Source organism: Carassius auratus, chromosome 4, assembly GCF_003368295.1.
Source record: "Carassius auratus strain Wakin chromosome 4, ASM336829v1, whole genome shotgun sequence".
In the NCBI taxonomy this organism is placed as follows: Eukaryota; Metazoa; Chordata; class Actinopteri; order Cypriniformes; family Cyprinidae; genus Carassius; species Carassius auratus.
Genome location: NC_039246.1, coordinates 10,859,718 through 10,928,017, shown reverse-complemented (window position 1 = coordinate 10,928,017; position 68,300 = coordinate 10,859,718). Strand labels below are relative to the sequence as shown.

Here is a 68,300-nt window from a genome sequence, read left to right as displayed (position 1 = left end):
TTATTATTATTATGCAATAGAAGAACAACAAATATAATTACAAAGTAAGAACAAAAGACAATGAGGGTTACAAACAATACTCCAAAAGCAAACTATGTTAGCTTATAAGACTTAAGAGTCTTACATGCAATAGAATTTTTTAAAGAGTTTACATACATATAATTTTTTTTCTAAAAATAAAAAAGTTGGGAGTTTTCTTTTAAAATGTACACTTATAAATGTAATATTTTGCACGATAAAGAAATAAATGAATAATACATTTACAATGAGAAGGGTCTAAATTGAAAGAATAACAAACAAAACATTTTTGTGGTTATACAAAAGTTTGGATGTAAATATTTTTTAACAAAGTTGGAAAAAGGCTTCAACTTTATTAGATAAGAAGAGTTTTTGTCGAAGAACCCAAAACTCTTCCCATTCTAACATAAAACAAAATATATTCATTTATAAATGTATAGTGTGACGTATTCCCGCGTCCACACTTAGCATACAGAACCAAATCCGCAGATTCGAGATTTCTACAAAACACACAACAAGCTTGTACCAGATAAAGAAAGTTTCGTCGAACTTTAACATATTTTTATTATATTATACATATTTTTATTTTACTATACACTTTATTACTTAGTGTAAAACTGGAGTCACAGCGAAAGAAAAGATTGTATTGAATTACAAATTAGTGTATTCAGATAGATTTCCGTCGTTTGTTTTCAGGCGGGTTACGGTAGTGTGAATCACCTCAACACCAAAACAACGTGCAAATAAATCTTATGACACAACGACAGACTTTCTAATTGACCATTATGTTTTTAAACTTATAATTATTTTGATAGCTGGTTGTTTTGCAGCATAAGGTTCAGTAGCGTTGTTAAAACAGCGGTGGTGTCAGTGTTTGAATATATTCACGGGGCATAAGTTAACGTGATATTTTAGTTTCACTTTTTGATTTAAAGAATGGACCGACCATCCAGGTTCGTATAAAGTTACCTTAGTTTATGGCTGTCATGTCACTTTATATATGTGCTTGTTGTAGTATCTGACAGTTGATTGTCTTTGGCGTTTAATGTCCTGATATTTTCATAAACAATTCACCGTGAGTTTAGAAATTTAGATTATTAGTGTCTTGTTTGCTGTAATCTGTTTTCTGTCATCAGAAATAAGAAAGCTGTAAACTACACAGACTTCCAAAACGATGATGGTGAGACATTATTACTTCAAAACGCAGAACTAAAGCTAGTTAGACCTATAAACATGTTTACACGATTTATCTGACAGATGAGGATTTTGCCTGTGTAAAACCTCCTCCCAAAAAAGCTCGAATGGACATAAAAGACCCTGATTCTGAGAGAAACCTCAAAACATTGAGTGCCTCTCCAAATGAAGTGGCTGATTTCACCAGCTCAGGAAGCAGGAAGAGGTTACAGAAAACTTTATTTTTTTAATCAAAACACATTTGATTTCTAATTATAGTATCTCCACATTGACCACTGTGTCTACAAATGTTTAATGGCACCATTGTGTTATTTCAGGATGCCTCTGGAGGAAAAATTTTATGAAAGAGATTTGGAGACAGCCCTATCATTATCATTGCTGGACTCTTCAAGAACACAAGATGGAGAGCCTACAACCAAAACAGGTGAATGTACTACTACTGTAATAAAGCATCATGGAGTTCATTAAAGTGAAAAGCTATATTTTACTGTTATTTACAGCAGATGAACAGGACAGATCTCAGTGTTCACCACCTGTTCTAATACACTGCAGCGCTGAGGGCAGCCTTTTAGGTAATAATGAATAATTATTTAGTTTTTTATCTGATTATTTTTACAGATTCTAATACATATGTATCGAGCTTTATTTGACATATTTGCATGCAAAAACCTCTAAACAAAACTCCCTTGATTTTTTACAGTCAGTGAATGTCAGCCTCGTCCAGATTCTCCTCCAGTGCTGTCCAATTGTAGCATTGATGGCAAAAGTTTAGGTAACTACAGAATTCTCACTCTGACATTTGAAAATGTAAAAATCAGTGTGTTTAAAAAATATCTTTCTGAGAACTCTATGAAGCTGAAATGAAAATAAAAAAGAGTTTTGTGACTGTTATGTTATGTTACAATATGTGATTTCAGTGTTTATTACTGTTCTGTTTTCAGGACTGAATCTGATCAGCGTAGATGCCTCCCCTACCAGTGTTTCTAAACAGAAGGAAACCTCGGAGGAGCAGAGAAAACCAAATGGCAAGGATAAGAAGAAGGACAACAGAGACGATGAGGACTACCAGCTTCAGGACACACCAGGTAATCTGAGGACCTTCACGCTCATAATTATTATCGGCTGGACTGTTTTCAGTGTTTACATGATGAAGCTTAATACTTCAGTACTTCAGATACAAAATGTACCCGTTTGTTTAAGCTTGTTCTTGTTGCAGATTCAGAAAGTGATGCAGATTTCACTGAAGAAGATGAGAGCGAAGACGAGACATTCACTGTGAAAACAAAAAATAAGGTTGTGAAACAAAAGACAGAAAAGAAGGCATCAGCAGATTCAAAGAATAAGACCAAAAAGAAAGACCAAAAGCCAACAAAAGCCTCAAAAGCCAAAGGCTCAGGTACATTTTTTTTCTGTTTTTAAGTTTTACAGTCTGGCAAAAGACCATATCAACTACACTATCATTTCTCTTTGTCTGACAGCTCCCAGCCCAGCGACCTGTCGGAGTCCTGCTGCTCCTGTGTCTGGACTGAAGAAGGCGCCTACTGCTCCGCTTCTCTCTAAACCTGCAGTCTGCTCCAGTCCTGCAGGGGCCAGACTGACTAAGTGGAATCCCCCTGGTGAGACTAAAGGCTCAGACCATCACTGCAGCTGTGAATATTCACCAGAACAGCCCACAACAGAAAAGTGTCCTTTGTAAACTCTTTTTAACTCTATCTCCAGGTCTGCTTGGCCGGAGTCCCGGCGCGTCTCAGAATGCACATGTGAAGTCTCCAGGACAGGGGCTGCGTTTAGGACTTTCCCGTATGGCTCGAGTCAAATCCCTTCACCCTAATGCTGCTTCCAACTAAACAAACTTGTTTTAAATTCGAAAACTTTACAATGGCTTTTGGGAACTCATAGTGCATGGGGCAGGGAAAAATGGTAAGAAGGAATGGATATTTTTTACTGAAATTTGTCCAGAAAATGTAAGACCTTTCATCCATCGCTTACAATAATATGTAGCAATATTTAACACGTTTTTTTGTTGTGCTTTAAATATTTTAATGTCTGTTTGTGCCATGTTTTAGCTTAGCTTTGCTTTAAATATGCACTTTTTGATAAATAAAGATATGCTAAATATAAAAAAAAAATTATAGGAAAACAATTGTGAAGTAGTTACATCCCGGGTGAGGAAAATCATTAAGTTTGTCCAATACAATAAACATAACTAGCATTTCAAGGATAGGATGTGCTCCCTCAGCTGATGCTCAAGAGATGCCTCCCTCTAGTGATTAAAAAGAAGTATGTGTGGAGGAGAGGAGAAGTGAAGTGAAGTGAAAGTGACATTCAGCCAAGTATGGTGACCCATACTCAGAATTTGTGCTCTGCATTTAACCCATCCGAAGTGCACACACACAGAGCAGTGAACACACACACACACACTGTGAACACACACCCGGAGCAGTGGGCAGCCATTTATGCTGCGGCGCCCGGGGAGCAGTTGGGGGTTCAATGCCTTGCTCAAGGGCACCTAAGTCATGGTATTGAAGGTGGAGAGAGAACTGTACATGCACTCCCATTAGGCCACGACTTCCCCTAAGAGAACAAGCTTATAGTTTTTGTAAAACTTCTTTTTAACAATATGTGTTTTGAAAAGACTATGCAAATAAAACTGAAAACCAGTTCACCAGAACTTCGTTTTCAGAGTAACTGCAAACAAGAATCTTATGTTAAATGGCCTGTGTAACTTATCAAATAAATTTGTTTTTTTTTATGACATACAGTAATTATTGCTGTTACATGTGTCACCTGTAATTCATAAATTAACATGACTTAAACTTCAATGCTAACATTTTAAAACCAATTTCAATGTTTTAATATTTAAATTTTAACATGTTTATATCAGTTGTATAATTTAGCAAGTTTATTTCTAGTTGATCATTTTTATAGTTCTATTTAGCCTGAGCCTGCAGTCAAATATCTGCAGACCTGTTTATGGTTTTTATCAATTGTTATGTTATGCTGATGGACTGATAAGTCGTACCCAGTGTTTAACTCTACCACCGCTACCAGGATTCAGTGTCCTGGTTTTCTCCCTCCCAATATTATGATTAATGTGACCATATCAGTATCACAAATACTCAGCAAGCGTTAGTTTCACAAATGCTTGAAGCGTACAGTTTGAACCAGTACCAAACCTAAAGACAGAAAACATCTAGAAAACCTCATTCGGTGACCTTTCCTGGTCTGATCATCATGAGAATAAGCTGGGTAAAGACTTTGTTTCCAGTCTTGTCCATTGCTGTGGTTTTTCTCTATACGAGTTCTGTCAAGTGGGAAATCCAAACTCAAGAGAAGCAGCTCCACCAAGTCCAACAGAAATTATCACTACACAGTGCACTTCTTCTTACCAGGCTAGAAAAACTGGAGGCTCATCTAATATCAGTGGGTGAGTTAATGTCAAATCTTTTTATCAAGTGAATTGGATTTAAAAAAAACACCAACAACAGTTGTTTTACTCTTTAAGCAAACTTTAAAGTTGGCATGAAATCATAACTTACCCTGTTTATTTTCTTACAGTTCATCATTTGCTCAGCCTAATTTTTTTCTGTGAACCACAATTTTGAAAAAATCTTGACAGTTTTTGGGTACAATAAAGTAAATGGTAACCAAAACTGTTAGGTTGGCAACAATCTTAAAACGATAGCTTCTTGGTATTCGTATCAGGGCTGCAAGAACATCATTTTGGTAACACTTTAGAATAAGGTTCCATTAGTTAATGTTAGTTAACTACTTTCGTTAACATGAACTAAGCAAGAACAATCCTTCTACAGCATTTATAAGTCTTAGTTCATGTTAATTTCAACATTTACTAATGCATTATTTAAATCAAAAGTTGTGCTTGTTAACATTAGTTAATGCACTGTGAATTACCATGAACTAACAATGAATAACTGTATTTTCATTAACTAACATTAACGAAGATGAATAAATACAGTAATAAATGTATTATTCATTGTTTGTTCATGTTAATTAATACATTAACTAACATTAACTAATGGAACCTTATTCTAAAGTGTCACCCATCATTTATCCATGGAACCTTTTCACTGCACAAACGATTCTTTATAGTGGTAAAACATTCTTTAGATTATTAAAATGCATTAAAATTATATATTTTATATATATATATATATTATTATTATTATTATTATTATTATTATTTTTATTTTTTTTGCATTATGAAAATTTAATAACCTTTAAATTACTGTAACTTTAAATTAACCTAAAATAGATCTTCTATGGCATAGGGTGAACAGTCTTCAAAATATTCTCTGTTTTGTATGCAAAAGTCTTCAGTGACCAATCCAAATGTTTAACGTTTCATTCACAGTCAGCTGTCATTAATGCATGGAAACAGCCAAAAGCAGAACGACTATAAGATAAAGCCTGTCTGCCAACTCACAGCTGTTGCTAGACTATTGATATCACTTTTTTCAAGTTTTATTTTTTAAATATCTTTTTTAAAACATGAAAAACATTTTTCAAGAGTACTGATCAAAATTTTGGAAAAATGAGTGCAACCTATAGTTTTATATGTACATTTAAATTACTATTTTGGTGGGTTTGTATTCATTTGAAGCAATTCTTGTCCACAGTGCTGTTTAAAATGAAATTTTTTTTGCAGAAGAGAAAAGCCTTAAAATAAAAAATGAGACGAAGCCAGCAAAGAAGCTGTTCCCAAACTCAAATCTCTTCAAGGTATGGACTGTTGAACTCTCTGAGGATGACCAGAGGAAGGCTGAGGATCTCTTTCAGAAATACGGCTATAATGCCTTTCTTAGTGACCAGTTGCCTCTGGACCGGGAGCTGCCGGACACTCGAGACCACAGGTGAGTTTCAGCGGTTGATGGACACGCTCTGAAATTCAACATCTGTCTTGATGCATTCATCCATTTCTGTAGATGCATTGACCGTGAATACCCTCAAAATCTGCCCACCCTCAGCGTGGTGCTGATTTATCTGGATGAGGCTCTGTCTGTCATTCAAAGAGCCATTTGCAGCATTATCAACAGAACCCCAGCCCACCTGCTCAAAGAGATCATACTGGTGGACGACCACAGCACAAATGGTTTATTTCTCTCAAAACCTCATCCAACCCTCGTTTTAGATGCATATTGTGCTCAAAATGAGCTATTAATTCTGAATGTATCTCTTCTGCAGAAGATCTGAAAACAGAGCTAAATGTTTATATCAGCTCCATCAATGAGAAGCACCCAGGCCTGGTGAAAATGGTGACCCATTCAGAGCAGAAAGGACTTTCCCAGGCCAGAATCTCAGGGTGGGAGTTTGCCACTGGGGATGTGGTTGCCATTTTAGATGTCCACATTGAGGTCCATGTCAAATGGTGTGAACCTGCTCAGTTAATTAATATTACATTTATGCACTTAGCAAATGCTATTATCCAAAAAGACTTGCAGTGCATACAGGCTATACACTTTTTTTTTTTTACCATATGTGTGTTCCCTTAATTTAACCCACAACCTTTTGCTCTGCCAATGCAATGCTTCACCATTGAGCCACTAGTATTTGTCAATATTATTTGCTCAACTAGATGGAATTCTCTGTCTTAAAACAATATTGCATAGCTTGTGTGAAGTAGTGTTGTTTTAGTTTTAATTAGATTAATTATTAATTAGAGAACACCATTCATTATTAACTAGTTTGTTATTACTACTAGCATATTTCCTTATGAAGCCCATATTAAAAGTGCAATAGGAGATCTTGGAAAATGCAAACATTAACCTGATAGCACTGAAAGCGAACATCCCACCCTCTTTGCAATCGCTGTCCAAAGCCACGCCCCCTTAATGCATTTATGCTTACAGACCAGAATATCAGAGGCAACATTACTACAATAGGTTACATGTTTGTCTGCCATTCTCGCTCTGTCTGCACAGCGTGCGTGAACGATCTAATGACGTATTCTGTCTGCGCGAGCAGGGTGCGTAGAGGTATGAAGATACATTGACAGGCTGGTAGGAATACCATTTAGAATGCTCGGATCAAGCATTTTGATTGAACGTACATTTCTTGGTCCTACTTCTGCCACAGAATATATAAATAAATATGAATATATTTAGACATCTTAACTTAATGATTACAATAGTGATGTAAAGAGACTTTAAACCAGCATAACAACAAAAAAATTCTGAAGACTGTCACCTATTGTACCTTTAATGACTTATTCTGAATGACCATTTTCTAGATCCCTTAACCCTACCCCATACCTAAACATAGCTACTACAACAACTACATTACTTACTATCAATACACAGCAAATTAGAAGTTTATTTAGAGGGGCGGTGGGACATTCTCCATATTTTTTTACTTAGGGTGTAGTGATTTTTTTATTTTTTAAGTTGGTGTGTAATGTATAAGTGCAATGTGTGGGAAAAATAGTGTATGAATGTGTATGAAATGTTTCTCAAGAACTCTCTCTCTTTCAGGGCGGAGCCTCTGCTTGCACGTATCCAGGCTGACCGTACACTGGTCCTGAGCCCTGTGTTTGATAAAGTCAATTACTATGACTTGCAGGTGACAGAATATTTCGCCTCTGCTCATGGTTTTGACTGGTCTCTCTGGTGCACATACGTGGGATTCCCTCAGAAGTGGTATGAAAAAAACGATCCTTCACAGCCAGGAAAGTGAGTGTGTGTTGCTGGTTTAATATTTTATAATGTTATCCATCTCAGATGTGAGTGTAACAGATTCGTCCTCTTCCTGTTCTCCAGGAGTCCCTCTGTAATGGGAATACTTGTGGTGGATCGCCTGTTCTTTGGTGAGATTGGGACTCTGGATGGAGGGATGAAGGTGTATGGAGGAGAGAATGTTGAATTAGGAATACGGGTAATTCCCAAACATGTTGATCATTCTCCTTAAATGACATTTTATTAATAAGATTCAGGAGGAGCGCATCAGATACTTAGCCTAATCAACACAGGTGGACCATAATCAAGTAATCAATCCCATAGTATAAATATCGCTGACTTACCTCTATCCATTGACGGTTTATCAGCATCCCTCCTCCACCCCATCTCCTCACTCTGAGTTCACTTTATGAATAGACAGGGAAGGGGGGGTACTCTAGGTTCGGGCCATTCCCGAGCTCGGAGCCCTTCCCTGGACAGCACGCCAAATACGCATACCATACCTCAGCTAATTATATGTAAGCGTGAACTAGTGAAATGCTATTTGCTCTAAAATGTAATTAGCAATGGAGACTTGGGACAAGATTTGTAAGAAATTAGTTACACAAGAGCATTTTATGGACAAAAACCTGACAAATCTCTAATAATTAAACATCTGAACAATGCATTGAGGTGTTTGTAAATATGATTTCAGTGGTATTATTGCATTATTGAACAATAATTCAATAATACCACTGAAATCATATTTACAAATACCTTTTTTTTGTGAAATCATATTTACAAACACCAATTTTTTTGTGTTATGGCTGCATTACCAGCTCAGTTGTTCATTTTTTTTTCAATAATTAATCAGCCTGTTGTCAATTATTCCTTACATCCTATAGTTACATGGTACTAGTCCACAGTGTTGAATTTTTCTTCCATGTGTTTTGGCTCAGGTGTGGCTGTGTGGAGGAAGTATAGAGGTTGTACCCTGCTCTAAAATTGCTCACATTGAGAGGGCACACAAACCCTACGTGCCTGATATTATCAGTGTGATGAAGAGAAATGCACTCAGAGTGGCAGAAGTTTGGATGGATGAATACAAAATAAATGTGAACATCGCCTGGGGTCTTCCTTTACAGGTAGATCTAATTTAGTTTTAGCCAATTGAAGTCTGGATTTTCAAGGCCAGTTCTAGGAGTATTAAAGTGTTGCTTCTGTCTGGTTTAGTTTGAGATACATAACGTTTTGACTAGAGAGATGTGTGACTAGAGGTTTTGAGATTTTAAATGTTAATTTGTTTTGGCACGTTATTAGATTTATGATCTGCAAAGTATCCTGTGTTTCTGTTCTTTCATGTTTTCACAGAAACATGGAATAGACATTGGTGATGTATCAGAAAGAAAAAAGCTGAGAGAGAGGCTAAAATGCAAACCATTTAAATGGTATCTGGAAAATGTCTTTCCTGAGTTAAATCCCATGAAAGATTTACTTGGTTATGGAGTGGTGAGTGACATATGGTTCACTATGAAACAAGATGGTTAGTTTGACCATTTAATATAATGTCTTTACTGTCTCTATCAAAACAGCTGATTAATGATCTGCAAACAAGTTTATGTTTGGATAAGGGGCCACTTGAAGAGAACACGCCCATTTTATATCCATGTCATTTTATGGGATCACAGGTAATCTCTTGTCTTTTCTCGTTATGTCTCGTCTTCTCTTCTCTTCTCTTCTCTTCTCTTCTCTTCTCTTCTCTTCTCTTCTCTTCTCTTCCCTTCCCTTCCCTTCCCTTCCCTTCTCATTTTCTGACTGTATTTTGGGGATTATTTGACAAAACTCCAGTTTCTCATCACACAGATATTTTACTATACAGCAAGTGGTGAGATATTTGCACATCCCCTTCAGTCCCTTAAAAACAGTAGGAACCGCTGTCTAATTGATCCCGGCTCAGGCAGGTTTCCAGAGCTGTCCTGGTGTTCAAACACTGAAAAACCAAACCATATGTACTGGGACTTCACACAGGTGAACAAATAATTACACCCCAAACATTGATAGGACAATGTAAACATTGCTTGGAAAAATTCATATTCTTATTTGTTTTCAGGGACAGGCCATACAGAACAGAGAAACCAAACGCTGTCTGGAGATCAGCGCTGACCAGACAGGAAAGTATGAAAAGAAAGTTTTTCTTCAGGACTGCAGAAACCAACACTGGAAGATACAGAATGTAATCCAGGATTTATGAAATGCAAGATATAATCAATCTACATAAATGCAGCTGAGATGGTTTTGGTTGATGGGATCACAAGAAGATGAGAGCGATACATTCCTGTTTATCTGTTTTTTTAATTTGTCACTTTTGTCCTCTTTTGACCACTTTCCTGGTTTCTTTGAAGGCAGATCTATGGGTAGGGCTTTTTCTGACCTTTCAATCAAATATTGCCAAATAAGCTCCTGCAATTTATATATGAATGCATAAAGAAATTATGGAAGATGATACGAAAAGCAGCAGCTTTCGTTTCTGCTCAGATAGCTGCATAACTATGATGAACGCTCTGAGATTGTGTTAGAATCAGGACTGGTAAGAAATCATTGTGCTTTTTAAATTTTTTTTTCCTTCAAAGTAAACTTTCGATTTCAGACACCAAGGTTAAATCCTGTCTGGCTTGCACGCTTCAACAACACACCCCATAATTTTAAAGAATTTGGTCAGTAGGCGGAAAGGAGATGATATTTAGTGAATGCATTCGAACACATGAGAGTCTACACTGTGAAAGCAAGCCGCTGAAATGCATTTTCAACTGGAAGTGGTCGAAAGAGGATGTTTAAAATGTTTCAGACCCTGTTTACACCTGTATTTAGTGTCGTCCACTTATGATCAGGTTTTTTAAAATGCAACCTAATACCAGGTGTAAATAAGGCCACTGTGATGGATCTTGATATCACTGTCTGCCACTACTGCATCAGGAATTTGAGGACCCAGTTACAGGTGCTTGTGTCGACCTCCAACAGCCTCAGCCTTTCCACCGCTGTTGTGGAATGATTATATTAAAAGCCAAGCTGAAGTCAATGAAGAGGATCCAGGCATAGGTGTTCTTCCACTCAAGGTGTGACAGCATAAGGTGGAGTTTGGCGGAGATAGCATCCTTTGTGAATCAGTTGGTATTTTAAGGAAACCGTAATGGGTCCAGGTTAGCATGCATGACCAGCTGCTCAAAGCACTCAAAGCATTCTATTACAATCGGTGTGAGGGCCACAGGGGCAGAAGTCAATAAGGCAGACTGGGTTCGGCTGACAGAAATGTTTGAGAACGGGGGTGGTGTTGGGGCAGTGGATAAGACACATGCCTTTGGTGTGAGAGACCCGGGTTCAAATCCACTGTGAGACACCAATGTGTCCCTGAGCAAGACACTTAACTCCTAGTTAATCCAGAGGCGTGCGACCTCTGACGTATATAGCAATTGTAAGTCGCTTTGGATAAAAGCCTCAGCTATATGAATAAATGTAAATGTAAAACCCCTGATAAAGAGCAGGGAAAGACTCAAGCATCCCCCAAGTTCCCATAGAACACAGAGTTTGGAAAATATATCAATGATTGGAAGTTTATGTTTTGTTATGAAATCAATGTCAATCAATCTTTCTTGAATAAACAATCAAACAAACAACAAAACAAAAATAGTTTGCCCTGTCACTAATTGCCCACTTTAGCGGCATGTTGTCACAGAATGTCAATGTATATTAAAGCAGTAGTTTAACCAAAAATGATTCTTTCATTATTTACTTAGCCTCACACAAAATTAGATATTTAGCTGTTGTTTTCCATACAACAAATGTAAATGGAAAGCTCCAAAAAGGACAGAATTAGTTCATATGACTTAATTCTACCATCTTGTATTTCTGGGACTTCCAAAGGTATATGATGGCTAAGTGTGATGAAGAGGTCAAAGTTTAAGTTTTTATTCTGTGAAAATCTTGATATCCATTATAGCACTCCTTTGAAATCTATGTGAAATCTTGAATCTGTGGTGTTTTTCCATGTAAACATAGATTCATATATGAGCTTGATGATGAATGATATTCACACTCAAGAGAAGCAGCTCCACCAAGTCCAGCAGAACGTTTCGTTACACAGTGCACTTATCCTCAACAAGCTGGACAAATTGGAGGCTCATTTAAATGCAGTGGGTTAGATACCAATATATGTTTTGCTTCAGTGTTGTTTTAGACTTTGAATACTTGGTGAACACAAATTATTGCAGAAGAGAGAACCCTCAAAGAGAAAAATGAGAAGAAGCCAGCAAAGAAGCTGTTCCCAAACTCATACCTCTTCAAGGAATGGACTGTGGAAGTCTCTGAGGAAGGCTGAGGATCTCTTTCAGAAATACGCCTATAATGCTTTTCTTAGTGACCAGTTGCCTCTGGACCGGGAGTTGCCGGACACTCGAGACCACAGGTGAGTTTCAGCGGTTGATGGACACGCTCTGAAATTCAACATCTGTCTTGATGCATTCATCCATTTCTGTAGATGCATTGACCGTGAATACCCTCAAAATCTGCCCACCCTCAGCGTGGTGCTGATTTATCTGGATGAGGCTCTATCTGTCATTCAAAGAGCCATTTGCAGCATTATCAACAGAACTCCAGCCCACCTGCTCAAAGAGATCATACTGGTGGATGACCACAGCACAAATGGTTTATTTCTCTCAAAACCCCATCCAAACATAGTTTTAGATGCATATTGTGCACAAAATGAGCTATTAAAGGGATAGTTCACCCAAAAAATTAAAATTATGTCATTAATGTCATTCCAAACCTGTAAGACCTCCGTTCATCTTCGGAACACAGTTTAAGATATTTTAGATTTAGATTTAGCTTTCTGTCCCTCCATTAAAAATGTGTGTACGGTCTACTGTCCATGTCCAGAAAGGTAATAAAAACATCATCAAAGTAGTCCATGTGACATCAGAGGGACCGTTAGAATTTGTTGAAGCATCAAAAATACATTTGGTCCAAAAATATCAAAAACTACGACTTTATTCAGCATTGTCTTCTCTTCCGTGTCTGTTGTTAATGAGTTCAAAACACTGCAGTTTGTGATATCCGGTTCGCGAACGAATCACTCGATGTAAACGGATCTTCTTGAACCAGTTTGTAACCCAGACTTGCCTATTATTCCGGGTTTACAATTATTTTTGTATATAATTATTATGAATAGCTTGTGATATTATTAAAAGTTCATGTCTGTATAATTGTTCATTTAAACTATGTAAATTGTAAATAAATAGTGAAAATTGGAAAATAAAAAGAAAGTTGAATATGACATAGTTGAACAATGAGATGCCGTTTAGGCGATCTCTCTGATCAGTCAGCAGAACCTAGATTTGAGTTAGGGCTCCTAATTAAGGAAATAATACTTTTAAAAAAGTTAAAAAAATATTAATTATTTTATATTGTATATCATATATTGTAATTCAAGAGGGGAGACTTAGTGCTGACATCCAGTCATTATTTTTGTTCGGAAGGATTTTATTTTGAGTTTTATACAGAAATACTGGAAATGGCGAGTTATTTTGTTTCAGTGTTGTTCATTATAAAAATAAACGCTTGACAACAGTTTAATTGTTTAATCTTTATTGAAATTGATGTATGTATGTATGTATTTTGCACTGTATTTGTTAAATTGTCGAGATTGCTAATTACACGTGAGCTGCACTTCACGTGGCTGCCATATCCGATACACGTGAGAGCGTGTATTGGAGAGAAAGAGAAGTCAATTTATGCAAATGTTACTGTTAAATTCTGGTAAACAGAAAGTTATCGTAATGTAATAAATACTTATCTGAAAGTATTTGGTGTTTGAGGTTGAAAACCATGTCCATAGATCCTTTGATGGCGAGCCACCCAGCTTGAATCCGAAGGATGCAGAGGACAAAAGTTGAGAAGATTTACAAGAACTGAAACTTTTGCTTTTCTGTCCAAGAGGAAAGGATTTCTGAATACACTGTGGACAGTGAATTACTGCTACATCGTTGGAGTTGAGATAAGTGATTGAGAATCTGAACTTTATCTGATATCACAACAGATATTTTGAACAGACTTGAACTGAACAGTGATCTACTTCCAAAAGAGGATTCTTTAAGGAATATGTATTTCTTTCTTTTGTACAGTAAATGTGGGTTGCATACCTGAAAGTAAGAGTTAATTCACTGTGTGGGTAACTGAGTGTATACAACCAAAGATTTGAGTACTCAAAACCCAGTTTAATTTTAATTTCAATTTTATATTGAAATTTGGCATTTATTTTGTTAATTTACATTTTTTATTTTCTATACTATTTTCTTTAAAATGGCCTGCTTCATACTTTTGAATTATGATTAAAAGTACTATACTTACCATAATACTTGGTTGTGAGTTTCCAGTATTTTATATTTTATTTCAATATTTTATAATGTAATCCATCTCAGATGTGAGTGTAATAGATTCGTCCTCTTCCTGTTCTCCAGGAGTCCAGGATACTGTGATATATTACAATCTAAACATTGCTTGGAAAAAAATTATATTCTTAAATTCAGAACTTTTGAAAAGCTAGATATAATAAATCTATATAAATACAGCTAACATGCTGGAGTGTTAGTGGTAAAAATGTGAATGCAGCTATGAACTCAAAGAGGCTGTGTAAAAATAGTCATGTTTCATACACTAAAAAATATTCAGAAATGAGGTCGTTGTCGTAAGGTGAAATGTCATCATGTGGGTCATTTTATTTATGGCTAAATTATTATTAATACATTTTACTAATATTTAGATTTGGGCACGGGCAGGCATTCACAAAAGGGCATGTTATTACAAAAAAACAAAGGGCACTTTGGGCACAAAGGGGCAGGTGCTCAAGCAGGTGCTTAAGCCGCAATTTCACTGTTTAAACTATGTGTTAATCACATAAACTCACCCCTGGTGAGCATAAGACACTTATTATTTTTATTTTATTTTATGTTATTATTAAGTCAAGAAATTATTATCAAATAATACAATTTTCAATCCCCTTAGTTTCAAAAGACAAGTAATAATAAAAATACAATCCTCTCCTTTTCTGTTTGTCATGGTTTATGAATTTTCTGCCACAAATTTGTTCCACTTTTCCTTCCATATCGTAAAAGTTTTATCCTGTAGTTGTGGCGACAAAGAACTGTACCTGTAAAAAAAGGGGAAAAGTGCAACCTTAAATAATTCTTCTACATGACAAAAAAAAAACATTTCAAATAAAAGTATGTGAATAAATAAATCTTAAGCACCTGATTGAATTCATCGCAAGTTCCTTTAGAGTCCCCAGGTTTGCGCTCAACCCACCAATACCCACAAAGACCTGGTAGAAATCATAAGACAGTCCTGTGGTCCCGAATAAGGTGGGATCATCAGAGCTCACCACTATGGGATGACCATCTGACATTAGTACAGCAGCGGGATGGTTTCGCAAATCTGAGACCAGTTTTAGCACCTGGAAAAGATGAAACACTGTTGATTCAACCAATCACGATTTTTCTGACACAGTTTTTTCAAGATACTTCTGTCAAATTATTGTTTTATTCACACTGGTGGAGCAAACCAAAAAGAACATTTAGGACTTTATTTGGGAGACAAACTGTCCCCTGTGTGCTTTGAGGGGTGAACATACATTCTCTTTTTCCTTGACATGTCTGCGGCATGATTTCTAAATAAATGTCTGGGTTTGGGCTTTGTTTTCTTATTGACATTCTCTTTACAGTCTTCATACATTATATGTACACTTATTCTGAATTGCTTTGACTGTTCTCTGTACATCCCTCCTTCTTGCATGACACAACTGGACCATTATGTAAACTGGCTGCATGCTTTTTTTTTTTTTTTTTTTTTTTTCTAAATAAAAATTAATATGCACGGCCAACCCAGGTGAAAAAAATATGAAATTCAAAATAACGTAATGCTTCACTTTCCATAAAAAGTAACACAATATTGTAATGTATTACTTTTTTAAGTAACTTTCCCCAACACTGCTTTTAGCAAGTATGAAAAAAACTAAAAGATGAGCAAAGCCAAAAGCCAGACATTTTAGGCAATTTAGAAATCCTGACTAGGAAATATCAAGGAAAAAGAGGACGTATGGTCACCCTAGGTTTACACCACAGCTTACCTGATTGGAAATGGGACACAGCTCCACCGCCACTCCTCTCGTCCTGGACAGCTGCTTGGCCAGGGGATGATGAACCAGGGCAAAACCATGTCCAATGCGGCTGGTGTTAAACAGCAGAGCATCTAACACATTCCTGTCCACATCTGTACCATCCAAATCTAAAAATAAACACCCAAAGCAAGCCAATTTCAATCTATCCAATTCAGCTGTTACTGTAAGAGTGTAGTGATAGGGCTTTCATGAAGATTTTGTTTCATTTCTCCAAAAAAGAGTGAGCTAAATATACTGACCTGTCTCTCCAGCATGGAAAAAGAAAGGAAGTTGCGTCTTTATCTCTGAAGGTAGTGATAAGGCATCTCGTAAGTACCAGATAGATCTTCCAGTGTCTTCACGACCTACCTACAGCAATAAATTGATCGAATTAGAGAAAAATTATATTAAATGTGGTTTTACATATATATATATATATATATATATATATATATATATATATATATATATATATATATATATATATATATATATATACAATGCAGGTGTTTAGTATTTAGTATTGCATTCTGGCAACGTGGCTGTGAACTGTTACTTAAGTCAAGGATGAGATTACCAGGTCAAAACCAGCAACGATATCTGGATATTTTCTCTGCATTTCAATGGCCTCTTGTACTGCCTGCTTCACTTGAGACACACTAAGAGATCTGTGTAAAAATGCATTCAGATCAGACCAATGTGAATATAATGCTGCATCTGAAATGAATAATCTTAGTATATTAAATCCTGTTAAAAAAATCCTAGACAATATAATTTATCTTTTCTAATTCAAATGACAAATGTGTTTTTATTCTGGAGTAATTAATGGCATGTTTCTTTGCTTTTGTCATCTCGAGTTCATGTTTCACGGAAGCATTACTATCCATTATTATCCAATGTTTCACCTGTTAGTCTAGGATTCATTGAAAAAAATAAAAATCTTATTTGGATAATGGAAATGTAATTAACTATTTTAGAAAAAGTAACCATTAAAGTGACTTTATGAAATAAGACAACATGGCTTATACTCTTTAAAAAAAAAAACATTGTTTGAAATGTAATTTATCACGTCAGCTGTAAAAAAAAGAAAATTTTAATCATAAAGCTGACTATTATTTACCCAATATTGTTTTATTATTATTATTATTATTATTATTATTATTACTGTATTGCAGTTTTAAATTTAATGTGTATTCAGCTTATTCACAGGACAAGAGAGACAATTTATTCATTGATATGGATAATTTAACGTCGTTTTACCTGTGGACAGAGAAGATTACACGAGATCCTATGAAATCTGGATGATTTGCTCTGAACTGCTCAGTAATGTTTCTGTAGACCTCCAGAGACCACGCTCTGTCATGGGTGGTGCCATCAAGTTCATATGCCTAAAAATAATTATATAGTACACATTTTCTAAGAACATGTATATGCTTAATTATGGTGATATGGTCTATCAGTCACAAACCTTGGACTGTCCAACCCTCAGCTCCAGGTACATGATGTTGTCTTCGTAAAGCTCCTTCAGAGCCTGGTAGATATAGTCCTTAAAGACAGGTGCATATGTGATCAGCCCAGATAGAGCCAAAAAAGTCTTCTCAAACCTGTCCCATACTGCATCTTGTGTTGGATAAGACATCTCTGGGTCTTCCGTGAAGAGTGTAAGATTCCGCATTAAACTGTGAAATGTAATTTGTTACATTAGTTAGAGTTAGTTCTGTTTGTTAGTTCTGGAACTAACAACAAACAACAATTGCACTCATTATGTCTGATTATTTTTTTTATTTCATTGTTCTAGTACAGTTATCAAATGTAAAAAAGAAAAAAAAAAGAAAGATAAACATGATATGTTTAAACTTCAATTAGCAAAGTAATGGAAAATGTGTTCACAATTTAATGCAAATAACTTTTTAAAAAATAAGCTTTTTACCCACAAAATCTAATTTAATGTTTCTGCTTAGATGTACATCCACAGACTTTTACGGTTTTCAAATTCATTCATCTGATATCTGGGTCTGGCGGTAGCACTTTTAGCTTAGCTTAGCATAGATAATTGAATCTTATTAGACCGTTAGCATCTCACTCAAAAATGACCAAAGAGTTTCTGTAGTTTTCCTATTTAAAACTTGACTCTTCTGTAGTTACAACATGCACTAAGACCGACGTAAAATGAAAAGTTGCGATTTTCTACACCGATGTGTCTAGTTACTATTCTCTCATTGTGGTGTAATAATCAAGGTACTTTGCTGCTGTACCACAGGTGAAGGAGGCGCAATGATATTATGCATCGCCTGTAAATATTTGGCTGAATAGTTTCGAAAACAGTAAAACTCAACTGTTTAACTCTAGGGGAGTTGGAAAATATGCCTATTTTCAAAAACAAGTGGAGTGTTCCTTTAACATCACATGCCACTAAAGCCACACTTAAAAATGTATGAATTTCATCCCTCAATCAAGTGGTAACTGCAAGCAATTAATACTTTTCATTGCACTATAATGGCCACTTTCATTGTTTGTACCAGTGAACACCTGTGGCTATTTTATACATGATGTTGAAATACATTTAATCACCTCTTATCAAAGGCAGTGACATCACTCAGACTTGCTCTAAGCACATCTAGGCGTTTCCAAAAAGAGCATCCCCATCGCAGAAAGGGCGTATTGGTGGAGAAAAGGAACTGCACTGAGCCGTCCCACATGAAGCAGATGTAACAATGAGGCCTGTACGTTGCATTCATCACCAGCCAATCCACACTCACCATAGCAGTGCTGTGGATGTGAAGAGCAGCACCTGTAAGGGACAACCATTTTATCATCTGAAGGACAGGTGTTTTTCCCAATTTTACAAGTTACCAGTTTTTACCCTTTGGCATTTTCTGTAGCAGTTTGAAGACAGGGCTTTTTTGCACGATGTGCCGGACTTTGAAGAAGTGCTTGGATGGTGGGAAAGGTGAAGCAGCCATTTCTTTCAGCTTCAGATTGTGCAGGAGTGAATCCAGTTGCTGTTCAGCAGCAGTGAGCTCCACTCTGCCCCCTACCTGCTGGGACATGTCCTGCTTCAGCATCAGATCCCTCTGATGGGGATCTGGCATTGGATTACCCTCTCTGATACACAGTGACATCAGGACAGTCAGCGCTGCCATGCTGGACATACAGAGATCCTGAGATGGTGAGAGAGTGATATTCCCATTCTTGTTATTATTATTTTTTTAATGGGATTTTTGTAAACTTTTACACAGCTTTTTTAGTGTAGTTTGCACCTACACTGAGCCTGGACATTAAAGAGTTAAACTCTAAATTTATAGCTTTAAGTCTAAACCTTATTATGGAATATGTACTTGTATTTTATAGCCAGAAGCAATGATTAAAATGCCTTGATGAATTTGTTTCTTAAAAACATACTTTTTTTTTTTTTTTGCTTTAAAATAGATTAATTGATTGCCAGGTTTGGTGTGGATTACTTGTGGATTATTGTGATTTTTTTATTCAGCTGTTTGGACTCTCATTCTGACGGCACCCATTCACTAAAGAGGATCCATTGATGAGCAAGTGATGTAATGCTACATTTCTCCAAATCTGATGAAGAAACAAACTCATTTACATCTTGGATGGCCTCAGGGTGAATACATTTTCTGCAAATATTCATTTTTGGTAATCTATTCCTTTAAACCAAAATAAGTTTCACTTCTGCTTCTAGCCTACCACTAATAATAGTTGAGCTGTTTTCTCGCACAGTAATATTATTATTAAAAGCATTTGAAAGGATCTATTGTAAGTTAATTTGGCATAGTTTTAATTTCATAGTCTATTTAAGCTCTTATTGGAACATTACTTGTATTCATATTTTATTTACGTGATGATTATATCAATTATTATTATATTCAGCACACGTTATGTTAGACCTATTTCCTTAATATTTTAATATGGTGGTAGTTTGAACTCCAGCTTTTGCAGTCATCAAATAATTAACTTTCCTAGCAATCTACCAGGAAAACCTCAACATTAAGAAAAGAGCAAACCTTAAACAATTTTCATTGATTGCAAATAATAAACAATTCCAACCTCAGGCTGCAAGTTACTTTACCTTCGAATGCATTCTGCTCATCACTCCTTTTCTTTCTTCTATTCGTTTTAAATCCAGAGAGCATGTATTTCAGCAGCTGTCTGTCTGCATTTCTAGTCTATTAAGTTCCTCATTTTGCAAGACCAGCACATGCTGAGAATGTGATGACAATAGAGCATGTGACATACTGAGAAATCTCAAGTGACTCAGGAACAGGGGCCTTTTGCAAACACTTCTCATTATGACATTCCTCTAATGACTACATTTACCCATCACAACACAAGACTCTGTAAGAACACAATGGAAAAAGATTGGTTTACACTAGTTTTTTTCATTATATATCATTTCCACATCAATATAATCTTTGCAGCATTAACAGATGCGATTGCTTGTGATATACAGCTCATGCTTTGCACCACAAGAAGGAAACCAAATAAAAATTCAACACACTGTACTTTTCAAGTCTGTGCCACCATTTTGTCTTTCTGAGTGATGTTCAAGTTGGGTCCGTCTTCTGCTCCACAGCCACAAAATGAGTAAATTCGCAAACAATCGTGGAATTTCTACATCAGTTTAAGACTGTGCTCAGTCATAACAGTGTTATATTACAGCTGCACTCAGAATTACACACATGAGATGTTATGGACCGGAGTTCTAGCAGCCAATCGAAACACTATTTTGATCCTTTTTACAGCATTAATTAATCACGACATACAGAACACACACATTCACATGATATTTTTTTTTAAATACAGACAGACACAGGAATGGAGTCTTTAACATCAGAATAAAAATAAAAGTACAACATCAAACAATGGCGTTCTGCCGTGGTTTTGTGTGAATGAGGATTAGTCCATGAACTTGCGGTTCTGGTTTGGGCCAAATAGGGCGACTCGTATTTCAGGCATCATCTAAAACAGAAATCAAAAGAAATTGAAAAATCAGCTACACATTTCACACCGTTTCTCATAATTGTAAACCTCAGCTCAATTTCCTCAATTACCTGCTGTGCTAGAAGGCCCAGCCTGCTCTCCAGAGTGTTGGACACTTTGATCTTCCCATCAGCATTATACAGCTCAATACCACCAGAGCTACACAAGAAAACACAATAGACTTTCATTTTATACATTTAAAAACCACAATTTCAATAATAATAAATAAAAAAAACTATATATTCAGACTAACTGTGACCCTGGATGTGAAAACCCAGCTAAAGTAATTTTTTTTGTGATTTACTCGAGCGCCAACCTCTCGCTCTCTCTCGTGAGGCCAATAAGAAAGTGACTAAAACTGCAATTCATCGACCTGCTGCTTGAGGCTGGCTGCAAAAGGGATGTTAAAATGCCCAACTTTACAGCAGAAAAAAAATCATATTTACAGCCTGGGCAAAAAAATATTTTGGTCTAAATAGCTAATTTTGCTCTTCATGACAACTGTGAGGGGGGTGAATTTTTTTATAACTCATCCGTTTAAATTATATGAAGACTTAAAGTTCTGCATAATAAAGGGCGTGGCCACTTGAGTGACAGGGGGATTGCTGCTGCTGACACTGCCGTCACGCTAGGTGGGCGTGGCTTCAGCTGGAGTCGCACTGTCACAGCTGGAGTCACGCTGTGACACGCTGCCAAGATGACGACAGCCTGCTCTGCACAGTTGAGGCTTCAAAAACACACTTCAGTAGTATACGGGTAACGTCACGGACACTACGTCCATGTTTTTTATACAGTCTATGGATTTACTGTTTTCTACATAAAATCTTTATACGCTGAAGAACATTCTGTGAAAATTTAACCTTGATATCTTTAATATTGACTGTGTAAGACTTGTTATCTCATAATTAGATTTTGAGACTTTTGCCAGCCCTGGATTTCACAGAGAGGGTCACACTTCTGTAAACTAGACACTGAAACGGCAGATGCTCACACTTCTGGAGAGAGGAAGTTCTCCTGGTCAATGCGCACTTCAAGATTGTCCTTCACTGCTGCCTTGTAGATGGGAATGTTTTTCTGCACAGCAGCCTAGAAAAACATGTTTGTGCTTGATTTATATCATGAAGTAATCGGTTATTAATCATATTAATCATAACTATATAAGTTAGATTATATATATGCATTATATAATTTTACATAATACAGTACATTACAGAATTTGATATTGCTGAAGGCAGTGTTATTTTAGTATCATTAATTCACCATTAATGGTTTTTATACAAATGTTGAATTTTTGGTTTTATTTTAATTTAAAAGTTAAGTAATTTTGTGTGTGTGTGGGTGGGGGTTCTTCTTTTTTTATGTGTACGTTCATATCAGTTTTAATTATTTTAATAAACCAAGCTAAACTAAATGAAAATAAAAGTAAACTGGTATTGAAGTTTTATTGTAACAGCAAAATAATTCAGTGTCCCCTAATGACAAACATACTTGGATAACTGTTATGATGCTGAAAGGAAATGAATCAAATCCATCAAAAAAATTTAAATGCCTCCCCAACTAGCTGACTTTGTATATTAAAGAGCCAGTAAGATGAAAATTCTAAGCTTCCTATCACTGTTGATAAGTCCTGTACAATAGGTTTAAATCCATCCAAGGTTAAAAAACATTGTCATTATGTCAAAATATCATTTTAAAATTACCTCAATTCTCAGAGATCCCCAAACGGTTCGCACGAAGCTGTTCAAAAGATTCAGTTTCCTTAAACCCCACCTTTCGGTAGCATACTGTGTTCTGATTGGTCAACTGACATAGTCAGGTTTGATTGGTAGTTCCGCACACAACTTCAAGGTAAACAATGCGTTAGCATCTTTTTGGGGTGAATTATGTCTTATTCCTCTCATCGCGAAGCAAACAGTAAAATAAAAAACTTTTCACAGTCTCGCTGCTTTTTCTTCTGTGTGTGTGTATTCAAGCCGCGCGCTTCAGTTTAAATCTGAATAGCACGTTCAGCGCGGGGGCGTGGTCACATTAGATATAATGAAGGGAGACGTGAAAAACTGACATCGCGTTGTTTTCATATGGATTACTTTATCACAGAATATCAGCACTTATTTAGTTTTAAAGAAGACATGTCAAGCTTTCTATAGATATCTCTCTCATGTCTCTTCGTTGAGTATTCACGGAGTTACAACTTCATTTTAATGACGTGTTTGTAAATGAAGATCAGCTCAGAGAAAGGCTGCAGACAGCACACATACTGATAAGACGCTCGGGAGAAAACAAACACATAACTTCATAATCATAATTCGCGTTGTGATTTGGAGATGCTCGTTGGTCTAAATAAAGTTGGTAATGAACCCTCTTTTATGGCCAAACGCTTTGAAAATCCCGCCTTGTACTCACCGAGATTAGAAAAGCAGTCATCAGTGAAATGTTGTGAACACAACAAAAGGGATTTGTTGTACTGCTCTGGTATTGTGGTAAAAATGAATTTTAGCCATTGGTTCTTCTGATCTTCATTCTTTGGCAGTGAAAATAAAACAAACTTGCCTTTACAATTAAAAACACACTGTCTCCTCGACATGATGCTATCACACCAACCAGAGCGTCTGTGTGGGGGGTGGGGCGGGTCAGAGCTTAGTTTCTCCCAAGACGGTAGGCGGAGATTATTATGCAAAGTGTTCTAGTGACGTACATAGAGATGGGCAAAAGATTTGAAATCTATAACGACTCGTTTCAGCGATTCAGAGTCGACTCCTTACTTTAGAAGCCAATAACTTTATAAATCGTGTACTTTTTGGTTTAATTACTTTGCACATTGTTTACACTGATGGACAGCTACATCATACACTGTAATACAGGTAATTTTTGATTTCTCATCTGTGTGGCTCTTTAAATTAAATTTAAAAAATGCTTTGCGATGTACACTGCATTCAGTCTAACAATTTTCTACTATCATATATATATTTTATTTCAGTTAACATTTATTATTTGAAGTAACAATATATATATATATATATAATTTTTTTTTTTTTTTTTTTTTATGGTTTTAGGTTTAGTGGACTACAGACCTGCACTATGCCCACATCCTGTTTGCGGCAACGGATGGTTACTTTGGGTTCCAGGAGCTGGTAAAAACCCTGAAACATGAGAATATCAGAGTGTGTCCCAATAAGACTCACATACAGTATTTGATAGATCTCTGTTAGACCTATACTGTTTAATTACAGTATATATTGCTCACCTGCAGGACAAGTCCGTCCATCAGAGCCGCGTATCTAGATGGATCTCTAGCTACATTCGCTAGTCGCTGACGTGCATCATTTAGCAAATCCTAAAAATATTAATACAAAAATTTAAACTGCAGCGTAAACAGACAACAGAAGCCCAATATGTATTTTAAGGCTAGATGTGCCAAAAAAAGAGAATAGGATCTAACCGAAATCATGTCATCACGGGCCTTTAGGACCTTCAGTCTGGCCTGGTTCATTAGATTGGACATTTGACTGTGGACAGGAAGCCAACAATTATAACAAAGTGAATAACAGTCAGAACATTCATAAATAATGAAACAATGTGAAACTGTTTTACTGCATGAAATGCTTGTTTGAGTAACATTAAGAGGAAACTGGGAGTTTCCACAGTAATGATTTGGGCGTCAGAGGAAGTCACACTCACATTTTCTTCTGCTGTTCAATCTGTTTCTCCTTCTTCTCATAATACTCCATAATCTTCAGACGCTGAGTCTGAACCAGTCGGCCTTTCTCAATGTTGAACTCCTCCTCCGCCTGCAGGGGTCAGGAGTCACGTATCATCATATCAGCTCTTATCAACAGCCCGTCTCCAAATTTCACATTATCTGAGTTAGTCTTTAGAAGTTTTAGTGGAATAATTTAAAGCTATATGAAAGTAAAAATTACCTTTGCATCAATCTCCTCTGCTTTTTCATTGGCCTCCTGCTCAATGAAAGCCATCATGTGCTTGATCTGGAAAGATATGGGAATCAAGAGAGGAACCATTCAATATCTATGTATTGCAAATACATGCACAATGTCTTTCTTTCAGTTTTTTTCCTTCTCCAAATTAAATAAAATACATTGTTAAACTGCTGTTTGTCGTTTCCTATGAGATAAAATCATCTTAAGTCGGTTTAAAGTTCCAGCAACAATGAGTTGCCCTGTTGTGGCTCCTTCACAAGGATGTTGAATGTGTCTGTCTAGTGTTTGTGAGTGCTTACTATGTTATTACAATGCACAACCTCCTACACCTTAATATTTGGCATAATCTACGTTCTAAAATGAGTCATTTTGTGGAGAATATTTGATATTATTCATCACACTACCTTGATGCATTTGTTTTTGGAAAGAGCTGCTCATTTTAAGTTGTCTTTATTCATTCTTTATGCACATGTTTACGTATTAAAATGCGTTACTATAAGATCACTATTATGATACATCTCGTGATTCAGGCGCATGTCTAATGAATAAATAACTAACAACCTTGAAGGCCACATCATTGGATTATATCACGATGCTTGGGCAAGGGCTCATCAAAAACACTGAATTCATTTAATCACCAAGTGGTTAATCTTGCTATAGTCTTGTGCTGTTATATATAGTAAATTATGCATTTGAACGCCTTTTCACCTGCTTCTGGACGTCGGCATCGCTGAGCGCCATGACTGCTGCTGCGGCTGCTGTAAGAGGATTTTAAACTCCACCGACTGAAAAAAGCTCGTGTCACGAAGACGGAAAGACGTCTAAATGTTAACTTGATTTTAGAAATGTTTTCGAAAAGCCTACAGATTTAAAAACACACAAAACATGACATGAAGTGTCGTGACAGAATCGTGAAAATAGACTGGAAGGATCAGCTGATTCTCAGTCAATGATGACACACGCGTCACATGATGCGTGTTTCCTCTCTGGGAGCCAATCAGATCTCAGTGCGCGTCTAGGCTTTTTGTTGAGGTTTATGTGACATATGCGTTTATTTTACAGACGATAATAATAATGATGCTTCTACTAATAACAATTCAATATAAAATATAAAAGTATTTTTAAAACGGCATGTGTAGTTTAAAATTATACTGTAGAATAAGAGGATTTATATTATATATATATATATATATAATATAAATTATATTATATAATATGCCATATTTAATTTTTGAAAACGAGGCTATGTGAGGCACTGAAGTACAGTGCGTTTAATGGATTGGACTGTCGTCTGGAAACATGCTCGTTTGGAAACATGCATCCAAACTGTCGTTTGGAAACATGCTGATTGTTCAGTTGATGGAAAAAAATAAATAAATAAATAAAATAAATAAAATAATTTAAGTAGACCAAAACAGCAAGTGCCATTGTTAAAAGTGCCTCGTTTTCATCAGCGTTTGATTCAATACAGTATCAGAATGTTCATTAAGATGAAACGGAAAATGAACACAAACAGTATTTGTACACATAGGATCATTGTAAACTTTTAAATGATTAAAAATAAGAAAATAACTATGACCTTAATCACAAGGTGGACATTGACTTTGTCAAACAAACACATGTCAAGCAAACAGGACAGTGCTACAGAAAGTAGGGCAGATCGATGTGTCATGACCCTCAATATAGAACAGAACAAAGGTAAGTGGACCGATGGGAGTTTTTACTGCTTTGTCATGTCACCATGAGTTAGGCAGATGTAATGGGATAGGGGTGGGATTTTAGGGGACAGGGAAGGGCTGGACTGCACACTGTTGCTCCAGTGACCCTCCACTGTATTTATTCAAGCCTCCAGTCTGTCCAAGTTCAACCTTGCACTCAGAGAAGGTAAGATCTGTTTTCAATGGCTGCTTTTGCAGTATATCACTCATTGAGTCTGACATGTGGAGTTTAAGATTTTTTTTTAAATCTTTAACAGATGTTTATTTAATGTTTTCCAGTTCCAAAATATGATAACATGTGTCATTTAAATGTATTTCTATGGATAATATGAGAATGTAAGCTTGCACAAATTATACTCCCTTTCACAGAATTGAATGATACTTCCTTTCATAGTGCTGTAAGGCTCCATAAGCGTGTTTTTATAACAATAGTGAAATCATATAGAGGAATCTGTTACTCTTAGCAAGCTGAAAAGATAAATAGATTAGATCATCTCATTATATTAACTGTCTGGTTAGTGAATGACCTATTCAGTATCTCTTAACAAAATACTCCTCTGCTGCTGGTTAAAATATGCTTCTCTCTACAGAATAACTGACCTGTGTTGTTGTTCTTGCCTGTTTCTCATTCTTTCCATGGGTTAACAGTCTGCCTCTGTCAGAGGTCAAAGTTTAAAAGCCGCAGCATGTATTTCTTGCACATTTGATCCCTTTAAGCACTTTGACCTTTGATCTTGGCTGTGGGCTTTAGTTTTCTCTTCACAATATGACTGTTGACGCTGCACGTTTTCTCTGTGATGTGACTGAAGCCGTGCTGGTGCCTACAGTAATTGTTCGCCTTATGTTATGTACTTCATTAACATGTCTGGACACAAAAATTTTTATTACAATAGAATTTGTTTGTTTGTTTGTTTATTTATGTAATTATAGACAGTGATGAATCTTTAGAATCAAAGTTGGAAGGAAATTTATGAGTTTAGGATTTGTTTTTCTCTGACAAATTTAATTAAATCATAAAAGAGTAAGTATACAGTGTGTCAATTTTGTGTAAGTGCTACATGAACTGAACCACGATCCTGTCATGCCATGTGAAATGTCTGACATTCTCTGTTCATGGGAACAGATGGAGATATATATATTTATACTGGCTTGCATAGCCAGTTAAATATGAGCTTACTGGCCTATACATATCACAATATAATATGATATGATAAATTAAGATTTTTTTATGAAATGTTGCAGATGTCAGATTTAATTCTCTCAAAATCCTGTCCCACAATTATTATTATTATTATTATTTACTAATTTCTTATTAATTCAATTTGGTTTGGTTTCTTTGCTACAATTATTTATTAACAAAGAGATGTAAGATATTAGAAGTTTAACATTTTACATAAATGTTTTATAAGTAATATGTGATAGACTGAATTCATTTTAGTATATGTGTGTGAATGTATGTATTGTCTTTTTTATATTATAATACTGTACTATAATTCTCATCTTATGTCTCTGATGGGCACAGTGTTTAACCTTATGTAAAACTCTTTTTCTGTGATGGTGATGATGATGATATAAATGTTTTTTTATTGTTGCTGTTGTTTCGTTATTAATATAATTTTTATGTAAGTTGATTTTGTCATTTAAATTTAAAATCACTGAAGTAAAATGGGTTTTCAGTGACTTTTTATATTTTTGAATTTGTTCTTACATTAAATGTCAACTAATTTTAGCTAAAAGTATGCTATAAAATACATTCCTACATCCCCAAAATGCTCATATTAATGTAATTACTCAGTGGCACAATGGACTTATATGACTGAATGAATTCTGTCTCTCATTTTTAGGACTCACTGAACCTGTAAATATTAGTCAGATTTTCGTAAAGATTTTCGTAAAAGGTCTTCCATCCTGTCTGAGGACAGGCAGTTTGCAGGACCCGACCCTCCCCAGGATCGAACCTCAAGCCTGGAGGAGAGCAGCAGTGAGTCCGGCCCCTGGCAGACTGCTAGTCTAGCTGAGTCCTGGGCATCTTTTAGCGAAATGGAGCCAGAACTTGGTAGTCTAGAGACCAGTGAGATGGTCCTAGTTCAAGAGGACCACAGCGAAAACCACTCCTCCACCTCTGACATCATCCACCTAGAGGCGGAGCTCCATCAGAGGGCGGAGTCAGATGAGGAGGAGGAGCTTCAGAGCAGCATGCTGAGCATGATTGGCAGTGAGCTGGAAGACATTGGAGCACTTTCTGCAGATTCAGATCTCAAGCCTCCACAGACTGTGGAGCTTCTGGTGTCTGTGGAGGAGCCAGTTGTGGAGGAAATTGATGCAGAGGTGGCTTCTGAGCCGATTTTCACTCACACACCACTTCTGTCTGAGCCTTTAGATTTTACGCTGGCTTCTGTTCCCATACCTGAAATCATATCACAAGTTTTCGATCATCTCCCACCCTCCACAGTCACACTCTCAGAGGAACCTCATGCCTCTGAATCAGAGTCTATTAATGCACCCCGTGTGTCACTGTCATCTTCAGAAGAGGTTGTTCCAAAGGCAGACCCGCTTTCACCCTTTTGAACTCCCTGTGCTGCTGGTTGGTGGCGCCGCCCTGGTGGCGGTACTGGGTATACTTGCATATACCCTTATTAGAAAATAGGAGGACTGTGTACCTCTTGAATAGTTTCAAAACTGTACAACAATTCAACAGATTGTATTATTGATTATTTGATGTAAAAATACAGTGTTATTAAATATTGTTATTTGTCTTATTTTACATATTTACACATACTGTACTGGACTAAACACAGTCTGGAAGTCTGCATTGTTCACCTCAAAAATCAAAAGAAAAAAATACCTTGTAGTAGTTATTATAAAGTCTTTATTCTGATCTGGAAAATCAAGTGACAGGATCATTTTCAGAATTACAGTACAAATGTAGATAATTTCTCTATTTAAAAAAATATTTTTATTCATTAATGTATTCACATTTTGGGTACAAATGCTGTATCAGTACAAATTCTGTCAATTTACAGCATTACAGTGCAAATAAAGGTACATAAAAATCAATGGTAATACAAAATAAGTCAATTTTCAGTATTACAGTACAAATATAAGCTTGATAAATACCAAAGTATTTTTTTATAGTAATAATAATACAAACGATGTAGTGATAGTAATTTCAATGCTGCCATTAACGGAATGTTTTTTCATAAAAACTATTCATCGAATGTGTGACTAAATGACGCTGTGTCTAATATGAAACGTCACCGCTCCTCCAGCAGGAGGCAGTCGAACTCACCATAGACTGAGCGCGACGAGCAACAGAGTGAGTGAAGCATTCGTGATGTGTACGGAAGTGTCTCCTATTCCCATGATTTCTCCTCAAGTAAAAGCCTCAGAACCTAACGTTACAAAATGAGTAAATCAAGAACCTCGAAGAAAGAGAAAATAAGTGTGGCAAGCGAGGTAAGTGGCATTTTAATAAATATGAGATTGTATGCCATATTATGTGTATAAAACAGTTAACAGATAACGTTACCTTTTAGTTTAACGTTACTGAAAAATAAAATCACACACACACATATAAAATAAAAAATAAAAACAGATCATTATGTCGTTGTGCTATTCTGAAAAATAATTCATGAAATTGTCTGCTTTAATATCGGTGTATCTAATGAAATCTGATCTTCAAGAGTTGTTCTGTTTTATTTATTTATTATTATTATTATTAGATTGACCGCACTGAAGAGCGCAAATTGCACTGTAAAAACAGCCTGGAGAGAGCAGAATTCAGACAGAGGAAAGAGCAGCTCTCAGACAACGACAGGTGATTATAACATTTTGCCCCATAACCTAATACAGAAACACAGCAAACGAGTCTTTTTATGTACTTACAGGCTGGCCCTAGAAGATGAGATGATCATATTGAATGAAAGAATACAGAAATATGGTGAGTCAGTATTAGGAATGGTTGGAGGGTGCAAAAATACATGAAAATTAAGTGCATTGGTCATCAAATTTAACAATCATTGAATACCCAGTGTATGAATTTGTGGATTTTTATTTATTTATTTATTTTTTTTACTTAAAATACTCTTATTTTCCTAAAGTTGTTATGAAGCATGCAAAATGATGACCAAATTTCAAATTTCAAGAAAATTGCTGGAAGAGCAGTTTTATCTGATAGTATCTTTTATATTCTTCAGAAAAGGAACTGCAGGTGCTGAGAGGAGAAAACAGGAAGAACATGATCCTGTCTGTCGCTCTGTTAGCCATCAGTGCTCTTTTCTACTACGCGTTTATATAACACTATCAGAGAATGAGATTTGGGGAGTCTGATATCCATTCATACCCATCAGTGTTCATCATTTGGCAACACTGGTTTGTTCAGAGGTTGTGAATTTGTCTTCAATTTGGCCACATGTTGCATTACCTCTATGCATAGTTAGTTTGCCATGTTTGCCAAAGACACATTAGATGCTTGTTTATCAGAGAGAGACACGGAATTGGGATTATGTATGTTTATATGATCCTCATTGTGAAACACTTTACCCAATAATGACTAAATGATGTTTCTCTCCAGATCACTGTTTATTGCATTTCAACGGGACTAACATGCACAACGGTGGGAGGGGCAGAGGGTGTTATTCCATCCAAAAATAAAATTTATCAACAAAATGTTCAGTTAAAATAAAAAACAGACATCAATAAAATGCAATACTGTTCCACGAAACTGCCATTCGTCCCTTTTATATCCGTGATACTTGTAGCAAATAGAATTGGTAACACACTCACTTGCAATACAACAAAACACAAGGCAGCCAGGTATATTTAGTCCTATTTTAAAGAAATAGTTAATTGAAAACTATAAAAAAATTTGAGGCTATCAAATATGTAGATGAGTTTGTTTCTTCATTTGCACAGATTTGGAGAAATGTAGCATTACTTCACTTGCTCACCAAGGGATTCTCTGCAGTGAATAGGTTCCATCAGATGAATGTTCATGAGAAAAAAAATCCATGATCCAGGAGTTTTAACTTTAAACCATCGCTTAAAGCCGAAATAGTACATAATCCAAAATAAGGCGTCCTCCAATGAAAAGGTCCATCTCCTGTTGTCCTCTCACGTTAAAACACACTAACACATTTATTTAGAACTGTTTTATATGTGCATATTTCTCTCCTGATTCAAATGAGATGACCTTCACTAGAGAAAGCAATTTTATAAATGGAAGACTAATATTTTAACATTTTGAAGTTAAAACCATCTTAATGATGGATTTGGTCCTTGGTTTCGTCTTCACATTAACTGATGGCCTGAAGTGGTGTGGATTATTGTGGTGTTTTTATCAGCTGTTTGGACTCTCATTCTGATGGCACCCATTCAATTGCAGAGCATCCATTGTTGATCAAGTGATGTAATGCTACATTACTCCAAATATGTTCTGATGAGGAAACAAACAAATCTACATCTTGGATGATCCAAGGGTGAGAACATTTTAAGCAAATTGTAATTTTTGTTTGAACTATTCCTGATATGTTGATTAAGATGTAGGTTAACTTGCTCCTGATAGAATCTGATTTGGCTAACCGGCGTCCCCTTTACACAACAGAGGATCTACTTGCTGCGATATTATACTGTACATACTAGCAGGACTCAGCTCAGTGCCTTGTGTCTTGTGCCAAATGGGATAAATGGGATTACTAATTAGTCATGTAGTATGCAAAGTAAACTTCTGACATAACTAAAATATATTCAGCATTTTTATCTCAAAATAAAGACTAAGGATATTCAAAACAATCTGTCTTTTAAAATATTTTAAAATGCATATGTATTTTCATCAAATAGCCACATTTTGCATGTAACTCACAATTCATAGATAAGAAAAAAAATCAAATCAGGGCATTGATAAAAATCAAACAGTGTGTGAGACACTATCATAACTCTCAATACGTTAATGTTGTTCCCTCAGAAGTTCTTCCATGGACAAAAGATGACTCATACTCGACTGATGATGACAAAGACCGGCCCAGTGATATTAACCACAAAAAAAAAAAAAAAAAAAATTTCCACAGAAAACGTCACACTTTTGATTTGATTACCCACTGAAAGCGAGCCAGGAAAAATAAATGCACATCTATCAAGAGACCTGCAGAGGCACATTGAAGAATGCATCTGCCATTCTCATGTTTCATAGTACTTTTTTAAATTTTATATATATATATAATATATATATATATATATATATATATATATATATATATATATATATATATATATATATATATATATATATATATCTGAAGTAACTGAGAACATTGAAATACAAACACATGTACACACACATACTTATTCACGTTCATGGTTTGTGCTACAAAAACAGACAGGGAAGGGAAAGAGTTAAAAGGAGGGACTGGAGTCCCTGAATGTGATGAATGGAAGAGAGAATACACACGTCTGATTCATCAGGGCTGCACAATAAGTGTGACAACTGCAATAGAGAAAGAAGAAAGAGATTTTAGTATTATACACTGGAAAAAACATGCTAGTACATTGCCCAGCTTATTAGACAAAATGGCAAGTAACATTGAAATGTTTAAGTAAAAAGACTGAAATAGGTATATATATATATACATACGTGTGTGTGGTGTGTGTATGAGAAGTCCCAAATCTTGACTGACTGTACAGACATATAGTTTTATAGCTATAACAGATATATAGCTTTGAGATACTGAATATTGAGTAAATACAAATTGGACTGTCTTCCCCTGGTGGTTACAGCCTTGTGTAAATGCTTTGTTTAAAAATAGATGCATCAGATGAAAATGTATTTTAGCTTGTGTCTCATTGTGTGTCCTGTCGTCAAATTGCACATCTGCTCTAGCTGTAGTGAAACTTACACCAGCTGCTCATCTACATGAAGTCTTTGATATTGAGGTCAGCGAGAGGGTCTTTAGGAGGGGGAGGCTTCCTGGGACTCTGGGCCATTCCTGGAGACATCTGAAGAGCAAGAATCAAGAATGTGTAAGTGTTTTTACAGACCAAGCATTCTTGTCTAAATGACTATATCAGTAAATTTAAAATGCATGTATGTCTAAAATACCGGTTGTCCAGGGGCTCCTTGTGCGGGAAACTGTGGTCTCATCATCGGTGAGCCAGGCATCATGGGAGCAGCTCCTGCACCAGGCTGTGAGTGACACAGAGACACAGTAAGAGACACATGTGCCTGCACACATGCACATACACATAAACACACAATCTTACCATGCCAAACGTTGACGGGGATCCCATGACAGGACAGACCCCTAGAGGGGAATTCTAAGTGGGTCGGAGGGATGGGGGTGGGGAGGTTAGCACCAAACCACACAGAACAGGACAACACCTGAACAAAACGACTCTATGGCATACAGACACACAGGAGGGAACCTGCACACACACCTGGGATGGTGGTTAACGGTCTGATGTAACTGTGAGTTTGAATGTTTTATGAGGCATGTGCATGCTTACATGTTTAGCATTATAAAAAGAAAAGAAATAGAGAAGGAACCGGCTGTCAAGCCAAACAGGTCTGAAGCTTAAATGGCTGCCCACTGCTCCGGGTGTGTGTTTACTGTCTGATTACTAATTACTGCTGTGTGTGTGTGCACTTTGGATGGGATAAATGCAGAGCACCAATTCAGAGTATGGAGCACCATACTTGGCTGTATGTCATGTCATGTATAGCAAACAAAACAATGTGCAGACAAAAATATATTTACTGTGGCCACAAATTAAGAATTTGTTCTCTCCTTTTAGTAAACCGTAGCCACGTTGCACTAATTCATTCTCTCATTTGATTTAATTAAAATTTGTGAATTAATTAATTCAATGTAGCCACAATTTAATAAGTTATTGGAACTAATTCTACATTTGTGGACACAGTGTTGTTATTACCCCACATGTAATGTCTGGGGATCTATAGTTTTGATGCGATATGCATTTTGATTAGTGATATTCAAGTAAATTTGACTTGACTTGACTACACTTTTGGCTTTGTTCACAATGCACACAAATGCAAGTAAAAGTAAGATTATAGATTTTATGAATTCAAAGTTTTAAACATCTTTTTAAAGTATGTAATTATCAGATTTTTCAATATTTCAACAATATTTCAAAGAATCTTTTAGTCAACAGTTCTAAAAATAAAAAAAAAATAAAAATCTTAATGATCTAAAGAACCTTTTCCACTATAAAGAACATTTTGTGGAATTGAAAGATTCCATGGATGTTAAACGCTCTTCATGGAACCACAGATTCTAGTAAAGAAGTTACATTTTTAGTTTTAGAAGTATTGTAACTTCTGTAACATTCTATTTGGCTATACCTTTTAAAATAAAGGTTCTTAAACGTGTTTTATTATTACTACTTATAAGTGGTCTTTGGCTGCTTTAAGTAGCATCAGGAAAGTGACAAGATATGAGACTTAAAATAAATTATAACTATGAGAAGTATAATCCATTCTAAAAGCTGATGCAACATGTTCATTGTGTTATAAATCATCATACTCTTAAAAGCTATAACCACGAATAAGTAAATATTATAATATATTAAAACTGTTCTTATGAATATTCATGAGATGATACAAGATATAAGATTTTTAATAATGCCTTATGAATTCATTATAATGCCTAAATGTATTATAAATACAGGCTTCATAGAAAGTGTTACCGGGAACTTTAATGTAGAGACTGTATGATTTTGGAGTTCACCAGGTGAAAAGTAGATGAGAACGTACTGCTGGTCATGTTGGCCATAGCTGAGTCCAGATCTCCTCCCATGGGTTTGACCGGTGAGGTGGCCCCTGCTGCCTGTGGAGCCATAGCTGGCATGAGCACATCACCCAATCCATCAAAAGCTTTAAGAGGGAATGAAGAGTTAGAGGAACATAGTGAGCTTGATTTTGAGTAACAGTGTAAAAAAATGGAGCTTAACTGAACACTAACAACCGTTATACATTGCATATCTCTATGGCAAGAAAAATCTAAAAAATGAGAGCAGTAAGAAAGAGAGCTGAGTGCTATCATCAACTACAGCCACACAAAGCCATTAAACATTAATTTCAACATAATACTATCATCATTTAAAGTATAAAACTTGTTTCACACAGCACGGATAACCAGAACATAATACTACTAAAAGATCTTTTTTCATGAAACAAAGGGTGAGTAATTTACTTCACTAGTGCATTTTCAACATATTTTCTGCTAAATTTAGGACACTAAGTTCAGCAAAAATAGTCTGCAGTGCTTACATGTGCAGTGTGAATCCTATAACCTTTTAATATAGGCACTGAAATGAATACGTGCTACTGCTTATGCATATGCTGTGAAACAAGTTTAAAGGCAACAATATTCAGATAATGTACTTTTCTACTATTAGTTTCTACATGTTGTTGCACAGAATGTCACTCTAGATATCTTTGTAAAGCATTCAAACGTCCATTCATCCATCTACCCATCTTATTATATTCATAGCTTGGCTAGCAGTCTTTCAGTTGAATTCACTATAGCCCTATTCTGCAGTGCAGCAATGTACTGTGGGATTGCAGCTGGTGTAGGAGCATCAGAACTCACCAGTAGCACAGGAGGAAGCAAGCAATGACCCAAGAGCCAGATGAAGGGAAAGAGAGGGGAAAATTAAGGTAAAAAAATGATAGAGAGGAATTTGAAACATTGGAAGGAGAAATGGAAGAAGAACATGATCAGCATGAAGAAGCGGAAGAAACAGACCAGATGAGCACAAAAGAGTGAGAGTGAATGAGAGAAAAGAGAACAGAATTAAGCAGCAAGGCATTGGGAGACTTTCTCAGTCCATGTAGAGCAGAGATGAATGAGAGAAACAGATGGAAACAAAACTGATCTCATCTCAACACATCAATACCACCACAGAACCATACAGACCATAGACTGTATCAAAACATGGACGTAGTGTCCGTGAAACACCCATAGGTTTCCAAAGAGCGTTTTTGAAGCCAAAAGTGGGCGGAGGCGGCCGTCGCAATCTTGGTAACATGTCACCGCACAACGTATGATAGAAAATGGGCAAAAAGGCAGAAGCTGTCACTCAAGTGGCCACGCCCTTAATTATGCAGAACTTTCAGGCTTAATGTAATTTAAACGGATGAGCTATAAAAAAAAATTCACCCCCCCGCCCCCATGTTTTATTTTCTATGGACTATCATGGACTATGATGATTGTAACGATGACTGTTTTGAACACCAGACAAAAATTTGGCTCTTTGTACACTCTCAAAAAAAAGGTACCAAAGCTTTCAAAAGGTACTAACATGTTACTTTGATGTACCCAATTAGTGGTAAGTATGGTAAAAAAGGATGTACTTTTTGTTCTGAGAGTGCAATGAAAATGACATGACGAAAAAAGGAAAGAAGTCACGAATGCTGCAGGGGATGTACCTGACATCAGATCTCCTCCAGCAGCTGCTGTGGCTGGTTTGGCCTCTCCAGCGCCTGCAGATTCTGATCCATCCACGCAGCATGAGGGTAAAAAAGTTTAAAGTGAGCCAAAGCCATTACTCTGAGAAATAACCCCAGAGAGAGAAAAAGAGAGAGAGTGTTATCAAACATAAATAAAAGTCAGAAATGGAAACAAACTCAAACAAGAGCACACACAAACACCTAATTAATGTCTTTTGACTGGTCAGTTCAGAAACCTCCTGGTCCATCAACCATCAGCTTTTAACAGAATCCACAGCAAGCATCTGGTCAAGACATACAAATCAAACCCCCAGCATGCACACTGGGAAGTTACCAACCCCCAAACAGGTCCAGATTTGCTCCGCTGTCTGGCCAGCTCATGGGGGCCGATAGAGCAGCGGCAGGAGGACGAAAACACATCTGGAGCACAGGAACGGGTTTAGATGACACCTAAAGTCCTGCTTGTTTAACATCCATTATTTGAAGAGTAACTACGCAACTATGTAAAGCAACACCCATAAATGCATTAGTTTTAGGTAAAAACCAGAGTCTGTTTACTTCTAGATGAAGACAGGTTTGTGAGAAAAAGCGAAAATAGAAGGGTTTATAAGTGGGGATAATATAATTAATGGGTCTTGGAGATGTTTCAAAAGAAACATAGAGGGAAAGATTTGGAATAATTAAGAGGTCAGTGAAGGCCTAAGAGACTAAGAGGAATCAGTTTGTCGGTTAGACAATTCCTTTAGGCTTCCCAGGGAGAGAAGCATATTTGGCTCACCTTGCGCAGTCAAGGACAGAATAGACAAAAAAAACTAAACAAAGCCCAAGTGAGGCAGGGTATGAGTGGATGGAGCATGTACCTGCTGAAAACAGGTCTAGACTGGGGTTTGGGTCTGTTTTGGAAACAGATGAGTCTGGCATGGGATCAAAAAAGCCTAAAAACAAGACAACATTTATAGACATAAACATAAATAATATTAATACACAACACAAACCAAACAAATGAAAATATAGAATACCAAAAAACCAAATAAACCAAACTTGAAGATACCTTATAAAAGTTCCAGTACCATGGCTAACCACATGCAAATGTGAATTTATGCTTACACTGGAACAAGTATCTTCTTTAAAGTGCAAACGCTTTATTCAGAACGTTTTAACTCTTCCCTTTTAAGGTACCCAAAAAGGAAAACTCGTCATCATTAACAGCCTCATGTTATTCCTGCATGCATTTCTTTCTCCTGCAGAACATAAAAAGTAAGATATTCTGAAAAATGCTGATAAGCAAACAGCTCCGGATCCCACTGACTTCCATTTTTTCTGCATATCACGGAAGTCAATGGGTACTGAAACTTTGGTTGCCAACACTTTTCAGAGCAGCGTCTTTTACATTTCACAGAGTCATACAAGGAAAGTCCTACAAGTTTGAGGATGGGTAGTAAATCATGACATAATTGTCAATGGGTGGACCTTCCCATAAAAGCACTTGCTGAAAAATAACAGGAAAGGAAAAGATCCAGATTTTAATAAAGGGTCTTGCCAAATCTCTGGCCTAAGGAGGTTTACCAGCAAACAGGTCTATCGTCGGGGCTGGGGAAGCAGCGGGGGCTACAGTGCTGGTGGTTGTGGAGACAGACGCCTGGACAGTGTTGGGTGCCACTGAGCTAAAGAGAGAGTTACTGTCATCTACTGGCTGCATGGAGAACAGGTCCAACTGATGGGAGTTATCAGCAGAACCAGCCGCTGGAGTGAAGGGATCTACCGGGAGAAGAGGATGAGCATTTAAAAACATCTTCCAGGCTCTGAAAGACTTATATTAAGTTGTCCTAAGGATGACATTTCAGAGAAGAAAGAATGAAAAAGAAAGTGGAAGTTGGAGAGGGTTTTGTTGCACATTTAACAAGTCGACATCTGCTTGTGGCTCCTGAAGAACAGAACTTCAGTGTTCAAAGACTATCACCCTAGCAACACAGATAACAATCTCCATGGCAACACCGATGCCAATCCAGAAAAACTCAACACTGACCAGAGGAGGCTTCATTAGGATTAGAGCCAGCATAAGAGGCTCTGTGAGGTCCTTCAGACCGGTAAAGGAAACATTCAGAAGCAAGCACATGCACTCTCTCACCCGTTATGTGCTGACATTCTCACATAGACATATATGCAAGTTAACCGTTGTCACCCACCGGTTGGTGCATTGCTGTCGGCAGCAGGAGTGGGCGTGGTTGCTGCGGCCCCACCTTCTGCAGCAGCAGTGGTTTCAGCCGCAGGGGCCGCAAACACATCTGAAGTAGCGTGCATCATAGCCAAAGGGTTGGTGTATAACATCCAAAGAAAAGGAGGAAAGGGAGAAGTAGAAATAGTAGATAGTGTAGAGAAAGAGAAACAATAGATTCATTTCATGCAGAGTTTGAATAAAAAGATGTTTTGCATTTAAACTATTTAAAACTAAAGCTGTATCCCAATTCATGGGCTACATCCTTCAAAGGCTGCATGCCAAGACTGAATGTGCCATAGCAGTGTGGCGAAGACTGTCTCACTTCGTAGGCTTCTATAAATGTGGTCTTGGAAAACCGCCCTTCTTTTTTCTCAGGCAATGATGGATCCACAGACTATTCCAAGATTCTTTTTTGTGCTGTGGATGACAGGATTATTTATTTAAAGAGAGCTACACTTAAATAAGCATTGAGTTTCAACTTGCTCGATTATATAATGTCACAAATGTAACAATTTAAAGTGGTTAAAATGTGGACCTTACCAAAATGCGATTTTAAAGACAGTTTACGCTTTTATTATGTACATAAACGGACCAAGGTAAACATATTGGTGGTCCCTCTTAGAATGCAGCCCCTGAATTAGTACACAGCTTATGTCTTGCACACTTTTACTAATAATAGTTATAATGATATATGAAACACAAACCCATTTTACTCTAGGAACATAAAATAAAATGGGTCAAGTTTCAATTTGACTTTAAACCTATTTGTAGTTGCTCAATTTAAAACTAAGAATAATCCAATGATACAAATTCATTCAGTGTATGTTAAATGTACAATGAATGTCAAATGTAAACTGTAGAAATGTAGCATGGAAAATAAAAAGTAGAAAGGGAGATGAGCAGCTCTAGATTTCTACTATGGACACAAATGAAGGAGCAGTGGTGACCACAGACTTCACAAATGAAGCACAAATTGTTATTCCGATTTAATCTTAGATTTTCTTCCTCTGTTTCAGAATGTGGCACAGCCTTTTCCCCCAGAAAATTCTTCGTAAGGAAGAAACCTCACTACTGACCTCCGAGGAGATCCGCTGAGCCGGAGGAAGCCCCGGCAGCGGAAGGAGGGGTAGCCAAAGAAACGGCTGCCTCAGCGGCTGTGGTGGTAGGCGTGGCTGAGGAGCTGGAGTCTACTGCAGGGGTTGGGTCAGGAAGGAGAGTCTCTGTTGTAAGGGAGCCTATTTCTGCATAGCCACGCCCCCAGCGGACCAATATAACCACAATGTAAATCAACAGATAACCAGGAAAGGAACCAAAAAAGAGGGTAAAAGCAAAGGAGAGAGAGAAAGAGATTCTACTGAGCAAAGACTGAGGGATTGACACATAGATGTTAAATGGGCTTTAGGAGACTAGGTTTGTCATACTCTAATATCAATTCTCCAGATTAACTATAAAAAATGTTTAAAATGTTTAATAAAGTGAATGAGACATTTAACACATCAAATTAGATGAAAACGCTTATTTAACATAAAATGAAAGGGCAACAGCACTTACCTGAGCCCAGCAGATCTGATGTGACAGAAGCCCATGACCGAGAAAGAAAAATATATTTCAAACCAGGTCATAAAGAGTTTGTAATAAGGAATATAAAACGGATGCTTTAATCAATGAAGTTTCTGAGTTAAAGGTCTGCTACTGAGGTCAGTTTTTCACATTACTTTGGGTTTGATTTTGTAATGGATCAATTTGAAATTAAAATAGATCGAATATACTTTTATAAAACTGTAAATAATTTACTGGTGCATATTATTGCAAATGTAATCATAATTTTTACCTAATTGTAATGCAGTTTTCTTTATGGCTGATGTCATTGAGACTACTTTTATTATTTAATCAGACAGATAAATCTAGTACTTTTTTTTCCTGCTGGATGACCCACTTCACTTTAAAATATGTCACATTATGGAAGTGAAATAGGTTGTGAATGCTGTTTCATGTTCATAAGATAAATTATTTTTATAAATATTTTATGGTTTCATTTTAAAGTAACCCACTTTGAGCATGCTGGCACATTTACTCCAACATCTTTGAGTCAGACCAAACCAGGCCAGGCAAAGCCATTTTTTTAATTAGAGTTTTTGGGTTGAGTTGGGTTTGGCCTCGAAATTCACAGATTTGAGCCAATGCTATTTTAGTATTATTTATATATTACTCTAGTTTTTATTCATATTTTAAATGTGTTTTTTATTTACATTTGTTTTTACTTAATTACAATTGTATTTATTTGTATTTTTTTGTCATTTTTATTAATTTTTGTTTGTTAAAAATATTTCTAAATATTTTTAATTTATTTTTCTTAGCAGTTTGGTTTCATTTCAGTTTTGGTTGTCAGTTAGTAATTTTAATATGTCCATTTTTTTATTTACATTTAGTTTACGTTTTCTGAATGTTTATTTTTATTTTTTAAGCTTAATTAACTAAAATGTTTATTAGTTCTATCTTTAGATAACAATAACAATGCTGGTTCGAGCTGCAAAGTGTGTAAGTGATTGGATTGTACCTCCCCAAGACATGGGGGCAGCTGATGCTCCTGTAGAAGGTCCAGAGGAAGACAACGGGTCCAGATCCAGCAGAGAACTATGGTGAGACAGACAAACACTTATGAAAGCTGCACATTCAGATATTATCTGTTGTTCTTATTAGTATTTAATGAGACAGGAAGTGAAGTCACTCACTCAGTAGCAGTTTCAGCAGCAGCAGGCGTGGCCTCAGCACGCGGCGGCTCCAAAGTGGGGACGGCAGCGGCTGATTTGGCGGGAGTGGAGGCTGGAGACACGTTATTGGTGGGTGAGCCCTAAAACATAACACAGAGCAACATATTGAGCACATGTGTGTGATATCTATAAAAAATAAAACCATAAAAATTACCACTTACTTTTGTGGGTGACCTGAAGAACACAAGCAGAGACAATGAGATAGAAGTTAACAGATGATTTCATTTAAAATCAATATGACGGATGAAAATGTTTGAGACTTAAAACATACTCACCCTTCCCTGAACAAACCATTGTGGGAGGAGGAAAAGAACATAAATTAGGATTAATATTTATAGGCTTAATATTTATTATTCAAAGAGACTTACAGTATAATAACTGCAGAGACAAGCCATGGTAATGTGCCTTTCTCAAGTTTCACTATCAAATGTATCATGCAACATTTGATTTGCAAGTGCAGAGTTACTTCCCCTCTGACATTTACAGTGATTTAGAATGAGTTCAGGGATCTCGTACCCTTTCTTGCCCTCTAGACTGTTCATATGTGCCTCGAGAGACTCCAGAATACTGGTGGGAGCCTGAGGACAGCAGAATAAAACACACACACACACACACACACACACACACACATACAAACACACACACACACGCATGTGATGAGAAAAGGAAAGCAGTGTAAAGACAGTACAAAAATCATGGCATCAGGGCATTTTTGATTATGATATCTCCACAACAAATTCAAACAATAAAACACCACATCAAAACCTGGTGAAAATCTTTACCCAAACCACACAGCACCGCAAAATCAGCTCATAGCACAAACTGTGGGACAGAACTGGACTTCAGTGAATTGCTTTTCTCAGCTTCTGAACAAAAGGCTAATTATGATGTGACCTCTCAGTCTTAGAGAAAAAAAGTCACTTGCATGACATCACTTCATACAAAACAGTTTCTTAATGTTGCAAAATTCTTTGATTTCATCTATAAAGCAGCTCCACAGAAGAGTTCTTATCATTGCTTTAAAACTTCCAGTAACATCATATGTTAAAAACTAGTGTTTAGTGACTAGCCCAGTCAGGAGGGGCTTCTATACAAGCAGGTAAAAGCAATACACTGAGATGCATATTGCATCCCATATCAGTCGCCATGGTTACCGGCTCTTCATTGCGGCAGTCTTTAAAGGGACAGTCTTCACTGTCTGAATCTGCCAGGTCTGCAACTACGCGGGGGTGCAAGCACTGAGGATCCCCACGGGGAGGCGTTGGGATAATGACTCTTGGTTAGGCTGGATTTACTTAATTATTTTAAAAGGTTGTTAGACTCTTCCCATGCTATAATGTTTTAGAAGCCATTGACATCAAGAAATAAATACTTGATCTGATTCTGATATTAATTAAGAGCTAGTGACATACCAACATGAATGAACAAATTGTTTCAAATTTGTTTCAAGTGGCGGACTTACATAAGAGATGTCAGGGATGTCATTCTTATCCACTCCTACTTGCTGCAACAGAAACACAATAAAAATACAGTGAACTGACATTCTATACAAATATTTGACTTGAAAACATCTCTGCTTCTGGCCTTACCTCAGCAATTTTCATGAACTCTGCAATTTTGGTCACCCGAGTGAGAAATTTCTTATAAATGTCCAGAGAATCCTTGCACTCAGACTTCTTCATTTTGAAATATTTCTCTGTATAATTAAAAATAGACCCATTTTCAAGGGACAAAATGGATGTTTAAAATATTAAAAAATATTAAAATGTATTGATGTGATGTAGTTGAGATCAAAAATAAGTTATCACATACCTAATAAATTGATGATGCCGTCATTGTAGGAGGCGAAGAGTTTTATCAGATCCTTAAAGAGAAGCAGGAATGCTCCATTTATGATACCATTATTCAAGTCTTTAGGATGAACCTGAGAAAAAAGATGGGGGAAGGACAGAGTACAAGACAAAAGGAGTATTTATAACATTAATGTCAACAGTAAAATAGAGTTGGATCTTCTGTTCCTGACCAAATAATGATAAAGCACATTGAAATAAATACAACCAGAGAAAGAACAAATGGTGGTGAAACCACAATCATTAATCCTAAACCTAGAATGCTCAATCTCAGACGTAGTGGGAGATGTTACTCACGTCAAACTCCAGCAGTGTGTCCACTTGAGTCTGAAGGGCAGGCATAGCCTTCAAAAGCTTGTCAGGAGCCATAGTCCTCATCACTCCTTCAGCTCTACACACACACACACACACACACACACACACACACACTACTTAAGACTGATGGCTTAGTTAGTTAGTTAGTTTGTGAATACTGAGGAACCATCCTTTCATTTTCTCTAACTTAAAGATGACATTTCCTTTGTGTTCTGTAAGTGTAACAGCTCTGGGAGTAAATTCTGAAGCGTTTCTAACCTTCAGGCAAAAAAACAAACAAAAAAAAAACACCATGCTATTTAAAATGCACTCAGACATATTATTTAATTACTTGGAGTAACTACTGTATAAATGTTGCCAATGTATCTTTCTATTCTGAGAATCCATCGACCTACCCTTTCTTAACTCGAGTGAAGTCGAAGGCCATCGCACGGTAAGCATACGCCTTCTCATTTAAGTACCGTGCATATCGTCTGATGAATGTAGACATGTCATAGCCTTGTAGACAGAAAAGGAAAAACAGCACTAAGCAGCCTTCGAATGAAACCATTTACTTGTATAGATATGCTAAACGTCTTAATAATTAAAGGAACAGTTCACCCAATTTTTTTTTTTTAACTCACCCTCAGGATATCCAAGATGTAGATGAGTTTGTTTCTTCATCAGGACAGATTTGTAGAAATTTAGCATTACTTCACTTGCTCACCAATAAATCTCTAGTGAACGGGTGCCATTAGAATAAGAGTACAAACAGCTGATAAAAAACATCACAATAATCCACAAGTAATCCACACCACTCCAGATTGTAGTTAAAAATATCTTGATAGATTTGTTTCTTACAAACACATAGCTTTGAGTTGAATGTGGGCTTGAGTCCGGATTTCCAGTGGATTATTATTATGTTTTATTAGCTGTTTGGACTTTCATTCTGATAACACCCATTCACTGCAGAGGATCAATTGGTGATCCAGTGATGCAATGTTAAGATTCTCCATATCTGTTCCCATGAAGAAACAAACTCAAATAAATTTTGGACGGCCTGAAGATGAGTAAATACATTTTCATCAAATTTAAATTTTTGGGTGAACTATTTTACATCAAATTTAATTGAATTTTTTTGTCTTCATTTAAATCACACACAAATGTACAGAAACTCACCATGGGAGCCTGTTTTGTCAATAAAGTTGCTGAGATTGAACAGGGAAGTCCTTGAGGCCAAATACTGGATGAATCTCTGCAGGGATTTAAAAAAGACACAGCATTTTAGTATTCAGTATCTGTGAGATCTAATATTAACAGTTTGACTTAAAGGAGAAGTTTAATCATCAAATAGCACCTCACCTCATTGCCGTAGATGCAGATGTGGTGGGTCGTGGTTAGAGCTTTGAACACAACCACCCAGCTGGCATTAGTGGCTCTTTCGAATAGTGTGTCAGCCATCTGGGGGATGTTCACGTTTGTCTCATTGGTGGTTGAGATCAGATCTGCACATGCACGCACACACACACACACACAAAACACATTTACCACTACAGCACTATGCACCGAAATGTAGATGAAGGGCTTTGAGAGCTTTATGATTATTGAACCAGCAGAACGATTCTCAAGGGGAAAATTCATATCCGCAATTGCATTATGGAAGAAAGAAACAGCCAGAGATGATAAACAACAATATTTTTCTTGCACATAACAACATACTGCATGCAGTGGAATGCATGAGGGAAAAAAGGAAATACATTTTTGATAAATATTTACTTTTTAAACACAATATAAGGAAATCAAATGTGTGTCATGAAAATCTAGTTTTCCAGATTCTGTAGAAATTTAACATTTAGAAACACACTAAATATGAAGTGTGAAGGTAATCACACTTGACAGGTCTATATAAAGCTCCTTCCAGAAATCAACTACACACAAGATACAACTGTAAGATTTACTTTGTTTCTGACACAATATCAGTTTCCAATCAAATGGGACCAAAGAAACAGAACCGAAAAATGAATAAAACATGAAAACATCTCCAGGCTGCATTTTACAAATTTTACATTTTAATACTTTTTTTAAGCATAAAGCAAAGAAGTCATTATTCTCAATGGTGATTATCATCAGATTTCTCAATACTGTAAATTATTTTTAAAACTGAAATCAGCATTGGGAAATTTGGTGGAAAATGTGTTTAATTGTCATGAAAACAATGCAAAAAAATCTCAATAGTCTAAAAACAGGATTTATTTTCTGTATTCAAAATATTATAATTTTTTTCTTTATTTTAATTTGGAGTGCAGCATGGAGTGCAAATATGGCTGCTTCAGAACACACTGCAGTGGAGTTAAGAAGCCAAGAATAGTTCAGATTAAAACACAAACCGAAAGGTGTGTCAACACTAGTGCAATACGTTGCAATATAATCTCATAATATATTGAAGTATGGCACAGCAGTCCCTGTACATATATCAGTCATAAAAAAATGTGAGCAGGTGCTGTTCACTGGGATTATGGAATGCTCAAGACGCCGTGCTTCATGTGACCGGATTACAGGCAGTGTAAATACAGACACATTGCAAACACACACACACACACACACACACAGACATCTGCTAGGCCACATTAATGTGAGCACATGACTAAACGGCTACTTGGGTCTCATTTCTACTGTATATGATCCAGTCATGCAACAAAATACTTAACAATCCAGCCAAATATAATACAGAAAATTAATCTAAACAGACAATATTGCACTAACATTTAAATCAACTCTAAGAAGCACATTTTACTGTTAATAATTCATATTTACAACAACACTGACAGAAAAGCCTAACAACCTGCAAAAATTAAAATGTAAAATGCCCATCAATTAACATTTTGTGAAATGAAAATCTGCATATTTGTGAGAAACAAATCCATCATTAAGGCATTTTAACTCCAAACCGTCACTTCTGGACAAATTATGAAAACAACAATTCCTCCAGTGAAAAAGTCCATCCCCTTTTTGCCTCTCACATCAAAACAGTTTTTGACTGTTTTCATTTGTAAACTTTATCTGCTTACTTCTCTCCTGATTCATACAATTCAACCTGTTCACTGAAGACAGCAATATTATGGATAGAGGAATTTTATTTTAGCCAAAAGCAATGGTATGAGGTCAAAATGCCTTAATGGTGGATTTATTTCTTACAAACATGCAGATTTTTACTTCATAAGGATGTTAATTGGTATACTGGAGTGGTGTGGATTATTATGAAGTTTTTATCAGCTGTTTGGACATTCACTGCAGAGGATCCCTTAGTGAGCAAGTGATATAATGCTAAATTTCTCCAAATCTGTTCTGATAAACTCATCTACATCTTGGGTGTTGCCTCGTGAATCAACATCCAATGAAGACCCTCTTGTGCAAACTGATAGCATGTCATCATGATGTCACTCACTCCTCCCCCTTCCCCAATAATCTACTTCATTTTCCATGACAACCTCACTAACAAGCCTTCCAATTTAACAAAAAAATAAATAAAAAATAAAAAAATTTGACTGAAGTAGTAAGACAAAAACTCATCAAACACATTTCCTTGTCATAAACACCTGACACTCCTAAAGTAAAATTAGTTTGTTTCTGTGCAATGAACAATGCATCTTTCCACAGGTGCTAAACTGTGCCAAGACTGAATAGATTTCAGAAGAGCCTAAAGTGGGCTGTGATATCAGGAAACATCTTAAGCATCTTGTATGATTCCCTGATGAACGGATTGCTAAAATTCACACACACAAGGCTTTTGATTCCTCTGCTTGCATACAAGTGTGTCCTCACCTTTGGCTTCGTAAATAATACATGCATGCTTTGGCTAATCGATTTATAATTCAGAAGCCCTTCTCCTGCAGGACACAGATCTCGAGGCAGACATGAAGATGCTTTGTAGCCTCTCTGTCCTGTCTAAATGCAGTTGATTTCCTTCTGTCTTCTCAGCTTGAGACAAACCACCCACATAAAGACACTTCGTGGTGTGTTCTATGCTGTCAATTTGCCTTCAATCAACTTTTTACACAAAGCTAATTATATAAAATGCACCCTAAAAAGGCAGGCTTTCCATTTACAGAATGTCAACTGGTAGCAAACAACATCACTGAGTGCAAACCATGCATAATGCAGAGAGCAATTTTAATTGCACGGTAAACACAGTTTCACATTGAGCTGTGGTGCTGAACTGGACAGCGCCAGGTCTTAGGAACGAGGGTGCATGCACAATGTCTGACTTACAATCCAGGTGCTTCTTCTTGGGCGCCATCACCTCGTGCGTGGTGGCTTTGCAAACGGCACGAGCCACTTCGGATCCTGTGAGCTGATACTGCGCCGCGGCGATGCGATCCGTCAGAGTCTGTCCCGACATTTTCTCCCGGTAGCGTCGACAACCACCTCAAGAATCAACTTAAGGGTGAAGGACCGCCGAAATGCATATGATATTCGCCGACAAAAAAAAAAGAGACTCTCTAGCTCTCTAGAAACTGACAATGTCAATTCCTCGTTTCTGTTTCCAACCGGAGCGAATGAATTTGAGTATTTAAAAGCACAAAATATATATTCTCAATTGAATCCTTTAAAAAAAAAAAACTCCCTCGTAGGCGTCTAGCATGGGTTGGTTTCAGCACCCTGGATAATGCCTATATTACGTAACGCACTACGATGAGCTGATTCCTGGCTCTCGCGGGAAATAAATAATTAAATTAATACGTTAAACCGTCACCTTTGATTATCAAATGTATTTAAAAAAACATCTAACCGACACTAACAGAGCGTTTTGCGATTAACTGGTTCTTTTTTAAACGTAATTAATTAAATAAACACCTAAAAACGAGTTCTAGAAACGCTCCGTTGATGAAACCTCTAACGTTACTATAAAGCTATTCAGGATTCCGGAGCCTCGGTAACATTCGTTCGCAGCCTTCGCGTCCGGTCGGATGATGATGATGATGATGATGACGTGTCTCTTTCCAGCCGTCACAAGGGCGGGAGTTTGAAGACAAGTATGTTTTCACGTTTCAGTGTTATAACGTGTAGATCTTGGCTATTTTATTTGCTTATTTTTCTGGTAATGCACGTTACGTTCCTTCCTTGTCGGTGGACCTGGTCAGGTGACGCATACCGTCCTTTTAAAGGGAAGCGGCGCTGTCACGCTCAAGGTTCTGTGCGCGTTCACGGTTCACCTGTCTGCAGAGGTAGATTTTCTGTCACGAGCTTTCAGTGATATTGCGTGAATATACAATAGTCAGATGATCATGTAATGTGATTGTGAACAAGTCTTCATGATCTTTAAGTTCGTCTCAGAATTACATTTACATTACATTTTTAAACGTTTGCTGCTTTTTTATGTGCTCTGTGAATAGGCTACGTAAAAACTAGGCTATATTTATCCTTGCGGTTATGGATGCTTATATGCAATAGCATGATCCACTGAATGTCAAACTACTCTAAACATCTCGAGACTGAATGTGAAAACAGCAGCTTAATCATTCGACCACTAGGTGGCAATTCAAAATTATTCATTTCTTTTGCTTATAGATGTATATTTTTATTTTTACGTTTAAACTGCTACAACAAACAGTTTAGCCCTTATAAAGTTTGTCTTGTATACCTATTTACTAGCAAAACAATGTTTGTAAATTCTAACAGTGGCTTTTCCTTCTTCAGATTTTTCAGATTTTGTTCTCACACTATCATTCATGTGCCTGCATCATGTGTCAGAAGGCCCAGAGGAAAGGCATCTTGCTTGTGGAAAACTGGAGTTAATGCAGGTGACCGAGGTGGTCCCTGTGATTATAAACAGAGTGTGCAGCCACAGATGAGACATCACACACTGTCTGTCAAATGCAGAACTTTGTGACTTTTGTAATAAATGCTTTAATGTGATATTATGTCAGTTACATAAAGCCTTACATCAAATGCCAAATTTAATTGGTACAACACAAGATTTACAGCCTTTCATATAAATGTTATGGTCTTCTTCTAGATTTATGATATAAAATATATTTTTTTCTGTCATCAGAACTTATGACAGTGTCTGCTTGCTGTTCAAGAGAATTCCAGATCATGAATGAGAATTGTGTGATACCAGATATATAAAAATATTTAGAATGAAAGGATATACTCGTATTTGTTTACATTTTATTTTGCATTCTTTTTCTGTCAGAGAGAAAAATGCACCATCTTGTTACACTTTAAATGGTGAAGTTTTAGTCGTGACCCAACTTGACTAATACATTTTCTATTTTTGCCATTTCAGTACTGAAAAGGCATTCACTTTTCATCTGATCGACCTGTTTCCTCACTTTCTGCTGACGCAGTTACTTCAGAGGATCGGGTGGGGTCGTGTGTCTCTTTAGTCCTGTCCTTCAGTTCCTGAAATATTTTACTTAAGTGCTTGATTGTTTGCTTCAGCTCCTGCAAGTCTCTTTGCACTCTCTCCAGGATGTCAAGCTTTGACAGTTTTCTGTCAATTGACGCCAGATGTCCCTGATCGTTCTCAGTGATGCCTAAACCTTCAGAGTTGATTGGAGTCATGCCGCTGCAATTAGGCTCATTTATAGCCTCCTGCCACACCATCTCAAAATAAGAATCTATGAATGCCTCCAGCTCCTCGATGTTACTGTCACCCCATTGGTCAATTAGGTTCTGCAGGTCCTCTGATTGGATAAAACCCATAAAGGCTTTTTCTTTTGCAGTTTGAGATGTGTAAGGTGTATTCCTGTGGTAATATGGAAGAGATGGCCCCCAAAACCTTTCGCCCTGAGATTCGTTTCTGAATAATCGTTGCACATTCATTGGCTGTTCGGTTGTAGAAACACTGAATGCAGCAAGAGAACCTGTTTCAGGCACATCTGTCCTACTCACACCTCTCCATGGTTCATTTGGGTGAAACCATTCAGAGGTGTTGAGCACCACTACTAGTCTTTGATGAACGTTTCTGGGTAATGAGGTCCTATTTGATAATCGGAAACTCCTGCAGGACACTGCTTGATTTTCACTTGGTGGAAAGATGGAGTCTGTGGTGGTAATTTTTGGATAACTGGATGTAGATGGGAGCAAATGTTCAGAGATCTCAATCATTTGATGCTCTCCTTGAATGTCAGTATCACCTATTAAGAAAAGAGTAATAGACACTTTAAACATCCAGTATCAATGCCAACATCCAGTACAAAATCAAGCAAAAACATAAACCTTTACACCTAATCAAGCAGTGTTAATGGTAACGCATTACAAGTAAGGCAAGTTATTTAACCAGATTACTTTCTTACAAATAAATATTAATATAATACATTACTTTTTAATTTACAAGAAAATCTTCTCAAAGCTGCACCTCTACTGTACTCTCTCTCTACTGTACAGACATTTATTGTATTAAGCAATTTATTGTACTATTATAAATGTATTAAATTTACATTTCCTTCAGAAGCATGAATTGTACATTGAGTGTAACTCAAATTTGCAAAATATAAACTTGGATATGTGAGGGGAAAAAAGTCAAAATTGTGAGATATAGATTCGCAATTGCAATTGCGAGTCATAAAGTCAAAACTGTGAGATATAAAAATTGTGATTGCAATTGTGAGTTAAAATAGTGTGAACTGAGAGAAAAGCTCAAAATTCTGAGAAAAAGATAAAGTACAAATTTTGAGACATGAACTGCATGGTGGAAACAAGCTTCTATAGTAAAATAACTATTGGTGAAAATATAACAACTCACCATGATGAATGTTTGTAGAGCTTCTAAGAGGTGTCTTTTGCATTTCCCCAATCTGTACCTTCCCACCAAACTTGAATTTGTCATTTACCAAAGGTCGCTGGATATTCCCTAGATTTTTTGCGTTATTTAATATTTGTTCCAACATCATCTCCTCTATCTTCTGCATCAATTCTGTGACCTGAGTGCCATTGTCTTTAATCTTATTGTTGAAAACCAGATATCTATTTCCACATTTCTCCACCAATGTCTGAAGTGCATCTCCTTCACTTTCAATATACTGCTCCACACTGACATCACCGAGCCAATCTCCATGTGTGAACAACACAACAGTGCTGCTCCATGCTTTCCCTCCCAGAGTACACAGATGGTACTCAGCTGCTTTCAGGTTCTTCAGTGTAAATGATGAACTGGCATTCACAACCAACAGGAGGATGCCAATCCCTCTGTCTGAACCAGAAACCCAGTCATGGAGAAGTTGCCCTCTGAACTCTGCAATATATGGACACTCAGTTGTCCAGCCTGGTGTGTCCATGACCTCAACTTTTGTCTCATTGAGTATAACAGTACCTCTCATGAGGTTTTGGTTGTCAGCCTCCTGTCCATCATTACCCAAAATGCAATTTGCAGAAGATGTCTTACCAGAGTGTCTACTGCCCAGAAGAAATACTCTTATAACTGATGGCAACTGTACTTTATCTTTAAAGAGAAAGAAAAAACTCTTATAGAGATTGTTCATGGAAATTTTGTCATCATTTAGTCACCCACATGTCATTCCAAACTAGCAATATTTTGGTTTATCTTCAAAATATACTTTTTGTGAAACTTGAGTTGTTTCTGTCCCTGTTCCTGGAGATGTACCTACTGCAGAGTTCAGTTCCAACACTGCTTCAGCAGACCTGCATGTAATTATCAAGTGCTCCTGAAGATCTTAATTAGCTGATTAAGCTGTGTTTGATCAGGGTTGGAGCTGAACTTTGCAGGAAAGTAGATCTCCAGGAACATGGTTGGGCACTGGCCTAGTCCGTATGAATTGAGCAATTTAATTCTATTAATATAAGTCCAAGATATGTACATTATAGTGAACAAATTTGATTTAGACTTTATTTCATCACATGTATTCATTTTACAAAGCCTTTATGATCTTTTTGGATCTTCAAAACTTTGGTTGCATAGACTTTCAGTGAAAGGACAGAAACCACCCAGGTTTCTTTAAAATATATATTATTTTGTTTCAAAGATGAATGAGAGTGTTAAGGTTTAAAATGAGATAAGGGGCAATTCAAAATCAAATTTTGTATCACAGTATAATTTATTGGATGATGCTGGAAGATTCTTGACTTACTCTTAAAAGCTCTCAAGCTTTGTTTTCGTCTCAGCACATTTTCACGGCGGATCTTTGCACTGTCTTCCTCTACTTGCTGTTTTCTCTTCATCTCTTTAAAACGACTCTCTCATCTGTTTCAAAGTGGCTTCCTGCTGTCATCTCCTCTATCTTCTCCAGTAGCTCTGTGATCTGGAAATTATTCCCAAGGCTCTTGTTATTTAGCACATGGTAGCAGTTTCTGCATCTCTCCACGAGCCACTGGAGGGCCTTACCTTCGCTTTCAATGTACTGCTCTATAGTTGTGTCGCTAAGCCAGTCCCCAAAGGTGAACAGCACTATAGAGTGGTTCCAAATGTCCTTACTAATGAGCTCTATGTGCTCCTCAATGGCTCTCCTGTAGGTCTCTGTGAATGACCTGTCCACCCGTACCACCAAAAGGAAAGCGTGAGGACCAGGTGGACACAAGTATACACTCTTGACTATTTCCTCTTTGTCAAAAGCTGAAGAATCCTGGGTAAAGTAGTTCATCCACCAGCCAGGTGTGTCTACAACTGTTACCTGTCTTCCTGCCACTGTGAATGTTTCCTTCATGCATTGTGTGGTGCGCTTGTTTACTGTAAAGCTTAGGTCACTTCCTGCGGCTAGAACGCTGTTTCCCGTTGAGCTCTTCCCTGAGCCCTTAGCTCCAAGCAAGATGAGTCTTATGTTTTCTTGGTGAGATGAGTGCACTGAGGGGAGGAAAACATAGAATGATTGAGATTTACAATAAAATGCATAAAATATTACACTTTTGAAAACAAAGGTTCCAAAAGAGAGTGTTTACAGTTTTTGGGTCCCGAAAAAAACCTTTGGCTGAACACTTCTAAAAAAAGAAATTATTTTTTCTTAAGAACCTTTTTTTCACTAACAGTAACCTGTTGTGGAATGGAAAGGTTTTTCCATAATTGCCAGTAAAGAACATTTTGTTTTTAAGAGTGTAATACCTTATTTTAAAACTCACCCTTCAGAGATCTCTGTTTCTGTATATTCATCAGTCTTTGATGAGCCTTAAGCTCCACTTCCCTCTTCTTGTCCTCTGTCTCTTGTAAAGTCTTTACATCCATTTCAAAATGGCATCTTTCATTTTCTGCCAACATTTGATCAATTTTCCCCATTAGTTCCATTACTTGGGTGGCATTACGTGTTTCCATGGTATCAAAAACATGAAACCTGCCACTACACTTTTCCAGAAGCCACTGGAGGGGTTTACCTGATGCCTGAACATGATCCTCAAATGATTTATTTCCTGCATTTTTGCCCTTTGTGAACAGCACTATAGTGTGATTCCAAACTGCCCCAACAAGGAGTTCAAGATGCTCTTCTACAGCTCTCCTTCTCTTTTCTATGAACACAGAGTCTGTTTTCACCACAAGGAGAAAGATGTGAGGCCCTGGGTGACACAAGGAAACGCTGTGTCTGATTTCCCTCGTGACCAGCTCTGGTGTGTCTTGTGCTGAGAAGTCACACCACCAACCTGGTGTATCCACCACTATCACACTTCTCCCGTGTACCTCCGCCTTTCTTTTCAGGCATGTGGTCCTTTCATGAAGGAAGAACTCCTCTTGGTTTAAAATAGCATTTCCTACTAGGTTCTTTCCAGAATTTCGACCTCCAAGAAGGATGATCCGCAACTCCAACAGATGCTTCACATTCCCTTGATTAAAATACAAGTTTGATACATTTTTAATAGTTCAGACCAGAAGACTACGGCATCTTTCAAAATACATATGCTTTTTTCCTCAAGCAGTAGCAGATTAATAATCCAATAAAAGGACAAGACTGTGAGTTAAATAAACTAAAATTACATATGCAAATATGGCCTACAGCTAACTCACACTTCTGAATCACTTCTAAAAAAGTTACACAAGACACTTTAGTGTGAGAAAATGTAACCTAAGGGATAAGAAAAAAGTCAGTAAAGTTTAATTTTCCCTCCTGGAACCATTATGAACATAAGGTTAATTCGGGATAATTGATTTTTCCCCCCAGTCATCTCAATGACAAAATGTGTCCCAGTTTACTTGAATTCATCTATCAAAATAAATAAAAGGAAATTATATAATATACCTTTTGCCAAACTCTGTAATGTTAAATTTTTCAACAAACTCATCCTTATTACCTCTCTCCGTTTCCCCCAGCAACAACAACCATTTATTATAGTTAACATGATAGCTTTTATCTTTAAGGATAGTTGTCAGAATAAATATAATGAAATAAAATAACTTACTTTGATTCTGAGAAGTTCCTTTTAAGGCCATGATGGGTCATGCAGGTTTATTTTATGCATATGAGTATTATTTTTGTTATGTTTCCAGTGGACAAAACTGAGTGAATCATTGGTGTGTTTTGGAATGTGTAATGTCAACCTGTTTCATGGGTCCAAAGTTTATACTGTAATAAACCTGTGAATCACCAAAATGCCACTCCCTCATACACAACAGAGCCATATACTTCTGAAGTTTTGCTTAGTATTGTTTATTCAGAACCCATTTTTCTATTCCCCATTAATATTTAAAAGTGTATTGAAAAGGAAATATGAAATATATTGTAATGTCACTATTAAATTTGTTATTGTTAATGTCAGGATATCAACATGAATTTACTAATAGAACTGAGTTTTTATCTTTATGGTCATTGTTACATTTTTGTCATGGTTTGTGATTGTTTCTAACAGAAATTGATCACAGAGAGAAGGACAATGTTCATCAGTCGGTATAACAACAGTTAAAGCTTAAACCCGAATACCACAAATCAGCAAATCCTCCTCAAATGAGCGAGGAAATACAATACAAACAGAAAAACACAGATAACCTCACAGATAAGCAGCTTGATCATATACCCCATGAGACAAAAGATCATTCAGCTGAGGGAAAACAACAAAACTCAGAAGTAATGAAGAGATTCATGTGAAGAGGTCAGGAAAGGCAGCAAAAAAAGAAGTGACCAGAATCTTGAAACGAGAAATATGAAACTTTTTATTTGTCTATGAAAGACACACTTTGACAAAGTGGACAGAATGGACACTGAAGGTGAGACAACATGCATGCAATGGTTTTGTTCTTAAAAAAAAAAAAAAAATTGTACTCCATCTTTTCCTCAAAGACAAAATGGACTTTAATGGCCAATTGACTGTAGTTGTACATCACATGAAACATGATCGGCTAACTAGTAAACGCCAAGGAACGTCTCATTTGCATTTGATTTGACAATCTGTAGTATATTTTAATTTCATGGGATCTTTTTTTTATTCCTTTCTGGGCATAAAATTGCTGGAGTTGTTGGTTATACTTTTTTTAAATGTAACTTTAAACCATATGTCATATCATACTAGGCACACAAGTATAGTATTTTATGTGTTTTAAACTGTAATTGATTACATACATGTACAAACCTATATTTTTGTTTCTTATGTAACGACAAACTACAAATAAAATAGGAATGTTTATCACAGTTTTCTTGTTATAATTCCTAATATAATTTAAAATATGTTCATGCGCCGTTCCCGCTCTTCTTCGCGCCTGCAGCACACCGGAAATTGTCGTTGCCTCATCTATTGCATTGCTCCCTGGTGACTGTCACTTCCGTATTATCGCATTAAGCAACACGCTGCTGTGCGACACATTCACGTAGACACACTAAAGTCCAAACCTTGCTTAAAAAACTGATTTATCACACCGAAATGCATATCAAAACAGGTAAGAGGGAGCTTTAAGTTGTATTTCGCTGGCTTATAGTGAGCGTGTTTTGTAATGTGAAGTTGTTTCGCTTGAGTGGGGCGGAATGACACTTACGAAACTTTTGTTTCTCGATCTTTCTGATGTCACTGTCATCTTTCTTTGTTATCATTTATGTTTGTAATGATCTGAAATTATAAGCAGGGGCTCTTATTTAATCCAACGGGTCAGGTTTATTGTGCTGAGCGGTGTATCCCGATGTAAAGGCGGTTGTTATGGGCGCTAAACATCCAAACACAAGCGGCCTGCTGTTAGCATTAGCATTCTTAACAACAAAATCTCTTTTAAGGCTCGTTAATGCTATTTTGACTCAAATTTGTCTGTATAATAATGGCCTAGATTTACAAACACGTTAATTTTGTTCATTTAGACAATAGTAAATGCGTGCCAGTATCTACGTTTTGTGTCGTTTCCAGGCTGGTGTGGTATGACTGCGTGAAGGTAACTTACTGAAATCACCGAACTGTAATGAGATGTGTTATTAATAAATGTTGTTTAGGAGTAGGCAATGTTTTACAGATTCGTCTTATTTTCTGCCGTTGGGCCTCCGATTCTGCAGATGCGAATGAGGTGCCGACCAGAAATTTCCAGTTACATCTTATTGCTATGGCTCATTTACTCGACTCGTTGCTTTGCTTGGGCCATTTCTCTGTGTGTAAATAAATAAATGGATGGATATATATATATATATATAAAAAATGCTGGGTAGGCGAAATCATTATTAGATGATATTTACAAAGACTCCGTGCAGCCCAAAAATAACAATTAATTGTCATTGTAAATCTTTGACAATATACTTTAAACCACTAGGTTTTAAAGAATTTTTGTCTTTTTTTTCTCAAAAACAATGCAATTTAGTATTGATAAATATTTATTTTTCCAATTAAGTTTTACATTTTAAGTTACTTGAAACTTGCAAAGTTTTTATTCAGAAGTTCATATAATGGATTGTTTTTAAAAATGTTCCACCAGGAATAATTATTTTTTAATCTGATACTAAATGAAAATCGTATTTAATATTTATTATGTGTGTTGTCAGTTGTTTTTCATTACTATTGTGCGTAATAAAAGTTTTAAAAGTTTCTTTTAAAATACACCGGTCTGGCCATGAAAATAGCCATACATGCTGATATGGCAATAAAATTAAATAAATATAAAGTCACTTTTGTCAGTTAATTTGATGCAGACCCTAAAATGTGAATAAAGCAGGTGGGGGAAATCGTTAGAAGAGTTCACATGATTGAGATTGCATAGAAACTCAAGGTTTGGGACAATCCAACATGTTTCATAACAGTTTGCTTGTTATGTCATTGAATAATTGAATCAGATTTTTTTATTAGGTACTTGGGAGTCAAGCAATGCAGCGTGCGAGTCCGACCCCTTGTGTGATCCTGCCGTCCTAGTGTCACCCTCTAAACCTGAACCACAGATCCGAAACCGTCGCCTCTCCCCCGGCTCTGGCAGCTGCGGTGGGGGAGGAGGGGGCTGTTCCTCTGGGATGGATAAACGTCAAGCCTCACCAGGTAGCCTTGAAGGTTCTCTGAATGGGGTGGGTCACACCCAGACCTTTACGCACAGAGAGCGTCGTGTCCCAAATAAATCAAGAAGCTTTCGGCGTGACGGCCCAAGACCAGGGCCACGTTCGGACGAGAGACACTCCAGAATTGGTCAGAAAGAACGTTGGGTAGACAACAGCCTTTCTTTGCTCAAACCTCCACCTGCTTTCCCAGTGAAGGACAGTCCCGCCAAACTGCAGCCAGCCATCAGCTATGCCTCCAAGGTGAAGGCAGGGGGAGGTTCTGTTGGGGCGGCCGAAGAACCCCCTGGTATCGGGGTTTTGCTGCAGAACCAGTGGGGACTCAGCTTTATCAGCGATGGGCCGGAGGCAGATGTTCCCCAGGAGGAATCTCCAGATCTCCACCCACTTGCTGCTGGAGAGGTTACTGTAAAACCAGCCCATGTCTCTTCAGAGTCTCTGCCTGGTCAGGTCACGAGAGGCTCCGAGAGTTCAGAGGAGCTGCTGCTTAGCTGTCGCCACCTGGAGGAAGCATTGGAGTATCACACACAAGGTAAGATGATACATTTAATTTTTAGGTTTCAAAAGGCTTTCTCGTGTGTATTTCTTAACTTACTCTTAATTGTTTTTGATCTGCAGAATGGAAAGCAATATTATGGAGACAAAAACAAGGTTGGTGTTTGACTGTTTTTCTAAATCTCCATTAGGGCCGCATTATATGTCAAAATTAAATCTGTATCTTTTTATGGCAATTGTTAAATCACAGTTTTTCTGAGTTTCATTCTGAAACCTGACAGAGTATGGATCAATTTTCTGGCAATCTGTCAAAAATGAAGGAATTAATACATGTTGGTATTATAATTTTACAGTTATTATTAAATACTGTATTTTTATTAAGGTTACAATGTTGTAGTGCATTTCTTATTTTATTTAATTATGATCACAAAATCAAAGTAAATCTTTTTTTATTTAATCAAAAATTTTATCTTAATTATTATTTATTTTTTCTTATTTCTTATCTCAATAAGAAGTCATTTTATAGAATTTGTCAAAGTCGAAATATTTTCTGTGAAAACTCAAGGAAAGATATAACTTGTAACAGTTTACTCATTTACAAGTAAATGTTTGTTTATATATAAGATGTCCAGTATGTATGTGTGTTTGTGTGTATATATATATATATATATATCTGTTAAACTTTCTTGTATGAACTAAATTATTTTAGACTAAATTTGACTAATTAGCGCAATTTCAAGTCACTTTTATTTATATAGTGCTTTTAACAACACAAATTGTCAAAGCAGCTTTACAGTTTCAAATAGCAATGTCAGTTTTCTTCCAATATTATGTAGCCCTATTATCCATAAAACAAGCAGAATTACCTTTTTGTTTTTTGTTTTAAGATAATTTTCACAATTTTTACAGGTTTCCTTTGTTTTTCAGACCCTGCAAAGGTTGTTTGGTACAAGAATGCCCTGGAGTCACCTGCCTAGCACACACTACCACATCTCCACAATCACACACACACACTCGAAACACACCCTGCTCTCAGGTTCTCATCCCCTCAATGTTTCTGCTGAGACACTTTAGGACTAGTTCCCCTATGAAGATAATGTCTTGGACTTCTCGGTTGCCTTACAACAGAGTCTGCCTCAGGCGCAGAGTCCCTCTGCATACCTCTGTCATTTTAATGGTGGAGAATTGTTTCTTTTAAGAAAAAAAAAACTGCAGTTTTACAGTTAATAAATCCCTTTTATTCCTCCCTTGTTCCTACTTTTGTGCAAGTGGTTAAATCAAGCACTTTCTGACCTGTAGTTGAACACGTCATCCCTTTCTCTAAAGACTGACTTTGTTTTTAGAACCAAATCCTGAATGTCTTCATCAGTCTTCCCTCCGGTGATAATCCCTTTCTTGATACATAAATTGTTCTCATGAAGTTTACAGAGGTGCCATTGGCACGTTACAGCAGCACCTTCAAATGTCTATTGGTCTTAATGCTGTTTTTTTAATATATATATTTCACCCAGATTGAATGTCGGTCATAAATCCTAATAGGAATCCGTTGCTGTGTATGACCTAATTTTTTTTTTTTTATAGAAACATACAAATAATTTACACTGGAAGATGTTCAGAGATTTAATCAAACAGTGTTGCCTAACAAAAATGAATAAACTTGTTAAGATATTTCATGGGCTTTTGGTTTTTGTATAAATTTATAGGAAATAAACATATGGATAAGATATTTAGTATTTTAGTAATCGATGTATTATCAATTTTCCATATCACTTTTTTTTATGTAGACTCACAGGGTGTTTCAGTAACACACCTCGTCCCCTTGGAATTATAAGGTTCTATCTGACATTTTTGTCAAAATTGAGTTATTCACATATTCTTATTCTGTGACTACTTATTTACATTATGTGATGGTTTTTTTAAGTTTTTATTGAAAAAACAAAAAGGTTCTATCTACAAAGACGAACTCTAACTTGGCTCTATAAGGTTCTATCTGCGTGAGCCAATCAGCACTTCGAATGCACAGAAGAGGACCAATCAGGATCAACTTTATATGTTGTGTCGCCGGCTTTAGATCGCCGTGTGAGGATTATGGCACGCAACAAAGTTTTTAAGAAACCTAAAGATCTACAATTTTACTGACGATCTTGTCAAGGACCGCAGTTCGAATTCCAGGCAAGTTCACTCTTTATTTTTTTATTTTTTTTTTAGGTCTTGCTGAGAAGATTGGGTAACACTTTAGTATAGGGTCCAATTCACACTAATAAGTAGTTGCTTATTAGCATGTCTATTATTAACAAATTGGCTATTTATTAGTGCTTATAAAGTACATATAATGCATGACATCCATAATCCTACCCAATACCCTAAATTTAACAACTACCTTATAAACTAATAATAATCATCAAATTAGGAGTTAATTGAGGCAAAAGTCATAGTTAATGGTTAGTTAATAGTGAGAATTGGACCCTAAAATAAAGTGTGACCGAAGATTGTTTTCATAGTTAGACACCACACTAGCCAGCAGCGCTAGCTTTATAGTTTCGTAGAGGCAAGCACTAAGATAAAAAAAAAATAACCGAAAAAACTAACGAACCTATCCTACTCAAAATAGTGCGCTTACAGTAAGTTATGATCGTTATGTGAACATGTGAAAGATCGTTAAAGCAGTTACCTCAGTATTAAAACGATTTAAGAATGATTGTAGACTGTGTAGCTACTCAATGGTATGCCATGCTAAATATATAATGTATTTAAATATTGTGTTTAAATATGTATTTTTTCACATGTATTTTTTTTTTCTCCAGGCAGGTGACAAGGTAGATGCAGCAGGGCCTAGGGTCTTACCAGACAAACCAGTGGGGAGCCAGTGACTGCACCTAACAGTTTACAAATTAAAGACCTGGGGGCTACTCAGAAAAGAAGAAACGGGAGAAGTGTCTCAGACAGAGAGTATTATAAGTTTGTTTTAAAAAATGAGTCACAGAGAGTATAATAGTTCTGTGTTTTAAAAAATGAGTCTGAAATTTTTTTGTGATTTATATATAGTCAGTGAATCATTTTTCAATGATTATTAAACTTTATGAATTAATTTGCTGAAACATGTCTGTTTTTTTTGTTTTGTTTTTTTTGCAGTTTTTAAAGTCTTTAAATGTCAATATTAAGCCTTAAAGGTCAAATAGTCAACAATTTATTTGATTGGGTCTTAATTACAACAATAAACATGTTATTTCAGCCATACTGATGTCTAGAGAGAAAGCCATTTTACCTGGCCCACTCTAGGAGGAATAAAGTCCTGCTCAGATGCATTACTGTAGTTTCTTTCTGTCTAAACAAAAGAAAGATTAAAGTAACAACTTCTGCAATAATGTGTTTAATTACCCACCAAATTGTTATTAAAAATTTACATCTGCATTCAACAAAATATTTAGACCTACCTTGCTTAATTTGAAATGTCGTAAATACATGGAAGTGCTAAAAATATAAAATAAATGTCATAGAAAGGATACAATTTTACTTTCTAACACATGTTGAGACATTGTTACAACATTAAGTTTATATTTAATGTTCAAATAATGTTTTGGCAGATAGAACCTTATAATTCTAAGTGAAAAGTGTTTTTTTTAGAATTAGAAGGTTCTATCTGCATTTGACCCATTCCAAAAATCCCCATTTACAAATTTGGGAGGATTTTGATATTGTATATTTAGAATACATTTAGGGTCCCTGTTATTTTCATGTTTGAAAGAAACTTGTTCCCCATATACATTTTCCTATATGTAATGCAAAAACTTTGAAGCTCAATATCTCAAAACTGCTCAGAACGCAGATAGAACATTATAATTCCAAGGGGACGACCTGAAATTCTGCTGTATTGAATGATCTTGCAGTCTATTTTGAAAGAAATAATTCACCCAAAAATAAAAAAAATGTGAGTTTGTTTCTTCATCAGAACAGATTTGGAGAAATTTTGAATTACATCACTTGGTCACCAATGGATCCTCTGCAGTGAATGGGTGCCGTTAGAATAAGAGTCCAAACAGCTGATTAAAACATCACAATAATCCACACCACTCCAGTCTATAAATTTACGTCAAGGTTTTTTTTTTTTTTTAATCAGCTGTTTGGACTCTCATTCTGAAGACACCCATTCATTGCATCGGATCAAATGGTGAGCAAGTGATTTAATGCTATAGATCGGTTCTCATGAAGAAACAAGCTCATCTTCTACATTGATCGCCTGAGGGTTTTTTTTTTTTTTTTGGGACATTTACATTTTTGGATGAACTTCCTTTAGTGACGTATAATGTAAATGTGAGTTTAATACTGCTTTTATACAGCATTTCAACACATACATAATCAAATGATTTGAAGCTTTGGGTCAATAGGTGATTTTTATTCAGTGTTTTTACAAAAATATTTAACAGTTCTCCTTTAACTGAGCTATAAAACCTACTTCTGTCCCAGATGCAAAAATTAATGTTGCGTGAGGATGAATAATGGGATCAATGAGTGCAACATGATTTTAGTGCAACTGAAATTCCAGATCCAAACATCAGTCCCTCCATGTGACCTCCACTTCATCTGTTCTGTACCTAAAAACACAATAGACAATAAATGATCACAGCTAAACAAGATTTTTTTTTAATCTCAGATCTATATTTAATCTTAGCATAATGATGAAAATAGTATAGTTATCTGTGACACAAAGTGTCACGTGCACAAAGCAAGTTTTTTTAATTAAAGGAATAGTTTACCCAAAATTGAAATGCAAAACAGTTAAAAATTTGATGTGAGGAATAGGGGATAGACTGGATGAAGAATTATTATGAATTATGGACCTTTTAAGTTGTAGTGTCTATATAATGGATTTGCTTATTTTCAAACACAGCTTTTCACGTCACAAAACATCAACTGATGGACGGGACTGGAGTCATGTGCATTAATTTATGGTGATGTTTTTATCAGCTTTTTTGGACTCTCATTCTGGCGGCACACATTCAATGCACAGGATCCATTGGTGAAAAATTGATGGAATGCTACATATCTATTATATTGGATGAAATTGATGGGAATAGTCTCTGCAGGAAAGTAATGGGAGTTACCAGATCGGGGTGTTTTTAGACCATGATACCTGATTGGCTGACGTCATAGTGACGGTAGGCCCTCGTAATATTCGTGATTACATATTATTACATTTATAGAAATATATTTTAAATATAAGTTTAACCAATCATTTTATATACAAATAATAAATGCATAGTATATGTATATAAAATTAAAAGTTTTAGTCTTTAGTTTTAGTCAGGCAATAACTCAGACACGTCTCGATAGGAAAACATGCGCCTCATGCACATTGCAGAAAGCTTCGTCTTCTCCTTCCTCTTGGAGTGGTTCATAGTTCTGCACACATTGAGGTTTCATTATAAACCCAGCTAACGATTAAAGTGTTAGGTAAGGAAGAGCTATTTGTATACAACGAGATGCAAATTTAAATTCTCAACGCGGTCAATATAAATGTGTCTATTATAAACGCAGAGCGCGCGAGACATTTGTTCTTAATGTTTCATTCATTAAGGCCGCACTTTTGGCCATCTTACAAACGTATCTAATGTATATAAATTCGTTATTGCAGCATACTGCAAGCCCATGCATTTTGGTTTATGCAGTTCACGCATTTTATGTAAGTGATTTAATCACTCGTGTGCGAGCTATACACGTTTAACAGTCTTTTATTAGAGGTTTGCAGCGACCGATGCATAACGCATTCCATTGCGCATGTCCTTTCTTGTAGGTGTTCGTGTGTGTGCTGTCAGTTTCTTACGTGTGTGTCGTCTTAAAACAACTTTAAGCATGCCTAAAAGAGCCAAGAAGAATGAGGAGGCTGTCGAAGGGGAGACTGGCAATGGTGCTGGTAAAGAGTTTTAATAATATATACAAGAAAAAAGTTTGCATCCTCAAAGAGTGCATCAGATAACATGGAGTTTTCTATTACAGAACCTGCAAAGAAAGAGAAAAAGGGGAAGGAGCCAGAGGCCCCAATTCTATATGAAGATCCTCCAGATAAGACGTCCAGTAAAGATGGCCGAGCATCTAACATGAAGATCACCTCCTGGAATGTGGACGGTCTGCGTGCGTGGGTCAAAAAGAAAGGCCTTGATGTGAGTTCAGCAAATGTGACATTGACTGTGTTTTACATCTACTGTTGATCCTCCTTGTGTAGTCTAGTCAGTCTCTGTCTTTATTTAGTATTTGTGTGCTTTATGGACTCTTCAAATTCTTTGTTTTTCTCTGTTTGCAGTGGGTGCGTAAGGAGGATCCAGATGTGCTGTGTCTGCAGGAGACCAAGTGTGCTGAGAAAGCCCTGCCATCAGAGATCACTGACATGCCTGAGTATCCACACAAGTACTGGGCTGGATCAGAGGAGAAGGAGGGCTACAGCGGAGTCGCCATGCTCTGCAAGACTGAACCGCTCAGTGTCACCTATGGTATTGGTAAGTGTCTGTTTTCCCCATATTTTTACAGATTTCAGTATTATATGAGCCATGTGAATTGCATAGTTTCATCTAAAATATGCATTTAAAAACACAATGCAAACAACCATCTTTCCAAATTTGTAATCAGAATTGTTTTAAATCTTTTGTCAGCAAAGTTGAACTGCAGTCTTCCTGCAGTTTTCAAACAAAATAAAAGCACTGTGTTTGAACACAAAGAAATTAAGATGCCTATTTTAATTTGATGTTTGTCCTTACTATACTAAAATTACTATTATTAATAATAGTACAGTTCATGCATTAATAATTTACAGGTCATATTTCTTTATTGATTTAAGTTTTATAATTTAATTATACTATTAATGTTGTTGTTAGTAGTATTAAATATTTTCATTTTACACTTTAATAGTAGTTTTGCAATTGTCATGTATTTCGTTATGGATTTCATTATGATTTTAATAATAATGTTATTTTTATTAGTAGCAGCAGCAGTAGTAATATGTAATATTCTAAAAAAATATATTTTACTGTATTATAGTATTGCAATAATTTATTTTTAGATTTAATTCTTATTTAAATTACTTCTGCTTTTGCCGCTTATCTTGTAATATAGTCATATTGAATGGGGAGAATTTTTTTTTTATTGTTTCAGTTGTTATTATTATTAATTTTATTTTTATTTTACAGTACAATAGTTGTTATGCGTATAATTGTTTCCAAAATCCAAATCTTGAATTTGTTGTACGCTTTTAAATCTCATTCTGCTTCAATATAGGTAAAGAGGAACATGATAAAGAAGGTCGGGTGATCACTGCTGAGTTTCCATCTTTCTTCCTGGTCACGGCGTATGTGCCTAATGCCAGTCGTGGTTTGGTGCGACTCGACTACCGTAAGACCTGGGATGTGGATTTCCGGGCCTACCTGAGTGTCTTGGACCAGCGCAAGCCCCTGGTGCTGTGTGGAGATCTGAATGTGGCCCACCAAGAGATTGATCTCAAAAACCCCAAGGGTAACCGCAAGAATGCAGGCTTCACCCCTGAGGAGCGTGAGGGCTTCACCAAACTTCTGGAGGCTGGTTTTACTGACAGTTTTCGGGAGCTGTATCCAGAACAAGCCAATGCCTACACCTTCTGGACCTACATGATGAACGCTCGAGCCAAAAACGTCGGGTGGCGTTTGGACTACTTTTTGCTGTCATCAGCCTTGCTTCCAGGTCTGTGTGACAGCAAGATCCGAAACACAGCCATGGGAAGTGACCACTGTCCTATAACCTTGTATTTGGCAGTGTAGATCAGGTTTCTCACGGCCCCAAGCTTTTCAGTTTCATCAGTTTCAAGGATCTAGTCCTGTTAGACCTAGAATACTATTTCCTTTCTAAAAACCAAATACAGGCCCATATGTAGGAATATGTGTGGTGCAGACACATTAAAAGGAGACGTGAATAAATTGCAATTATTCTGCTTTTATTGGTCGCCTGAAATCAGATTTTGACACTAAATTATCACAAAAAAATCGTAATTTCAAGCTCTTAATCCACTTTATATTTGCAATGTTTTAAAAAAAACAACAACATATTTTATCTAAATGACAAACCCTGCCAAACTCATCAGTGTTGATCATAGCAAAACGTTTTGAAGCTTGTAAAAGGATATATGCAAGGATATATGATGTGTATGATTTGAATGAAGTTAAAGATCTTTGGTCTAGCAAAATAGATTTTGTCTTTGGTGCTATTTTAACATCTGGATTTTACATTACTCGCGATTTAGTGAAGTTAGTGGTGGTTAAATGTTACATATGCCACTTTGTTTCAAAAGACCAATGATTTTGCTTATGTGCTTTTTTTTTCTCCCCGAGTATGTCTGTCTTTAGCCATTTTTCAGATTTTGAAATAAAGTAGTTTATAAAAAAAGAATTTGTCTCTGGTCTTATTTTAATTTTAAAGTTAAACCATACAACTCTAAGTAACACATTTTTAAAGCATTATACTTTTCTGTACTCTACAAATTAAAAGAAGCTGATTAGAATGTATTGATGCATTAGACCATCCTGTGTCTATGTATTAAAAGAAGGTGGAAATAGGTTCGTTTGTAACAACAACACGTAAGCCTACAAAGTACATCAAATCTTATACTGTAGTCCAAACTGCTCATAAGGAGTGTAAAATTATAGTCAAAGTATAAAAGGGGCACATGGAACAAGAATTTAAATAGCGCGGTTCAAAATAGCAATACAGCAATATATTGTGATGCATTCCTTGCCGATTTGCGTATTGATATGGATGATTATGTATTGATACGGCAGCAAATGCTGTGATGCAGTTTTGAAAAAGATTAGAAGAGACAATTTTAAGTTTAAAAGTAAAAAAAGAAAAATTATTTCCACCTAATAATAACTGAAATGTCTTAAATTGTCCCAACCTGATGGCTTTTTCTTCTCTGTTCAACAGAATAATTAAGAAGAGCTGTTATAGAAAATGCTTGTGCCTCTACATTTTCCTCTTTCTCACCAGCCTCTGCTTACCTGCTCTTTCTGTCACTTGTGCGTCTACATTTGCCTCTTTTTCTTCCTCTATCTCCATCTCCTCATCTGATCTATTAC

General features: G+C 36.5%; 9 protein-coding genes, 1 long non-coding RNA gene and 1 pseudogene across 14 annotated transcripts; 6 read left to right on the top strand and 5 right to left on the bottom strand.

Moving 5' to 3' along the window:
- Nucleotides 1-567: 567 nt before the first annotated feature.
- On the top strand, nt 568-3,224 carry LOC113056189 (RAD51-associated protein 1-like). Of its 2 annotated transcripts, none has more exons than XM_026222780.1 (10): nt 568-971; nt 1,155-1,198; nt 1,276-1,417; nt 1,530-1,636; nt 1,716-1,784; nt 1,913-1,984; nt 2,154-2,297; nt 2,429-2,608; nt 2,691-2,828; nt 2,932-3,224. In XM_026222780.1, the coding sequence occupies exons 1-10, from the start codon at nt 955-957 to the stop codon at nt 3,057-3,059; spliced, it is 1,041 nt and encodes a 346-aa protein (XP_026078565.1). In that variant the 5' UTR covers nt 568-954; the 3' UTR covers nt 3,060-3,224. The 2 variants fall into 2 exon arrangements, with proteins under 2 accessions (XP_026078565.1, XP_026078558.1); XM_026222773.1 differs by having other exon boundaries at nt 1,713-1,784; nt 2,932-3,223.
- A 1,222-nt stretch (nt 3,225-4,446) lies between these two features.
- LOC113068725 (probable polypeptide N-acetylgalactosaminyltransferase 8) lies at nt 4,447-10,131 on the top strand. Its single transcript, XM_026241554.1, has 11 exons — nt 4,447-4,639; nt 5,879-6,083; nt 6,156-6,322; nt 6,415-6,598; nt 7,701-7,898; nt 7,986-8,100; nt 8,840-9,025; nt 9,252-9,389; nt 9,473-9,568; nt 9,744-9,908; nt 9,991-10,131. Exons 1-11 carry the CDS (start codon nt 4,447-4,449, stop codon nt 10,129-10,131), a joined length of 1,788 nt encoding a protein of 595 aa, XP_026097339.1.
- Nucleotides 10,132-14,582: 4,451 nt separating this feature from the next.
- On the bottom strand, nt 14,583-20,362 carry LOC113058236 (adenosine deaminase 2-A-like). Its single transcript, XM_026225944.1, has 10 exons — nt 20,168-20,362; nt 18,947-19,244; nt 18,655-18,874; nt 17,552-17,762; nt 17,344-17,471; nt 16,661-16,751; nt 16,344-16,452; nt 16,054-16,211; nt 15,179-15,381; nt 14,583-15,078 (listed from the first exon to the last, which is right to left on the bottom strand). Exons 1-10 carry the CDS (start codon nt 20,186-20,188, stop codon nt 14,991-14,993), a joined length of 1,527 nt encoding a protein of 508 aa, XP_026081729.1. The 5' UTR covers nt 20,189-20,362; the 3' UTR covers nt 14,583-14,990.
- Nucleotides 20,363-20,457: 95 nt separating this feature from the next.
- LOC113058240 (V-type proton ATPase subunit E 1-like) lies at nt 20,458-25,948 on the bottom strand. Its single transcript, XM_026225955.1, has 9 exons — nt 25,725-25,948; nt 24,999-25,064; nt 24,757-24,866; nt 24,518-24,584; nt 24,323-24,412; nt 24,150-24,218; nt 22,070-22,164; nt 21,150-21,237; nt 20,458-21,057 (listed from the first exon to the last, which is right to left on the bottom strand). The coding sequence occupies exons 1-9, from the start codon at nt 25,755-25,757 to the stop codon at nt 20,995-20,997; spliced, it is 681 nt and encodes a 226-aa protein (XP_026081740.1). The 5' UTR covers nt 25,758-25,948; the 3' UTR covers nt 20,458-20,994.
- Nucleotides 25,949-26,810: 862 nt separating this feature from the next.
- On the top strand, nt 26,811-29,480 carry LOC113058222 (bcl-2-like protein 13). Its single transcript, XM_026225919.1, has 2 exons — nt 26,811-26,900; nt 28,579-29,480. The coding sequence occupies exon 2, from the start codon at nt 28,775-28,777 to the stop codon at nt 29,300-29,302; it is 528 nt and encodes a 175-aa protein (XP_026081704.1). The 5' UTR covers nt 26,811-26,900; nt 28,579-28,774; the 3' UTR covers nt 29,303-29,480.
- A 555-nt stretch (nt 29,481-30,035) lies between these two features.
- On the top strand, nt 30,036-31,457 carry LOC113058229 (coiled-coil domain-containing protein 167). The gene is made up of 4 exons (XM_026225931.1): nt 30,036-30,190; nt 30,457-30,551; nt 30,622-30,674; nt 30,931-31,457. Exons 1-4 carry the CDS (start codon nt 30,140-30,142, stop codon nt 31,029-31,031), a joined length of 300 nt encoding a protein of 99 aa, XP_026081716.1. The 5' UTR covers nt 30,036-30,139; the 3' UTR covers nt 31,032-31,457.
- A 1,674-nt stretch (nt 31,458-33,131) lies between these two features.
- Nucleotides 33,132-33,912, bottom strand: LOC113056185 (uncharacterized). Its single transcript, XR_003277669.1, has 3 exons — nt 33,828-33,912; nt 33,625-33,724; nt 33,132-33,215 (listed from the first exon to the last, which is right to left on the bottom strand). It is a non-coding gene; the product is annotated as an uncharacterized LOC113056185 (long non-coding RNA).
- A 1,527-nt stretch (nt 33,913-35,439) lies between these two features.
- On the bottom strand, nt 35,440-48,812 carry LOC113068711 (clathrin coat assembly protein AP180-like). Its single transcript, XM_026241546.1, has 18 exons — nt 48,599-48,812; nt 45,692-45,834; nt 45,509-45,584; nt 44,746-44,848; nt 44,333-44,426; nt 43,998-44,109; nt 43,775-43,881; nt 43,648-43,689; nt 42,702-42,763; nt 42,461-42,466; nt 42,347-42,359; nt 42,147-42,265; nt 41,972-42,048; nt 40,966-40,980; nt 40,491-40,655; nt 39,383-39,481; nt 37,176-37,238; nt 35,440-35,618 (listed from the first exon to the last, which is right to left on the bottom strand). The coding sequence occupies exons 1-18, from the start codon at nt 48,726-48,728 to the stop codon at nt 35,440-35,442; spliced, it is 1,605 nt and encodes a 534-aa protein (XP_026097331.1). The 5' UTR covers nt 48,729-48,812.
- Nucleotides 48,813-50,404: 1,592 nt separating this feature from the next.
- On the bottom strand, nt 50,405-55,700 carry LOC113068702 (GTPase IMAP family member 8-like; annotated as a pseudogene).
- A 620-nt stretch (nt 55,701-56,320) lies between these two features.
- Nucleotides 56,321-60,454, top strand: LOC113058209 (uncharacterized). Of its 2 annotated transcripts, none has more exons than XM_026225906.1 (4): nt 56,321-56,471; nt 58,517-59,245; nt 59,332-59,364; nt 60,136-60,454. In XM_026225906.1, the coding sequence occupies exons 1-4, from the start codon at nt 56,459-56,461 to the stop codon at nt 60,183-60,185; spliced, it is 825 nt and encodes a 274-aa protein (XP_026081691.1). In that variant the 5' UTR covers nt 56,321-56,458; the 3' UTR covers nt 60,186-60,454. The 2 variants fall into 2 exon arrangements, with proteins under 2 accessions (XP_026081691.1, XP_026081684.1); XM_026225899.1 differs by lacking the exon at nt 56,321-56,471 and adding an exon at nt 57,022-57,137.
- A 4,084-nt stretch (nt 60,455-64,538) lies between these two features.
- Nucleotides 64,539-67,614, top strand: LOC113058194 (DNA-(apurinic or apyrimidinic site) lyase-like). Of its 3 annotated transcripts, XM_026225873.1 has the most exons (6): nt 64,564-64,659; nt 64,841-64,888; nt 65,000-65,119; nt 65,203-65,366; nt 65,507-65,699; nt 66,475-67,614. In XM_026225873.1, the coding sequence occupies exons 2-6, from the start codon at nt 64,855-64,857 to the stop codon at nt 66,987-66,989; spliced, it is 1,026 nt and encodes a 341-aa protein (XP_026081658.1). In that variant the 5' UTR covers nt 64,564-64,659; nt 64,841-64,854; the 3' UTR covers nt 66,990-67,614. The 3 variants fall into 3 exon arrangements, with proteins under 3 accessions (XP_026081677.1, XP_026081658.1, XP_026081668.1); XM_026225892.1 differs by lacking the exon at nt 64,841-64,888 and having other exon boundaries at nt 64,539-64,659; XM_026225883.1 differs by having other exon boundaries at nt 64,582-64,888; nt 66,544-67,614.
- Nucleotides 67,615-68,300: the final 686 nt, after the last annotated feature.

What these genes read in the sequence shown, in the direction of transcription:
- LOC113056189 (XM_026222773.1), top strand. An exon ending in AGCTCAGGAAGCAGGAAGAG is followed by an intron (nt 1,418 to 1,529) that starts GTTACAGAAAAC and finishes GTGTTATTTCAG; the next exon opens with GATGCCTCTGGAGGAAAAAT. An exon ending in CATTGATGGCAAAAGTTTAG is followed by an intron (nt 1,985 to 2,153) that starts GTAACTACAGAA and finishes TTCTGTTTTCAG; the next exon opens with GACTGAATCTGATCAGCGTA.
- LOC113068725 (XM_026241554.1), top strand. Translation starts at nt 4,447, where the DNA reads ATGAGAATAAGCTGGGTAAAGACTTTGTTTCCAGTCTTGTCCATTGCT. An exon ending in CCGGACACTCGAGACCACAG is followed by an intron (nt 6,084 to 6,155) that starts GTGAGTTTCAGC and finishes CCATTTCTGTAG; the next exon opens with ATGCATTGACCGTGAATACC. An exon ending in GATCCTTCACAGCCAGGAAA is followed by an intron (nt 7,899 to 7,985) that starts GTGAGTGTGTGT and finishes CCTGTTCTCCAG; the next exon opens with GAGTCCCTCTGTAATGGGAA.
- LOC113058236 (XM_026225944.1), bottom strand. Translation starts at nt 20,188, where the DNA reads ATGAGCAGAATGCATTCGAAG. An exon ending in TGAGCAGAATGCATTCGAAG is followed by an intron (nt 19,245 to 20,167) that starts GTAAAGTAACTT and finishes TCACCATCTCAG; the next exon opens with GATCTCTGTATGTCCAGCAT. An exon ending in TTTCCATGCTGGAGAGACAG is followed by an intron (nt 16,212 to 16,343) that starts GTCAGTATATTT and finishes GTTTATTTTTAG; the next exon opens with ATTTGGATGGTACAGATGTG.
- LOC113058240 (XM_026225955.1), bottom strand. Translation starts at nt 25,757, where the DNA reads ATGGCGCTCAGCGATGCCGACGTCCAGAAGCAG. An exon ending in CAGAGGAGATTGATGCAAAG is followed by an intron (nt 24,867 to 24,998) that starts GTAATTTTTACT and finishes TGACCCCTGCAG; the next exon opens with GCGGAGGAGGAGTTCAACAT. An exon ending in ATTGAACAGCAGAAGAAAAT is followed by an intron (nt 24,585 to 24,756) that starts GTGAGTGTGACT and finishes TCCTGTCCACAG; the next exon opens with TCAAATGTCCAATCTAATGA.
- LOC113058222 (XM_026225919.1), top strand. Translation starts at nt 28,775, where the DNA reads ATGGAGCCAGAACTTGGTAGTCTAGAGACCAGTGAGATGGTCCTAGTT.
- LOC113058229 (XM_026225931.1), top strand. Translation starts at nt 30,140, where the DNA reads ATGAGTAAATCAAGAACCTCGAAGAAAGAGAAAATAAGTGTGGCAAGC. An exon ending in CAGCTCTCAGACAACGACAG is followed by an intron (nt 30,552 to 30,621) that starts GTGATTATAACA and finishes ATGTACTTACAG; the next exon opens with GCTGGCCCTAGAAGATGAGA. An exon ending in TGAAAGAATACAGAAATATG is followed by an intron (nt 30,675 to 30,930) that starts GTGAGTCAGTAT and finishes TATATTCTTCAG; the next exon opens with AAAAGGAACTGCAGGTGCTG.
- LOC113068711 (XM_026241546.1), bottom strand. Translation starts at nt 48,728, where the DNA reads ATGTCGGGACAGACTCTGACGGATCGCATCGCCGCGGCGCAGTATCAG. An exon ending in CAAGAAGAAGCACCTGGATT is followed by an intron (nt 45,835 to 48,598) that starts GTAAGTCAGACA and finishes GTGCATGTGCAG; the next exon opens with ATCTGATCTCAACCACCAAT. An exon ending in TCTGCATCTACGGCAATGAG is followed by an intron (nt 45,585 to 45,691) that starts GTGAGGTGCTAT and finishes AAATCCCTGCAG; the next exon opens with AGATTCATCCAGTATTTGGC.
- LOC113058209 (XM_026225899.1), top strand. An exon ending in ATTGGAGTATCACACACAAG is followed by an intron (nt 59,246 to 59,331) that starts GTAAGATGATAC and finishes TTTGATCTGCAG; the next exon opens with AATGGAAAGCAATATTATGG. An exon ending in ATTATGGAGACAAAAACAAG is followed by an intron (nt 59,365 to 60,135) that starts GTTGGTGTTTGA and finishes TTTGTTTTTCAG; the next exon opens with ACCCTGCAAAGGTTGTTTGG.
- LOC113058194 (XM_026225873.1), top strand. Translation starts at nt 64,855, where the DNA reads ATGCATTTTGGTTTATGCAGTTCACGCATTTTAT. An exon ending in ATGCAGTTCACGCATTTTAT is followed by an intron (nt 64,889 to 64,999) that starts GTAAGTGATTTA and finishes CCTTTCTTGTAG; the next exon opens with GTGTTCGTGTGTGTGCTGTC. An exon ending in TCAAAAAGAAAGGCCTTGAT is followed by an intron (nt 65,367 to 65,506) that starts GTGAGTTCAGCA and finishes CTCTGTTTGCAG; the next exon opens with TGGGTGCGTAAGGAGGATCC.